This window comes from Mytilus californianus, unplaced genomic scaffold (assembly GCF_021869535.1).
Source record: "Mytilus californianus isolate M0D057914Y unplaced genomic scaffold, xbMytCali1.0.p SCAF_12, whole genome shotgun sequence".
NCBI classification, from domain to species: domain Eukaryota; kingdom Metazoa; phylum Mollusca; class Bivalvia; order Mytilida; family Mytilidae; genus Mytilus; species Mytilus californianus.
In genome coordinates, this window is record NW_026262604.1 from 58,471,567 (window position 1) to 58,539,712 (window position 68,146).

The 68,146-nt window shown below is 31.8% G+C and overlaps 1 protein-coding gene across 1 annotated transcript; it reads right to left on the minus strand.

Annotated features, from left to right (window-relative positions):
* Positions 1 to 32,985: 32,985 nt before the first annotated feature.
* LOC127722097 (uncharacterized GMC-type oxidoreductase Mb1310-like) lies at positions 32,986 to 60,616 on the minus strand. Its single transcript, XM_052228943.1, has 12 exons — positions 60,487 to 60,616; positions 54,594 to 54,717; positions 50,885 to 51,090; positions 48,949 to 49,138; positions 46,595 to 46,723; positions 43,977 to 44,098; positions 42,335 to 42,502; positions 41,397 to 41,547; positions 40,016 to 40,176; positions 35,486 to 35,660; positions 34,162 to 34,384; positions 32,986 to 33,384 (listed from the first exon to the last, which is right to left on the minus strand). Exons 2-12 carry the CDS (start codon positions 54,715 to 54,717, stop codon positions 33,198 to 33,200), a joined length of 1,836 nt encoding a protein of 611 aa, XP_052084903.1. The 5' UTR covers positions 60,487 to 60,616; the 3' UTR covers positions 32,986 to 33,197.
* Between the last annotated feature and the right edge of the window lie 7,530 nt (positions 60,617 to 68,146).

The window sequence follows — 68,146 nt, forward strand, 5'->3', positions numbered from 1 at the left end:
TGACCTTATTCCTTAGCTTATAGAAGCTGAAAAATAATACAAAATATGAGTGCGTTAAAGTTTTTGAAATCATTTGATAATAATAAAAGCCCTGGTACAGACCTTCCAACTGCTGAGTTGTACATTTTTTTGGATTGACACAATGCAAATATGTTTTAAAAGCTATGAATATCCTACAAAACTGGCTCTCTCTCAATATACCACAGACGGGTATAGTGACTCCCATACCAAGGAGAAATACAGACAGAACGCTCTTGTCGAACTGGCGTCCTCTTTCTGTTTTACTTTTTTTTTCTTATCACAAATTAATAATTAAAGTTATTGCGGAAATTTTAAAACTATTTCTACCAAAAACTTACAGATCCAGAGCAAACGGATTGGGTAGCTTGTAGATACATTGTTGAAAATATACGACTCATTACTGATATTATATTGTTCACTACATTTAAAGATTGATCCAGGTCTTACATTACTAGTCGTTTATGAGAAAGCGATTGATACGCTAGATGGAAATTTAACCAAAAATCATTTATTTGTTTTAATTTTGGCTTTGAGCTCAGGCAATGGATCTTCACGTTGTACTCAAATATAGCTAGTGTTGTAGTTAATAATGGATTTAGTTCTAAAAGTAAAAAACAAAAATACCGAACTCCAAAATCAAAAACTCAAACACATCAAACGAATGGAATCCATTAAAAATTGCGAGAGGTGTTCGACAAGGATGTAATTTGTCTCTCTAGTTTGTTTATTTTTCTTGGCCGTGGAACTGCTGGTAATAAGTATAAGAGCAATCAGATAACTGGCATAAAAATTGGGAAACTGAAACACATGTCATCTAACACCACCTCATTTGGATTTGTTTTTGAACATGAGAATAAAAAAAACATGTTGATCAATAAATTGTTTACAAAAGGTGTTCATTTACTTTTAATCGATCAGGGACATGTTCTTCCTATTTCACAACAAAGGTGGAAAGAAAGCTTCAATAGAAATAATTGATGAAAAATAAATCAATATTTCTTTACTGGCTTTTGAATGTAATATAGACACGATGGAAAGTAAACATCGAGCTTTCCAATACAAAATTTTACATAAAATAGTCTCTCATCTCTTTCTTGTAGAAAATTTTAGATTTTCAAATACGAATAAATGTGCAAGCTGTAAAGAGATAGAAACTATAGAACAAAAATATTTTGACTGCAAGTAAAACAATTTTGGAGAGAAATTTCGAATTGGTAGATATTTGAAGATTGTTGAATAAAGACATTATGATTTTTTGTGTGTTGAATTCGAATAACTTAGTTTCAAATGAGTGTATTCTACAGACAAAGTATTACATTAACTATTTAAAGATCGCTCAATTATTACACTAACTATTTAAAGATCGTTCAATTAGACAGACTGCTAATAACTTTGCAAGCTTTCCTGAAATGTTTGAAAAGACATTTGGAAATTTTAGAATATTTATCCCTCTGTAACGACTAACACGAGTCACTTGTCGACAGATGTTGAAAATCATGGAATTTACTTTATTTATTTTAAATATGACTAAATATTTATTGAAATCCGAAGTGTTTTTAAGATAGTATCATATACTGTTGATTCACATCGAACACTTACAAATCCTTATTATTTCTTAGTCGCATAAACATTATATATTTTATTCACTAATGTCATGTAAAAACGTAGGTATGCACTGTAGTTTGAACACCAAAAAGATCAATTAAAAAAAAAAAACAATCCTGGTATTATTTTTAGACTTATCACCGGGTTTGTACTAACATGAGCAACACGAAGGTAGCCACATGTGGAACATGATCTGTTTACCTTTCTGGAGCACCTTAGATCACACCAGTTTCCTCAGGCGTTAGTTTTCTATATTGTGTTTGTGTGCTGTTGTTTGTTTGTTGGTTTTTTTCGTTTTTAGCCATGGCGTTTTCATTTTGTTTTTGAGTTTGAATGTCCCTTTGGTATCTTTCGCCTTCCTTTGAACCTTCCACCTATCAGATATTCTCTAGATCTATCTGTAGCGCATTTCAAGAAAAAAGACAAACATTTCATTTTAGCTCTCTGTTTTATTTCTTTCCATGTTGGCCATGTTGGTTTGCAGGCAGAATCACTTCACATATAACTTTTTGGCAGGCGTCATCATCGGTCAATTCATTTTGTAAACTACAAATCCTAATGAAGTTTAGTTCCAACTAGCGCAGTAGTATCAGAGAAGATTTTTGTAAAATTTAACGGACGACGACCGTCAAGTATTGGAATTAGCTCCCTTAACACCTTAGTCCAGGTGAGTTAAAATAATATAAAAGAATAAATATATGTATTGATGTTATAAAAAAGATGATTAATAAAAATAAAACAAACATTTCGCATTCCGTCTTATTAACGGATTTTCCATTGCAAACTATGCAAAGTAACAGTGCATCAATTGCAATAAATGTACCGTTCTTGAATGCATTTATATGATTTGGAAAAGTATGTATATGAAAAGAAAAAAATGGAACTAATATATATCTCAGAATAATACAAATGTCTATATCAATAGCATCTTCTTTTGTTGTCACTGCATTGAAGAACAGCAAGGATAAGACGGGCCATACTTGTATCCCAGCCAAATGAGGCCGTCAAAACAGTGCATCGGGCGTTCACTCTGATGTTTTTGTCCATCGATTGATTATTGATCGACACAAAACTACTTGTTATAGAAATCAGGTAAGGATAGTTTATCGTTGATGGTTGTGTTCAACTTCAGAAATTGCAGGATGAATGAACCCGGTACTGGAGGGTTAATTAGGAGGTTACGGCATTGTATTCGGTACTGCGGAGATTGATTTAAGTTAGATTTACCCTTATTTATCTTCGTCAGTTTCTGCCATTTAGGAGAATGGATATAGACTGTCTTTTGGTTTCTTCGAGGTCTCCTGATAATACGATTTTTAGCTGGCCTCTGCTTTCTGACTAGTGACATTCCGAATGTCTGTCTCGGCAACCTGTTTAAGCCGGAGCAGTTACATTAATTGCCCTTGCACAATGGTTTGTGTAGATATGACTTAAGCTGGCACATTTTGATGTGGTATATAATATCTGAATGGGTCCATATGGGTCAGTAGATTTCATTTGGGCTTCATGACGTTACGTCACCCATGTAGGGTGACGTAATCGATCAATGTAAGTGTATTTCATTAATTTGTTTCGCATAATACTTAGCCGGAAAAGTCCCCTGTGCAACAAATGCGTTGTACGGTTCGTTACTGACCCCTACGAATTCGAAATAGGTCAGTAGCGATTCCTACTTCTTTTTATAGACATTTCGTTTATCTTGAGATATGTGTGTTCTTCTTATAGACATTTCGTTTATCTTGAGATATGTGTGTTTGATGCTTTCCATCTCTTACTCTGACTTTCAAAATATAAAATCGTCATATGAACGGAACAGTTATTATATATACTGAGCTGTGACTTTAAATAGTAGTATGCAATGGAAAATAACCTGCTTGAAAGGACAAACTGATGTTTGGATATAATATTGAAGGTTTTTTTTTCTATTTATTTACTATCGTCATTTCTATAACATTATATACATTTCTTTTTTGTTTATATTTTTACCTAACTGGACTGGGTCAAATACAGTTTTTTTTTATTGTAGCTTTAAGTGTATATTTCTATACCAATAGCATTGTCATAAGTGTTTTATTCAATTGTGTTCATCTTTATATTCGGTTGTATTTCACTGGTCGACATATAGAGGGTGATCAAATACTCAACAATATGCTAATTTCGCTTCATTGTAATGTGTCTGTGTGTGTAATCTCGTCATGATTATTGTTTTGTTTTATATCTTTTTTATGTATGTCGTCTTATGAATATGGGGTTGTGTTCATAATATCGCGAGTTTCTGTAGCATTTTATGACAAATTGGCTAGACTTGGAGAGAATAAATGTTCGCGAGATGACAAAGATATATAATTTCGTTGCTAAATACATATATTATCGTCTAAATAACTGATATTTATTTTCTGATAGATCTAGAACAAATAATTATTTAGCAGTATACCGTCGATTTGTTTTCGCTTAATCGATTTATGACTATTGAACAGCGGTATGCTACAGTTGCCTTTATTTAATGTTTTAAAAAAATATATAGACGAAAGCATTTGTAAAAGTCAATGAAAAATCAAATGTATCGTGATACTAAATAATCGCTTTATCTTGCTCCCCTTTTAAGATAACGTTCTGTTATTCAAATGTTACGGAAATCACAAAGAAGAAATTTAAATGTCGTTTATTAAAGTAAATTACCGTGTTCCGACGTAACAAAAGTATTGTAACTGTTACAAAGCAAATATGATAATTCTGCATGTTCGGTTTGTTTGCTGTTAAAAACATTATTTCACCATTTGGTGCAATATGCCATGCAGAAAAAAGTTTCCTTTCCATTTTGACAATGATATCAGTGTCGATTTTGTCAGTTTACTGTTTCTGTATGTATAACTAACGAACTGAATAAAAGATATCAGCGTAATGAAAAAAAAAAAAATTAATACTAAATAACATAAAAAAAAAACAAATTAAGACACGTAGATGAATACACTAATTATTCATAATATTTTTTTGTAATACACATGAAGGAAACGTAAACTAGGTTACTCAGAGTATTAGCTGATATGAGCAAATTTCTCGTCGTTCTTATTGAATTTAATCGTTATCATTCTCGGACATATACTTTTCTATTTTATTTTAAGACGATTGGTGAGTTGCTGATGCGTATTCACTCAAAATGTAAAAAGAGACACTACCATGGAGTCTTTAAATTTCAGTCTAATAAATGCACACACCACCATGTCCAAAAATAAAAACGACGAATAGTAAAAAAACAGTAACAAAAAATTTCAAGGAAAACTAAAGCTTGACCAAAACTATTTTTTCGGAGAGAAAATTATCTGTTTAGTCCTGTTTCTTTTTTTTTAAATATATTCATGAGTCATATAAACTGACCAGATGTTAATGTGATCGGATCACGTAGGTCAATGTGCATTTGTAACAATGAGGATTAGAACATAACTCATGACAAAAAAATCTTTTTGTCGATCTTTGGATTTTTTCTGTTTTTTCTATATCTTCTCAAGATGTTTTTCCCAACCATGAAAAGGGTATAACAATCGTCATGTAAGGGCAATCACTCCAATATATAATTATATGATGATCGTATTAAAATTTGGTAAAATTTGGCCTAGAAGTTTGAGAGAAGATTTTTGTAAAATAACTGACGACGACGACGGAAGAGAATGGATGAGTAAAGCTCTTTGGGTCAGGTGAGCCTTCAAGAATTAATGTTATCATGTTAACTTGAGCTCTGTAGAATTTTTAAACGTCATAAGGATTAGGCTGATATGCTTTTACTAAGCACAACATATACGATAAAAAGTAAAATACAGCAATATTATAAATAGTATGCACTTTTACAGGTAGTGATAAATAATACCCCTACGACCACAGGCAGCAGTCTTTGTACTGTTAATAATTAGTAATGAGGTTAAACGGTAATTGCAGGCTTGACAAAACAATAGATATAAGAAGATGTGGTATGAGTGCCAATGAGACAACTATCCATTCTAGTCAAAATTTATAAAAGTAAACCATTATAGGTCACAGTACGGTCTTCAACACGGAGCCTTGGCTCACAACGAACAGCAAGCTATATAGGGCCCCAAAAATTACTAGTGTAAAACCATTCAAACGGGAAAACCAACGGTCTAATCTATATAAAAAAACGAGAAGCGAGAAACACTTATGAACCACATCAACAAACGACAACTACTGAACATCAGATTCCTGACTTAGGACAGGTGCAAACAATTGCAGCGGATTTAAACGTTTTAATGGTACCAAACATGCACCCTTTTTTTGAAACAATAATGTAACATCACAACATAGAAAGACACACTATAAGATATCAACTGAAATTACGCATGTTTTTGGGTCAAATAAAATTATTTGTATTAAAGGGGCACTAGCTACGAGAAATGTAAAAAATCTAAAGTATGATTTGTTTTGTTCAATCATTAATGAAAGCGAAATAGTGAAATAATAATAAACGTTTTAATGGTACCAAATCTTCACCCTTTTTCTGAAACAATAGTGTAACATCACAACATAGAAAGACACACTATAAAATATCCACTGAAATATCTTAACTCATTCAAAGGACATATTAACACCAGTGAACATACACTGAACAAATAAATTTGACCTATGATTCAATGTAAATACAAAATAAATAAACTAAGTTCACATACTTATTGGTCGGACAGTCAACTATCAATGCGTAGTTTTAGTTATACATGTTATAATGACTACTTTATTGTCAAAATAATCACACAAATCAATATATTTGTTTGAAAGGTCATTAGTGCATGAGATATTTTTAAGCGAAAACTCAACTTCGATGGATAATTTACCACTTGAAAACATCTGTCGAATAGGAAGAGACTCAAGGAATGAAATGCCAATTATATGTATCCGTAAGAAACCAATAAAATGTCATCTGTGATACTTCTCACACTGGACACAATAAACCTCAGTCTATGGTTCATGAAATCATTATAGCAATGTCTCCTTTTTTCCATCTACACTGAACACAAAAATGTGTACAAAACAAACATCTATTCTCGGTGCAAGTATTTATTAATAAGCAAACTTTGCAAAAAAAGAATGATAACATAGCAAGGATACAAAATTTTCAAGCGTGTGCATACAGTAAAAGTATTGCGAATTCGATACTTTACCGAGAATTTAAAAAAAGATAATGTAATTCAATACTAATTCTTTTCGAGACTTGTTCAATGAAATACATGTATGTTTACCATGCCAAATAGACTACAGGACGGGATGCCACACCTTTAAGTAATGTTATAACTTTAACATTTTAACTGTGATTTTAAGGACAAAAAAAAAAGCAAAAATTATTCGAGGCTTATCATACATTCTGTTACAGTTGCGGTTGTTACATATATAAATCTTTAAGAAATATGGTTTCAGCTCCTTAAGACAATGTAATTTAGATGTTGTCGACTATCTCTTAGGTCCAGTTTACACTTCTGAAGTATCAATATGTTCCCGTCTTTAATTATTTGGGTTATTTTTAGTTTATCCAATGGGGGTAAATAAAAAAGTCATTCGGGTACAACAATGTAAAACGATCTGAATCCATGTGTTGTCAGGTAATATCATCTTGTATTTCCTCTAAAGACAACACATAAAGTATGTGTCGTTCTGCTAAAGCAAAGAATACAAAACTTATATACCAAAACAAAAAATAAAACGTATATATTTTCTAGTTTTTCAAAATAAAGAAATGGGCATAACATATCAAAATATCTGGTATTTGTGGTTATGCGTTTGCAAAATACATTGTATTTTGAATTAAAGCATCACTACAGACAATTTAATATATGTGTCGTTCTTGTGTTAGACATACAAATATAGAAATAAACAAACTGGTAAATAAAATGAATGAATTCTATTAATTATAATATGGATTGACGAGATTGCAGTACGTATTATTGTCACAAACAAATTATCAGAAACATCAATTTAAATGCGGTTCTTAATTTTACAACGATTCATGTACAAACAATCAATAGTCGGTTATAAAGTACACTTAAAAGAGATATCTATTGATACAGTTGAGTACTTTAATACTACAGTTATTGAGAGGTTTAATGGATATCAGTGGGAAAACGCAGACGTCAAACATGTTTTGTCCTTTATTTAGATTTAATAAATTACTCCATTTATGTCATAGGATCATGATTTCAATGACCATAATAAGCTTTCATTAAGAACTATGGATATAATATACCATGTAGATATTCTAAGAGAGATTTCCTTCAATCAATTGTTAAAATCATATGAAATAATGAGGATAGATATCGTGATTTCTTATGTATTTGATGACTTTTCAGTACATTTATCCTACTATAATGAATATTCTTTTACTGATACATGTGAATATAAGGCAAATTCAAGTGCTGTAATGTTATTAAACATCTGTTTAAACAAACACAAACTCATTAAAAAAAGAACATATTGACAATAATTACAACACAAAAACAAACACAAAATCAACTCGAATCCTATTAAAACAAAGCTTTGGGTGAATTTTCTATAATAGAAATCAGTTCTTGTCCAACAGTTGGCAACCCTTGTGCTGCACAAGCAGTTAATATCTGGTAATAAGTCGCTTTCGGTAAGGTCACAATCGAGGAAAAGTGTACTGTTTTGTTGGTACGATAAATTAATCATATCAGTGGTCATATGTGACACTGATATTTCATAACATTCAACCAAATCATGATGGCATTCGTAATGCTTTCGCAGGGATTACTTCAACTAAACCACTTGTTACCCTTGATACACTAGTATCAGAATATTCTGATGTTGAGAGAATCAGGTATTCAAGAGTGGTCTTGACGAAGCAAGTTTATTGTTAGCAGGAATGTCTTGATGCAAACAAAAAACTAGAACAATATACGGGTAGTAAAATACTACTTATGACGTTTAAGTTTAGCATGAATATGTTCTTTTTCTGTAAATTTAGTGTTTGCAAAATGTTGAAAATACTCAAATCACTAAGGTTTTTCTACCACTAGGAATAGACTGACTTTACCGTATTTGACAAACTTTTCGGAATTTTCGGTTTTTAATGCTCTACAACTTTGTATTTTGTTTGGCTTTCCAACTGTTTTGATTCGTGCGTGACTGATGAATTTTATGTGGATCAGTGGTCTTCTGCGTTGTACAATAGCTGAAAATGTTCAGGTAAGAATGCAATTGATTTGTACAACGTTTCATCTAAATTAGGAACTTTGAATTGTTTTTCTTCTTACTGCAACCTTTTTTTCTTTTTTAACAAATTCTGAATATTAATTGTTGGATTCAAATAATTTTTTTTCCAACAAAGCCATTTACGGGGATATGACTTATATAATTTGATTTATAAAAGAATATATAGTGAATTCATCTTTTTTTGTTTTGTAGCAAAAAACAAGTAGGTTAACCCTATATTTTTTCTGAAAGCACATTATAAGAGCTATCTTCACATATTTTATTTTAAAATTATATCGTTTAGTTTTCTTTGTATTCATATAAAAGCGAGTGATGAATGAACAATCTTTAAATAATTGCACAAACTGTAACATGAAAAAGGGTAAAACTTTTTATTATATTTTTGAAAATCGCATGATATAAAGTTCATTCTAAAAAAGAAATAAAACATTCTTTTGGATTTAATTTTGACCCCTACCTATCTTCGATTTATTTTAATATCCTTGTTTTAGTGATCTTCCTGTGTAATGTTTAAAGCCTAAATATAATTTAAAGCATACGTTAAGTCACTCATTCAATAACAGTCTGAACTCTTCATAATGTTCCAAGTAATATATTTATTAAAGTTATGTACACCGGTATGTAAACATTACCACGTGTATTTGTTTATAACTATACACGTGTTGAAAGTATATAATAGGTTAAATGTTTTCATTGGTCGAGTTACAACTGACCATAATATTTGAATAAGGTCAATTCAAATATTTCGTGCTATACTTTTGGCGGTTGTGTGAATTTAAGATATTGTCATTCGATGTTCGCTTTTCGTGCAGTAAAGTTTCCCACCATCCCACCCGACTTAATGAATTTTCTTGTGTTATTTTTGATTATTGTGAATAATAATGTGTGTAAGAACAGAATCTTTAATTTGATTCATAATATGTATTTGCTTACATAATGAAATTTGTTTTTATTTTTGTAGATTGTTTTTTTGTGTTTGTTACCTGCAGCGGCCTAGGCAGACAGTAACAGATGGACATTTAATATTTTGCATTTGTCTTTAAAAAAATTAAAGCTTTGCTGCACACTGTCAGGCGAGCTGATCCCATTCAAAGGTGTTGAGTTTATTTTGTAAATAATTTATGTTTGCTTGAAGTTATGAATTAGAACATGATTTAAATTATATGAGATAGCTAAAAGTTAAGGTGGTACCTAACAGTACAGGGAGATAACTCTGTAAAAATCAACTAAACGTTTTAATCACGTTGTATTGTTAAGGAAATATTAAGCTTCTCAATGATCAAAATTAGTGTTTGTCAAACTGCTATATAACCAGTGAAATTTTTCTGATAAAGTGGTTGGTTCAAATTATTGGAAATTTTTATATTTTTGTCAAAGGGTCAAAGTAAACATTTTGTCAATATTTTATGAAAATTAAACGAGCCAAATTAATATTAGTCAAGGTGTTGGGTACCACCTTAACAACAATAGGAACATATTAAGTTATAAAATGCATAGATTTTAGTACTTTACAAATAACATACTGATCTGATCTTCTTTGATCGATTAATCTGTTGATGGATTCCTTTTTCTAATAATTTTCTAAATGTCAGAAATTAATTATATTGCAGTTGATATTAGATTGATTTGGAAATTTGACCTGTATTCCAGTACAATATTTAATGAAAATAAAATATCGTTCAGTAATTTTTATAATTAAAGATGTCATTCTATTCGAGAAGCATGAATGAAATTAACAATATCATTTAGTTTCACGAAAACGTGGTCGTGTATTTATGCAAAAAAGATTGTTATAATTGAAATTAATATACGTTTTGCATTTCGAACACCTCGGAAATCAATTAATTAATTAAATTTTTCAAAAAGGAATTACTTCTCATATTACATAGTCAAGAGAAAAACGCTCGATAAAGTGCATTACTATAAATATTGGAAAGAAACTATCAAAAACAACATGTATGATTACTTCAGGAACCAAAATACCACAAGAACTATAAAGCCATAGCAGTAAGACTTTTGTTGGCTGATTGAATTGCAACGTTCGTACACCGTGCATTTGTTTGATTATATGTACGTGTTAAAGGCCGTACCTTGACCTATAATGGTTTACTTTTATAAATTTTGACTTGGATGGAGAGTTGTCTCATTGGCACTCATACCACATCTTCTTATATCTATTCTTGAAATATAGAAACAATTTTCTATAAACGATTTTGATCCTTTCGTATATATTTATATGCACATTATGTATAATGTATATCAATATATAATCCAATTTCCTAAAGTATAAAAAAAAAACAGCCAAAAGACATAAGGGTTAAAAAAAACCTATAAAAACTCCGCAGTGCAGAATGCAATGCCATATCCGCCTAATAAAACTTTAGCTGCAGGTTCAATTATCTGTTATTTGCTCTGAAGTTGAACACATCCATTACCGATTAACTATCTTTACCTAATCTTTATAACAAGTAGTTTAGTGTCGACAGTCGTGAGAAAAAAAAACAACAATATTAGAACGAAAGCCAAATGCACTATTTTGGAGGTCTCTTTTGGCTGTGATACAAGTATGACACTAACGCTTTGCCTACACATACCTGGGTCGTATTTTCCGATAACTTGTTTAATACATAAATTGTTAATTAGATTAGCAGTAAAATGCTAAGAATAGATATAAGAAAATGTGGTACGAATGCCAATGAGACAACTCTCCATCAAAGTTACAATGTGTAAAAGTAAACCATTATAGGTCATAGTACGGCCTTCAACACGGAGCCTAGGCTCACACCGAACAGCAAGCTATAAAGGGCTCCAAAGATGACTAGGCAAGTGTAAAACCACTCAAACAGGAAAATCAACGGTCTAATCTATATAAAAAACGAGAAACGTGAAACACTTCTGAACCACATCAACTAACGACAACCACTGAACAAAACTATTTTTTATACTTCCAACATTGCCGCATTCGTTTGTTATAGGTTATGCAATAAAGAATATAAATTGTTCGGCTACAGATTTCGTAGATTGATGTGTTGCTTGTTGATTTATTTGTTGATACATCTCATCTGGAAGATAATTACATTTAGATCCGTTAAAATGAAATTTAATCACTAGAAAATGACACAGTTATTGATTATCATTCAGCTAATTTAAATTGTAAAAAAAACGGCAGGCTACCTCTGATAAAGTACGTGTCAACAATAAAGACATCCAGTTATATCTGACTGACAATAATTCTGTAGATTTTCTAAATGAAGTATGTATAAATCAGATCTTCATTTGACGTTTATTCCTTTTGGATATTTGTTCGCAAACGCAGATGCATTTCACTAATTATATAGAAGGACAGTTGTGATAACTCTGATAAAATAACCACAAAAAGTCTGCATTGTACTTCTGAACATCATCAACAATAAATGATTTATTCATTTATTTTATCCTTACTCAGTGTATATTCCTACGCTAAAGGAATTCTGAACCAATGTTCAATAATTAAAAGCATAGAGAAAGTTTCAATGTATCTGGACAAAAACCACGAAAGGCCTGCACGTCCGACTCATAAATTTATATCATAAAACAAAACTTTAAAAAAGAAAGACAGTTGCATATGTATGTCTCGTGTTTTTGTATCGGTTAAATTCATGTTTTTCTATATCAAACAAGATCCATTATGTTTTCAAAGTCCCAGGTACTGTGATTTTTGTGTTTGACGGTTATATTTTTATTAAATGGTGTCTGTTATACATGTGATTTATGAAATGTATATGAAAAAAATCGTATTATTTTGAGATATATGTGTTCCATGCTTTCCCTCTCATACTCTTACTTTCCAAATTATAATATCTTATATGAACGGTAGAGTTATTTGACCTGCTGAACTGTGACTTGGAATAGTAATATACAATTGAAAATCCCTTACTTAAAAAAAAAACAAACTGATATTATGACAGATTATTGAAGTTTTTTTTTTATTTATTTGCTATAATCCTTTTTATAACATTATACATATAAGTTTTGTATTTATTTTTTAGCTTACCTTACCCAAAAGGTCAATTGAGCTATCTTCATCACTTGACACCGTAGTCCGTCGTCCGTCGTCGTCCGTTTCCTTTCACAAAAATAATAGTATCTGAAACTAAAGAAAAACACTTTGCCGTAATCCCCATTGGGGTTTCAAAATAACAAAAAACATGCTGACCGATAATCACGCAAGCAAACCAACATTGCTTCGAAAAGAATATAGGTGTGATTCCATTATTTGTCTATTACCTTTAAACGGCTACAGATAGAGATAATCTGACAGAGGAAAACTATAAGACGACTTATTTTACAAAGTACAATGTCCTTAAATGACGAATTTTACCTTTTGTCTACTTCAGCTGTGCATATTATCTTGAAAACTATGAACAATACAACAAACTTTAAATAGCAAACATAATCAACAAAACAATATCTACAAGTAATCCAAATGGTTCAAATCGTCAGTCGACTCCTTATTGCCTGTTTATGACAATATTTACCAATTTTTTGCTTGTTTGCCTAACATCTTGAAAATAATAATATATGTAGATAGATTGATATCTTAATGTAATAAAATAAATCAGCAAAATTAGTCGTGTGAATACAATAATGATGTATTTCTCATTGGGTAATAGTGGTAAAAATTTAAACTAAAGTTTAAAAGCGTAATATCTTAAATATTTGATTGAGACATAAAACGTTATATATGAATTGAATTTACGTTCATAAAGAATATCTTTTTGTTCCATCGGTTTTTTTTTAAATAGACAAGCAACTTAGATAAATAAAGCATCCCCTTTTCTGGAAATAGAACATTTCACTACACACAATGTTGTTTAAGAATTTTATCCCTATATTTCTATAGAAGATAGACCATGGATTTTGTAACTGTGTAATATTCCCAATTCTGGACTGCTGAATTTGCCAAGAATTTGCAAATAGATTGAGTTTTAACCACGCAAATAATCTACGCATAGTACTACTAAGATAATTTTTATAACAATTATTTTACAGCAAACAAAATACCCGCCAAATAGTTGAGATACAGAATTTTAAAATGTTTTTATTTTAACTTACTAGATGAATAACCCAATGGACATGTGGAGATAGAACAATGTAGTTTTGACAACAAATTGTGGTGTAGAAATCTTGAATTATATTTGTATAGGGAGATAGACCGTTGCACTTGGTTATAAAAATTATAGATATCTCCATTTTTATCAAAAAAAGGACAGATAACACTATAATATTTATAAGACGAAATTAAGATCTACAAATGAGTCAAATGATTTTTATCATTTTGTTTTGCGTTTTAGGCTATTATCTTGAAATATGTTATAAAGAGACAGAAATTAAAAGAAAAAAATTATTCTACGGACTATTTTTACCACCAAAAGTTCAAGCAGCCTTAACAACTTTTAGTGAGAACAAATCATTATATTTTGCAACGAAGAAAGGAAACCAGACATTATCTAGAATTCACTAGCCAATCTGAAGAAATTATCAATTGATCACACTTACTGATAAAGTAGATGAAAATGTTTCATCTTCGATTTTATGCGAAAATGATTAACAGATAGCATATCACCAGTGAAAGTCAAGTCAAATACCATCTAAGAAAATTTGCTCTTAAAAGAGCAGCTGTCCTCAATGTTAAGAAGTTTAAGTTTCTAGACATATTGAATCCTATCAAATGACATGTTTAAGTTTCTTAATTAACATGATTAATGTTATCTTATAAAAGAATTTAGCATCAAACAAAATATATTTTCGAACCCTGATGATGTGTAGGCTTGTTAGAAAGAAATTGAAAGGTACGCCATTCTTTTCTTCATTTATACGACTTTGCGTCCAAACGATAAGACGTATATCGCCTTACTCTGCAGTTTATACTAATTGAAATTTATTTCAAACCAGATATGTCAACGATACTAGGATCTTTTATAATATTCAAATCGACTTTTTTTAAAAGAAAGCTAAAGAATTACTTCGGACTAGTAATTTAGATAATGACATCTTTTTTCTATTCGATAAAATGCCACTACGAGTTTACACTAACATCATTACAGTTGTTTTCATCATGATTTAATTCTATCAAGAAGTAAAATTTATATCTGTCCTAGAAACACTATTTGAAAACACATCCATAATTCATAAGTCGAAAACAAATAATGGTTGGGTTTTTTACTTCTTGATGAAATTAAATTATCGGGAAAAGAACGTTAAGGTTGGCACCAAAATACATGTCATACGTATTTTTATATACAAAATGTACTTTATTTTTAAATAAAATTTATCAACCTTTTTGTTAATGAAAACCGTAGATACAGCCTCGTTAAATATAGGAGCATATTGAAATGTATCTTCGATGTAAACCACCACCTTCTGTAGTCAGTTGTGTTGTATTTCTGTGATGTACAAAAAAAGGATATACAACTCAAAAAGGGGAAGTCCATAAAACATCAAACGTTATCAACCAGTGGAAAGGGTGAAAAACCACTGTCTTATTTCTGATTTGTTACAGACATTTTCCGAAGAATATGTTGGGATTAAATAGTCATACGACCAAAAAACAAAAAAGGTACACCTCCTCATCACATAGAATCTATAACTCAAGACCATCTTGTATTATATGTGAAGTAGTTACTGCATCTTTAACTACAAGTTTTTGGTAATTTCATATGAACTGTATGAGAAAAGGACGAGAAGGTCTATTTCAAAACCTCACTTATTATTTTGTGTTCAGACACCGATGACGTTTTACAAAATCTGAGTAGCAGTTGCACGCTCTTTTATATCGTATGCGCTGAGAAATGTATACTCCATATGCGGGTGAAGATGTTAAAAATGTATATTGCTGCAAAAGTGAGGAAAATTTATAAATTCAAGATTGAATTCGTCTCGTTTGTCATAGATTCTGCTACTGAAATAACCGCTTTAATGGCCCCTATTTCTAGTTTAAGTTTCAAATTAGCATGTATTGACCAATAGCACAATTAATTATAGTTAAAACAATGACTAAATAGAAAATATGCCTTTTCGTTAAAAAATTACTTGGCGGCACAAATAGCACTCATTTTTATTTTCCACTAAAATTGAATGAAAAAGGGTAAATTTCCATTGATTTTTTTGACAGAAAATATAGAGAGCATCTGTCGATAATCAAGATATTTCAACACCATGTTTGTTATGATATTTTCCATAGCTGTCTTGAATATTTAGTTTGTCGAAGCCTGCGCTCTATGTTTCCAAGGCCTGACGATTTTGTCAAGGTTTGCAAACATCTCTTTTTTGACTTATTTTGGATGTAAAAATTAACGCTTCAAAATAAAACTTTGACAAAAATTGTTCTATTTCACTTTCTCAAATGTCTTTTCATCTTTAGATATTTGTTTATCTTAAAACATTGAACTTAATAATCGGGGCCAAATATGGCTTGTACCGAACTTACTCCTTTATATCACACACTGGATTTTAGTCATGTATTTCCCTCTTCTATATTGAGGAAAATAATTGAATTGCTCTTTCCTCTGTCTTTTTGTACACTTTAATGATATCCATATAAAATCGTGGTAGCATTTTATCAAATAATTAACACTACTAGACCAAAGTATTTATCCAACGTATTTTATTTTTTTTAAATTAAGTTGAATATTATAAAAGATCAATGTATCGTTATAAGAACCTGACATTTATGATTTGAAGTTAATTTTGATGAGTGTAAAGTGCAAGGTTTAGATGGCAGAATTATTTTTGTTTAAACGTAAAGTCATATGAGTAAAGATACGAATGGAGGATTTTTTTTTCTCATTTATTTCATGCTTACAAGACTACACATTAGACATGTTAAAAGGGTTTCAATATGTACATGTATTTTATTTGATACCAAATTTGTTTTTAAAGTAAGATTAATGAGATAACTACAAATATCAATTGATGGGATTCAACATGTCATGAATTTATAACTTCTTTCAGTTACGTAGAGAGACATGATATTATTTCTAATGTGGGTTTAACAGATATATGAATCTTTTGACGGTTTTTGGAGGTATTTGAAAATCAAAAAATTTGGAGGACAATTGTTATTTTGAAAGAAATATTCTTAAAAAGTGTTTAACGTATCTTTCATTGGTGCTATCACATATGTAAACCATTTTCATATACTAACACTGATGAAATATGTTCATCTACTTCATCAGTAGTTGTTGTGATCAATTGGTAATTCACTCATATTGTCTCATGAATTCAAGATTATGTTTGGTCTCTTCGGTACAAAAGTTGTTCACCACACTAAAAGTTGTTGAGCATGCTTTAAGTTGTTTTTGTGTTAAAAACATTCTGTAGAATAATTACACCCTAAACGTCTAAACACATATCGAAGTAGATGCCCTAAAGATTCTGTGTCGATAATGTTTGTCTCTCTTTACATCGCCAACAAAGACAACCCTATAAACTATTAAAGGACTATCATTCATAAAAGGAGATGACTTGCAATTCGGCAATGTTCGAATATTTTTAGATTTCGCTTGCATATCATATTTGCTATAAAAAGTTTGTTTTTCAACATAATATGAAAAAAATAAGAAAAAAACTTGATAAACTCATTTATTTAGGACCATTACTCATATACAAAGTAGTCTCCTGACAAATTTGATGTTTATAGACAGCAGGTTGATGTCAAAATGTTGAACATTTCTGCTCTGCCAGATTATTATGTTACATTTTTAGTCATGTCGGCCATGTTGATAAGCAGGCGAAATCATGCGACATATTTGTTCAGCTACATACCGTAATGATGATTGTGACCAAATTTGATAAAGAGTAGATACAAGAATAGATGAACGAAGACGCACGACGTGTGGCGGACATTTTATTAGAAAAGCTCAGTTGACCCTTTGAAAGCAAAAATATATATTTATGTTATAAGAGAGATGATCTGAAAAAAAAAATGGAAAAAGAATAATACTATTCTATGTAATTATCAGTTTGTTCTTTTAAATTTATGATTTTCTGTTGCATACTGTTCAAGGTAAAAATTAAGCAGGTGCAATAACTGTACCGTTCTTACAAGAATTCATAATTTTGAAAGTAAGAACAGTTTAAAATAATCAGATAACAAAGAAAGATAAAAGGAAACGCATGGCACACATACATTAAAATAATACTAATGTCGATAACATAGCTTTGTCTATGGTATAAATAGTTATTTGTTTTTATAGTGATTAAGATCATAACACAATGTTGACTGCTGTATCCCAATTTTTGACATTTTAACCTATTATGTCTGTTTGTTTTGCTCACAAATGTTGTCAATATAATGAAATTCTATGCGACTGTCATACAAGTGCGAGGTTTAGCTAGCTATAACATCTGGTTAATCCACCATTTCTACATAAGGAAATGTCTGTACCAAGTTAGAAATATGACCGTTGATTTTCATTTGTTTGGTGTTTTTGAGCTTTTGATTTTGCCAATTTATAAGGAATTTTCCGTTTTAAGTTTTCCTTGGAAACGGTATTTTTTTTATTTTACTTTTTGTCGTATATGCATCTAAAATGTTTAATAACACCAAACACAAGACGGCACTTGTCGTCGAATTAAGTCATGATAATAAATATCAACAAATACAAATTTACAAGTAAACGAAACAATACTTTCTTACATATCTGCTACTCCTTTGAGATAATATCTTAATCCCTACATGCATGAGTCACGCATACGGTACTATTTCCATGATTGGAGTTTTGTTTTCGATTTATGAGTTTGTATCGGGGCTGTTGCCAGACGTATAAGCGTTTCTGTGGTTGTTGTCCAAATATATATCAACGCTCTCTCTCTCTCTCTCTCTCTCTCTCTCTCTCTCTCTCTCTCTCTCTCTCTCTCTCTGCTTTTTATTATTGTAATAGTTCAAAATTTGTTTAGATAAGGAATATACAAGGAGTTATAGCATAGGATTATTGAATACTGTGGATTCATTATTATTCGTTGGATACCAATTTTCGTGGATTTCGTGGTTATAGGTTAACCACGAAATTAAATGCTCAACGAATGGCAAATTTACTATAGGCTTGTATGCAGACATTGTCAAAAACCACGAAATTAGATATCCACGAACATGTAAGTTTTCCTTAATCCACGAAAATTGGTACCCACGAAAATAAATGAATCCACAGTAACTATTTTTTTATGAATGATGATCATATGTACCATGCAGTTTTTTGTGTTGTGGTTATTTGATCTGAGGTAACACAACCCTCTCCATTTAATTAGTCAAATGATTCTGCATTAAAGAACAAATATCCGAAAGGAATTAACGCAGATTGAAGATTTGATTTATTTATTATTCATTGAGAATAATGCAGATGTATTGTCATTCAGATATAACTCGATGTCATTATTGTTGACACATACTTTATCTGGGGCAGGCTGTTTTTTGTTACAAACAAAATTAGTTGATTGATAACAAACAACTGTGTCATTTTCCAGTTATTTAATATCATTGTAACGGATCTAAACTTAATTATAATCAGATATTGATGAGCTGCATTCACACATAAATCAACAAGCGACAAACCACCAGTCTACTGAACTTTTAACCGAACAATTTGTATTCCTAATTGAATATGGTTGACAGAAGAATACGGCGATGTAGTTAGTGAGAAAATTAGTTTTCCTTGTAACTTACTGCCGGTCGAAAGAAGTATTTCTATTTCCTAGTCACCCTTGCCCAGTCACCCATGAGGTGAACAAACATCTGTATTTTTGTTTTCACCATAGTGTTTTCTGTTCGATATGGCTTAACCTGGTTATTTTCCAGTTGTCGTTTTCAACAGCCAATAAATGTTTGAATTGTGTGAATTTCAGAGAGATACTTGCCTTGACTCATTATATTTTATATGTTATCATTCAATATCCCGAAATAGATTCACTGTTTCAATTATAGGGTATAGTATTCCTACACAAGGGAATGTAAATCTTTATTTTTAAAATGACAAAAGTTCCCCAAATATTTCCTTTTTTTGTTCGTTAACAGAAAAGATCAATGAATATAAAGCAATTAAACGCTGAACACTTCAATAGGCAACGTATTATGACTCTTTATATTTTATACGCTTGACTTATTTTCCAAATGGGTTAGAATGTCCCGTTTAGAATATAACTCCCCAAATGGGAAATCATTTTACTGTGCCAAAAAATGGGATTTAAGGGGAATTATTGCACGATGCAAATGATAACAAAAAAGCAACAGTTATTGGTTAGCTACTTTATGAATACCGGATTGTTTATGAGTTTGATCCCTAAGAAAATACAATTTTTTTTAGGGGTCAATGCAGCAACTTATTTTTTTTCAGGAAATGTCGCTTACAAAAGCTGCTACTGTTGACCTAAACAAAAATGCACATTTCTATATTTTTGTCAAATTAAAAAATTGATATTTTTTGCACTGAAAATGATACCCCCATTTTAGCTATAATATTCCAAATCGGGTATTATGGCCCATTTTGGTGATAATTCCAAGCCTGTTCGATTCTGAACTCGAAAATTTAACTAAACGATATAATTTTCCTGTTTATGTGATTGAGTTCAAATGGACACAATAGGTAACACAGTACAGTTTCATATCTACGCTAACAAATAATAATGCGAAAGCTTTGGCGATATAAACCGATATACAAACTTGAACTATGACCACAAGCCAAAGGACATTATCATGATAAATAGAAAAATTGCATTGTAAGAATACCAATTTTAATTTTTAACAATTCCATTTAATATACGTGTATAGTTTGCATTGTAGCAATACCATATATTATTATATGACTATAAAATCTCTCTTATCTCATTGCTAAAATCATACGAAATCTAATTTCCTTAAATATTTATTCACCGCGGGAAAACATGAGAACAGCTAACGTAAGTACCTAGTTAGTTTTTTTCCTAGGCAACGTCAATGATGTAGGTTTATGACGTCGTGCACATTTTTGCTTTCTTCTTCTTCGTGTTTTCGGTGTTGATATATTTTTTTTTTGTAAATTTTAATTTATACTAGTATTTCAACTGAATAACAGGAAGCAGATAATAAAGCTAGTATAAAAACATGAAGAAATTAAATTTCTTTCGTCAACAGCAAATAATAAAAAAAAAAATGGAGATCGATAAAAAAAGTCAAATAGTAGAACAATTGTTGACTTTAAATAATAGTTGACATACCGTTGGTCTCATTGAATATCATATCGCTGGAATTGATAAATCATTTTATAATATACTTAGCATTAATATGAAAGTTTTTCCATATGTGTAACGAGGAAAAGTGAACTGGTCATACATTCACACTAGACTGATGACCCATATCAGGGGCATCTTTTGCAAATAACCCGTAACAGTGCCTCTTACACAACTAAATTCTGGTATTTCCGGGTGTCGTCTGCTTACAAAAAATATCTGACACACAAAGAGGTGACAGAGGGTTATCGGTCTTTTAATGTTACAACTGTTTTATTTAAGCAGTCAAATAGCATTGACCGCATATCTATATGTGATATACAGCCACTGACCATATATATTCCCTTATGACGTTGACAATGTGTTTCCGTAGAGTTAATTCATGGCGTCAATACAGAATACAGGTTCGCGGGATTTTTACGTCGTCCACTTCAAATAAAAAACTGATGATTTTTACCCCATTAACTTCATGTGGAGCAGTTGTAAGAGTTGCGGTATGTAAAGAATAATAGTAGATTGTCTCGAAATATAAATTGTATTTGTACTCGACTCAAAAAAAGATTGATACATGTTATTTGCCTCATATAAAAGCAATTGTCTGAAGTATATCATAAAAAGATTATTACAAGTCCTTTTCCATATCGGCCTTTGTATAATCTCTTAAACACTGATATGGGGGTCACGGGATGATACCCGGGTTTATATGGAAAGGGACATGTATTAATCTCTATGTATCAACCTCAGGAAAAGTCAATAATTGTATAATATACATGTACGCGTATATGTTGCATTGTAGCAATACCATATAATATTGCACTATAGAAATAATATATAAAATACGTGTATTTTTTGCATTTTAGCAATACTATACACAATGTAATTTACGTGTTTATCACACATTTGTTACAAAAACTGTTACAAAATTTTGTTTTGCATATGAGATGAACGCTGATTTGCCTTAGTGAGATAGCTGCCCGGTGCAAATAACAGGAGATAATTTGGGCTTCCTTTACAATCTCAATGGAAGAGCCATGTAAGCCCTCACACGTAATATTTATATCGGTTTTCTTCCGGTTTCGAGAGTACATTCTTTGTGACTTACTTGATAATAAAGTAAACCTGCAGTTTAAAAAGTTAAAAGAGATAAATTCAACTTTAGGTTGCACTTTTGTAAATATAGACAATGCAATTTCCCACAGGAACTCCCTTTTGTGCTACTTTTACTATGAAGTTTCGTGAAAAATTATAACATAGAACGCAAAGTTGATATGCACTACTTTTTTATTCAAAGGCAAAACATAAGGCTGTGCGGCATATTCTCAACATTTATATGACCCGAACTTCTAAGAGTTTAAACTTATACTTAAATTCTGTACTACCTCTACCTTTACTTTGAGGGTCCCTCATAATTCAATTTTCGCCGCTACCATGTGTTTTTTATACTGGTAACATTCCCAAGTTATTTCTCTATGAGATGAAAAAACTTAGAGGTCATATCTGGGAACCAGTACGTAAACAAAACAAACTATCTATGAATATTATTTATCTCCCCAAAAGAGGCGTGGCTTGTGAAACATGCAGCTTTATTTACAAAGTACAACCTGTACTTACATTTATTCAAATAGAAAACTCTTGAAAAACACTTTTTCTCACATAAATACTGAATAATATTTATTAGAATTGTAGCCTTAAAGAAAGCACTGCATATACTCTAACTTTTCTCTTACAGAACATTTTATGCCCCCACCCCTGTTTCAATTTTTAAAGAATTTGAAAACAAGACTTCAATTATTGTCAGCTTACCCTGTGAAATGGCTAGAACATGTTTGAAACTATTGTGATAACAAATTGAAAGCATTTCAGAATACTATAAATGTAAAGTTTAGTAGTTAATCATTCCAACATTCAAGATTATATAAAGTATCCAATCCTACCTCTGTCTCCAGTCCACATCTTACTGTATACCTATTTGCCAATAAAATTTCACAATTTCTGCCTCAAATGGTCAGTTTAGAAATCTTGTCACAACAATATCATCTCTTACCATATAGCTTATAATTTAGCTAATATATGACCTAGAAGTGTTAATCAAAGCCATATTTGCAAAAATTGTATGTATGAAGTTACCAGTCTGATGTATAAATTCATTAAGTTTTATAGAGCTGACCGCTAACATCTGTTTTTGCACAACTTCCAAACACAGTTATTGTTTTCTATACAAAAGACTTTTAAAATAATAAAATCATAGTATTTACATGTTATATTATCTGTTTTATGACCCAGGGAGTAGACATTTTTCTCCGTTGTTTGCCACTGGGGCCTCAACTTTGCTAACTTTTTCTGCTGTTTCTGTGAAAATGGAATATTTAGTCATATGTAGGATAGAACATACTATTGTTAGTTTTATTGAGGTATTTTTGTATTTCTAGCTTGTATTTTTTTTTTTTTTTTGCCGCGGTCACAAAAAAAGCAAATTCTGGTGTTACGGCCTATTTTTTGGTTATCGACAGGACAAAAACACCCCAACAACAATATTCATCAAGGATCTATGAGTTTCTGTGACTGCGAAGAGTAAATAAAAGCACTTCTTAACAATTTAAATTACAAATATGCATATATTATAAATTTATTTTGCATTCAGGGCCTTAAGTAAACTATGCATACTGTAAACAGTGAATTTATGCTGAGTCATCATAATTAAGACCAAGGATTTTCTCAATCTTCATGAAATATTCATTAAACTTTATAGTTGATTTAATTTCATTAAAATCTCTGAGATAAACCAGATTTGGAAAAAAAACTATATGTACCCTTTTTTCCCCCCTTATATGTTGCACTTAAATATAGACAAAACAATTTCGCATAGGAACTCCCTCTGTGGCTAAAGCTGTGCCATCTTCACTACGAAGATTCATGAAAAATTATATCATAGAAAGCAAAGTTGATATGCACTACTTCTTTATTCAAAGGTCAAAACATAGAACTGTGCGGCATATTTTCAACATTTATATACCCCGGACTTCTAAGAGTTTAAACTTAATCTAAAAATCTGTGCTACCACTTATATATTTACTTCACATAATTCAATTTTCGCCGCTACCATGTGTTTTTATACTGGTACCAAGTTATTTCACTGTAAATATTTATTTATATATCTCCCCAAAAGAGGCGTGGCTTGTGAAACAGCTGTATTACCAAAGTGCAACCTAATATATTATTGAAATGACGTGCTATATTATGAAAAGGCCAATCCATAAAAACATGTGAACAAAATTCAAACGAGAAAACCAACGACCTTATTTGCAACAAAACAACTTAAGAAAAACAAATATGACAGAAATGAAGATACGACAACCACTTAACTACAGGCTCCTGACTTGGGACAGGGGTTAAGTATGTTTGTGTGTATATATAACCAAGACATATACACCAAAAAGGTTCATGTTGGAAATTTGACATGCCATTTCATAAAGAGGTTTTATTGGATGGGGCAGAGATTTTTCTTTTGACAAGTCCCAACCAGGCCTCTCATAGAGTTGTGTGATTCTTTGTGCTGACATCTCTTTTTACTAAAAATACAATTTCATGTTTCTACTGACTCAACGTTGCTACGTATTTATACATCCCCCCGCCCAACTTACGCTCAGTTAACGAACGGAAGGGTTCAAGGGGTCATTGTGTTAATATGTTTTCCTTCTTCATCGTTATCTTTGGTCTTATAACCACACCTTTGTATTTACTAAATTGCAAAAACTAAAACCTATGGTGGTTTTATCTTAAAAAAACGATAGCATCAACATTCGAAAAATATTTAAACTACGTTTAATCATTTATTTACCTAATGACATCTTATAAACCTATAACTACAGTCCCGTCCCCTTTTCCCCGAATGTGACCTACCGAATTAAACTTATCCATTGTGTTATCATCGGATTTGTACTAACATGAGCTACACGACGGGTGCCACATGGGAGAGAAGGATCTGCTTACTTTTCCAGAGCACATGATATCACCCCCAGTTTTTAGTGGGTTTCGTATTGCTCAGTCATTGGTTTTCTATGTTGTGTTTTGTGTACTGTTGTTTATAAAATTGAGAATGGAAATGGGGAATGTGTCAAAGAGACAACAACCCGACCATAGAGCAGACAACAGCCGAAGGCCACCAATGGGTCTTCAATGCAGCGAGAAACTCCCGCACCCGGAGGCGTCCTTCTGTCTATTTTAGCCATAGCGTTGTCACTTTGTTTTTGACTTGTGAGTTTGCCTGTGTTTTGTTATATAATAATATAATTCAAGAACATAAAATCGAGTAATACTGAATTATACTGTAGCCTCTTAACTCAAAACCAAAGATCGGATACGATTGAATCATAATGTAGCAACTGAAACCAAAACCAAAGAATAGGAACGTATTCTTATGTAAATGTTACAGTTAAGGATGTTGTGCAATTGTTAAAAGAAAATCCATAAATATTTAATTAACTTCTAATTTAAAATTTAATCAATCCATTTGATGTACGATTTCCACATTTCATCAAGCAAAAGGAAACTTTGATCTCCCGGTGGTATAAACAGGATACTTTGTTCTCTGTAAAAGTAGCAACGTAATTCGTTTCCGTTACCAATTGCCTTTGATAATAATGTCCTTGTAACATTTATTTTGTTGGTTAAGTTATAGCGAATCAAATGTCAATTAAGTGGTCATTTTGATTTAGAGTTTGAGATTGATCATCCGTAACTTCCGTTAACGTGTTTTAATTTACAGAAATATTCGCTTTTAATATTTGGTATTAAGAAATGTTTAACAGATACGTAGGAACACTTCTTAGGAAAAGGCACGATTTCTTTCCTGTTTGTTCATTGAATACATACGTTGGCAAGACCTAACTGTGACATATGAATTCCAGAGAGTGAAAATAATAGTTTCAGTGCTTTACAGAAAACTAGAATTTTGTTCCAAATGACAGTTTTGAAACCAGATGTGTCGGAACGACACGGATGGACCCGTTCGCGCAAACAAAAAGCTTGAAGCTATTTTTAGGAGTGGAAATATGAAAATGAAAGTCCGAATAACTGTTTTTTCACAATATTTTGAAGTTTTTAAAAAGCCTGTTATTTCAGATGAAATCAGCAGAGCAGAACAAAACGTACACTCAAGCCGTTACTCATCATAGTAGACTCACATACTATAAATCGGCTCAATGTGTGGAGTCGTTTAGAAAAAAGGTCCGTATAACTGTTATTTCACAAAATTTTAAAAGTCCAAATCCCGTAATTTCGGCAAACATCATCGGAGTATAATCAAACGTAAACTCAATCTGTAACTAATTATAGAGGACGCACATGCCAAAAATCAGCTTAATATGTGAAGGCGTTTAGAAATAAATAGAGAATGTGTCCATAGTACACAGATGATGCTCTCGCTTGCTTATAACGTCAGAAAGGGACATAACTCTAGAACAACAAAAATGACGACACCCAAATTCTATCTTGATCTGTGTGTTATGGTAATAAGCATTGTACATAAGTTTTATAACATTTGGTATGGCAAACTAAAGTTAACAGAAACTAATGTCGGGACGTAAGGACAGATAAGGGTAACACTTAATGGCCCCTGGTCATAAAAATTCCGTATAGCTTTTTTTCACTTATTGTTCAAAAAATCAGCGGAACGAAACAAAACGTAAACTCGATCTGTAACTCGACACAGTAGACTCACATACTAAAAACCAGTCCAATATGTGAAGGCGTTTAGAAAAAAAAGTCCGTATAACTGTTCGTTGTGGAATGACAGATAAGGGTAAAACTATATGGCCACAACCACTTTTTCACGGGTCTATAAAAAGATACATATGCTGATGTGTTTAAAGCTAATTTTTTTGTAGCTCCTACATTCTCCATGATATTAAACAATACAAAACGTACAGTATATACATCAGCTACTCCTCCCCTCCCCGGACAATGACCATTTGTTACGCTATTCGGTGTATACAGGTACACACACCTGTCCGATTGGAATTGGGAACTTGAATCCTTTACCTCGCTTGCGAAATGAGACTCACACTCAAGGGATCTATATGTGACCTTTACGTTCTTTAAATATAGCATGACAAATTCATATAATAGATATAATCTATCCAGTACAATGTATTAGGAGGAAAAAACAATAGACGTTATTTTTGTAGGGAATGGATTTTTTCAATGTTTTTTGGTCTCTATTGAAGTGTTGTCATATTGGCAGTCATACCACGTCTCGTATTTTTATATTTGAACGTGATTATAAAAATCATCATTTTGAATTTAAAGTCAAAGTTAATGGTTGCGTGATATATTATATTATATTAATATTAGTATGCTTTATACTACGGTTTATATTAGAAGAAGTGGGAAAGAACGAAAAAGAATATAATCATGTAAAAGGTCGAATTTGACAGAAATTAATACTTTGGTACCAAGCCAACCGTCGTACAATGTTATTTTAAATGTTTAAAATTATATAGCTGCGAGCGCGCAATAAATGAAAAAGCCGTATACATTTCCACAACGAGATACGGCACATGCAACCTAGTAAACTACAATTAAAACTGGCCAACTTAACTCCTTTTTCAGCACGCGAAATGGAAAAGCGCATATAGGCATTTGCATTTTTCTTCTACGCTTAAGGCAATCTATAATAAGAGTAATGATCATCATTTCAAATATAAAAGATTGTGAAAGTAACTTTTTCGTGGGTATAAATTTTCTTGGATTAAGCAAAAGTTACATGTTCGAGGATTTTAGTTTTCTGAAGAAAAAAAACGATTCGGGTGCAGAATTTGAACCCATCAAAAACGAAGATTCTCGAAAATAATCACATGGTGTTTATTTTCACTTACTTGTTCGTCTTTCATTTCTGACAACATTCATCAATTTTTTAATAAAATAATTGCTTTCAGAACTAAGCTGATTCATCTCTGAATACAAATTATCTCGATTGAAGGAAATTGCAAAGCAAATATTCTAATTTTTGCACACGTGTAATCACATTTAGTGACATTAATTAATCCACGATCGAATGATCAGCTGATTAACTATCATAAAATGTGTTAATTGGGCCATAAACATGTCATTTAATGAAAAGTGTTGCATAAAAAGTGCTGCAAATGTACTTTGAATTTATACTTATGAAAAAATACTTATGAAACAATAAAGGAAGCCCAATCTGAAATTATTTTTTTTTTTCATGAGAGAATAATGAGGAGATAAAATGAACATTCCATCATCCTATATCAACACTAGAAGTTTGACTTTCATCTTTCAAAATTAATTTTCATGAGAATTAAAAGGTTAAAAGTCGTACAATTTTTTTTTTTAGATTAAAATCCTGTCTCTGAAGTTGTATATGCTAAACTTGTACTACGCCACTGCATAAAGTTCATAGAGCGTTTGCTGATATTCGATGTTTTCTCTAAACTTTATGCCCGTGTTTATGTAGTCAAACCTACTGGGGATCTTTCCATGTATTGATTTGGACAACACTTGTTATATTTCGTTGGACACTTAAACTCGTAAATAAAGCCATCCATGAAAACCACGAAAATTGGTAACCCACGAATAAAAGTACTTTCACAGTATACTATAATGCCGTTACTTCAATTTCAATTTATATTAGGGATTCATTCAAGTAGCCACTTTCGTTAATCTTAAAATACGGGAGGGAAATTTATCCGAAAGTAAATAAAAAGCAACAATTTTAACCAATGAATTTGTTGTTTAACACCCTTTTTATATGTAAAAAGATCTTCTGTAAATTAATGTATTGGCACAACACGGATTGAGCATTAGTTCTTTTTATTCCAACGGGTTCATCATTAAATTGATTGTGTACATAAATAATTGGTTATACAACATTTCAGAGATAACAATATTCATCAATCTATAGCTATATTGTCAGATCTTATTGGTATAGTTAAATGCGCATTTATTGCTTTGCTTTCTGATATAAAAAATCATAATTTAGGTCTACGAGGAAATAACTTGTTACATAGTAAATTGTATTAAAGCATCAAACATAATAAAGAAGACGGTTATTGTTGAAGGCCGTGCAGTGCCCTATCGTTGATTTATTTTGGTCTCTGGTGGATAGTTTTTAATGGGCAGTCATACCATATCTCCCTATGGTTATAATCAAATTATTTCTAGTTAGTTTTCATCAATCTTACATTCCTTGTGTCATACAATGACTTGTTACTCCGGCAAAAATTTTGTAAGGTTATAGATTATTTCAACGCTAATAACAATCAATGCTTACACACATAATAATGGGAAGTCAAGTTTTACCAAAATCCAATACATCCTTACCAGTTGATCTTTTACAGTTTATCATCTTTTGAGGAAAACATATATTCGCGAGTTTATTTATAATAATGCTGGTAAAAACTTGTTTATGTATATATATATATCAAGTGGTGATAGTTGTTTAACATATTGATAATATGGATTGACAGTATCCTCCGAGTGTTTGGTGGTGTTCCTTGATTGGCAGAAATTCGAAATTAGTATGTAGTTTGATCGAAGTAAAATAATATGCCATGACATATAGTGACCTAATGAAATCTTCTTAAATTTTGTAGTCATCTAAACAACATTTCAACGCATTTTCAAAGCTGCTTTTGTTTACATGAAAATAAACTAACGTTGGACCTATTTTATGGAAACAAGTTCACACTTCAAGTTGGTTAAACTTCGTTTTATTATATGTTTTTCTTCATATTGGTGTTTAACCAGATTTTATATATAACTTGTGTGAAAATCATATAGATATTGATTTTTAAATGTAAAATATGTACTTCTCTGACTGTTTTGTTTTCTTCACATAAACGACATTCCAAATTGGAATACGTAAAAAGACAACCATATTTGTTTGTTACAGATCAGGTAAAGTTGTTCATGTATCTATCAATGCCAGGAACTTATACGTTATTTTTATGTTTGCTTGTTCATAAATCATCAAACAAGATCGGCTTCAGTCCTTGACTTAAAATTAAAATGACTTGAATGAGACGGTTAATCTGATGTCCCACGTAGCTAGTTTAGGAACCCCTCTTTGAAGGCTTATATTAGGTTTCCTTGATGATTTAAAACTAAAATCCAATTGTTTATTGCATAACGGATCATTAGTGTATACAACGTTGACCTGTTGTAATCCCAAAAAAAGCTTCAGACCGTTATAAAATGTTCTTTTCTTTAGTTTTTTTTTCACCTCCTTGTTCTTTGGTTGTTGGTAAATTAATTGAATTGTCTGATTGCCATACAATTACATTATCTAATTTGTATATATTGATACATTTAATTTATGATATTTGCGACTTTTCTGTCATTTATACAAAGTTAGTTTTCCATTCAAAATAATTTTTACAGAAATATCTTTAGTTGTTTGTAGATATTTCTCTACGGTCATGGTGACAGGTTTCTTATGGTTTCTTATGGTTTGCAGCATGCATGTTTAACAGTTATTAGAATATAGTAAGGAGCTCTCGACCATAATTAAATAATGTAGAAGAATGAATGTAAATAATGTTAATATTGGGGGATTATCCTATTGTTTAGGCCTATTTACAGTTCAAAATAAAGAGTATCTATAAATGAGTTACAACTACCCTGAAGCACATTTATCAGATTGAAAGAATTAGTGATTGAAACTGACTAAAAGTTGAATTTTGAAACAAACAAAAAATCAAAATAAGTTGAAGTTTACTAGTGCAGTAGAATTGGTACCGATAATGTTATTATGAGACTATAATTAATAAAGTCAAATTACTTAAAAAAAAAATTGCAACATCAATGTAATGCAAAAAAGAAAAAAAAAATTAAATATGATCTCATCTTAAGCTAGTAAACTTACTGAAACTCAGATTACAGGATCCACGGTTGATAAGAATAATTTTCTGACAATTTAACTTTAGAATATATTTAAATCATTTAAAGGCATTTTATTTGAACATTATCCTGACATAATGAAGTAGTATTTAATGCAATGAGCTAGAAGAAAATATCGGCTGTGAAATAATCGTGTTCAATTTCTACCATTTTACTGCTATCTAATGGTATAGTAATCTAATGTCTTGCTATCCAATGGTATAGTAATCTAATGTCTTTCTATCCAATGGTATAGTAATCTAATGTCTAAAACACAATTTATTATTTTTTCCAAAATTATAAGAGACTTCAAGTCCTTACATTACTAAAACATATCCATAATTGAAATGCCTAAAGAGGAAGTCATGCATTAATTTCAAACATTGCACTGACAATGCAACCATTCCTTGAAAACAATCAATCAAGAGATCATTTGAGCCTTGTCCATTTTAAAATATGCTAAGTTTGTACGTATAGGTTAGACAATACTTGGACATGTTTTATGAAATATTTCAAGCCCGAGGCGTAGCCGAGAGTTTTAAATGTTCATAAAACATGACCATGTATTGTCTGACCAATTTAACACATATTCAAATTTCGAGTGATATTAAAGAATTATCCTTTTCCGTTGTAATAATCATATTTTAATATGAATTCGCTTTTTATAATTAATTGTTAGCATGGTTGATAAAATGAATGTATATCATAATTAATGGTCATTCCAATGGATGGAATGAAATAGCACTGAGATAGTTTTGTAAAGACAAAAATGATAAAAAGTTCAAAAATTGAGTTTTTCTCTGCTGTAGGTAAAATCTAATACTAAACATCTTGAATTTCTTAATTTTATAAAGCTCACAATGTTACATAAATCAGCTTTTTGAAATTTGTATATTTGTTTATAATTATATAACTCACTCAATAAATATTAAGATTACGATCATTCAACATTAGCTGCTTACTTTTTATTGATAAGTGTACATGTATTAGTTTTGTTTTCCTCGAAAAAAAGTTCCTTTACTTTTTATATTATTAATTTTTGTTTACTTTGAAAAAAACATTGATACAAAGGCCTGGTATAAAAATTAGATTACATATTAATTTACCTACACCTTTGCCCTTCTTTTTTGTTTTTGTTTTTGTTTTTGTTTTTTGTTTGTTTGTTTAATTCATGTACCATTATAAACATTTGCGTTATTCAAACGGTTTGCTTATGATTCTATTCTCTTGCATGTTTAACCATTACGCTCTTTTTCTATGCATATTTCCTCAGAGGATTGTACACTTCATTACCATTCTATTACATATACCTAATCAATGACTTATAATACATTATAAATTATCCATTTAATACAATTCCATGTGTCTGAGAACTAGTCATTAACACGCGTCTGATCTTGGTATCTATGATTAGTTTATTTACAGAAAAACCGGTTGATACAGAACTTTTATTGGCCTTAATATATGATTTTAACTTCCGGTTTCTGGTTCAAAAAGGTGTCAGAAAATGAATGTGTGTAATTTACGCGAAATACAAGATTTGATGTTAAAGTTGTTGTAATTTTTTATATGTTATAATATGTTTTTCTTTCAGTATATGCAATTACGGATTGTCGAAGGGTGGACATTAAACCAATACAGCTAATCTCGACCAAATACGATTATACTTGAACATAATACAGGATATCTACAATTTGCAAGTCTGTATCAGAATGCCTTCAACAGTAGCATGTGGCGCAGTTTGATTTTATGGATTTATTTTTAGATTTTGACATCGTCAGGGAAACACATATAGAGGAAATTGACCTCGCGTCATTTCAGCATATCATTTTTAAGATGCAAAATTCTGTTATACAAATAATCGATAATATGTATATCAATTAGAGAAATGAATCAGTGGCATATTGCGTTGGATGGAATAGCTCTTTCATCGTCCCTTGTAATCAAATTCAGTAAAGAAGGAAAGTAAATAACGTAAAAATAACAATTCGAAACGTGATCTCTGTACTTTATTTTATTTCTTATGATATTTCAATAGATATATGTGTTGCAGAAATAGGCAATGATACAAATAATAGTGATTTAAAAAAGAAATGCATAAAGACAAGCTGATCTCGTTTGAGAAGTTTATTACAGACATTAGTTTTATTGAGGTGTCGATTCCCATGATATTGACAGTTGCCTTTTACCTATTGATAGCGTCTATCTTATTTGGATATACGACCTGAGATCGCACTGTCCACTTGACGTCTCCATTTACCAACAGTATCTACTCCTCTGATCATGTCAGCTGCTTTTTCTGCTATCATTATAGCTGGAGCATGAGGATCGCCAGCAATCTGATTCCTCATCACAGATGCGTCAACAACACGTAAATTCTGTATTCCTTTCACCCTAAGATATAAACAGACTACAATCTTAATTTCAAATTTTACAGTTGTACTTTTACAGGAACATGTATTAATCTTAACATTGGTTACAATATTTAGTTTAATGTTAAGATCATAGCTAATCAATATGTTAAACTATTATGACTCAATTATGATATGAATTCTATTTGAGATGTCTCAATGCTACATGTAAGGCTTATTAGTATACATCAAATGTACGAAGTCTTGTATCTAAATAATCTCATATCAAGACACCTTGCAATAAAAGAAATTAATATGTCTATGATCGCTTGCTATCTGTCGCACTCATTTTCGTTCATTGATTTAAGATTGAATTGTTTAACATTAGTAATCTTTTAGGCCCTGATTTTCCTATGAGTTTTGCTCAAATTTGATTATATCATATACCATTTAAATCCATGAAGAAAGCATAACTATTGCGTTTGTTCATGGATTTAAATTAAGACATTACTTAAGAATATGTATACTTTCATTTATTTTCACCACTTGCCTATCACGTTTCACAATCTTTGTGAAACAATAATTGTACCAATGGTGTGTAATTAAATCTATAGATAACCATTCTTCATCGAAATTCGTTTTTTTTTATTTATTTGTCCCGATCTTTGTGTCTTTGATGAAGGCTGTTCAAACACATGAAGCACGCACTCAAATATTGATCTTTTATTTAATTAATTTCTGTGCAATTAAACCAAAGACATATCTTCATTATCGAAATGATATTGTTCACGAATCGATAAAGGTAGGATTGAAATATTACCTCAATTCAGGATCAACTACGGCAGAGGGGTCATTTCTATTTCCCATCCTGTTGGTACAGCAAGCATGATAGATATGATGACTAAAATGATGCAACATACATCTCCAGTACTCATCAGTATCAAATCGTTGTTGGCATATACCTCCGAAGTCTCTTCGTACAAATCTTGGCATGATCCTTCCAAATGATTGAGTAGCTACAAGTCTCTGTATAAGTCTTATTCCTGAAGTTATACAAACAATAAGATGTGTCGGAACGTCAAAAATGACACCGCTTGCCATTAAAAATTGAAGCTATTTTTAAGAGTGGAAATTTGAAAATGAAATAGATATAAGAAGATGTGGTATGAGTAAGTCTGTATAACTGTTAATTCAAGAAATTTTCAAAGTGCAAAGTCCATAATTTCGGAAAAAATCAGCAATGCGGAACCAAACGTTAACTCAATGTGTACCTAATCATATTAGACTCGCATACTAAAAATCAGCTCAATATGTGAAGGCATTTAGAACAAAAACAAAAGTCCGCATAAATGCTATTTCCATTAAATTTTCAAAGTTCAAAGCCCGTTATTTTCGCAAAAATCAGCGAAACGGAACCAAACGTAAACTCGATCTGTAACACATCATAGTAGACTCACATACTAAAAAATTAGCTCAATATGTGAAGGCGTTTAAAAAAAAAGTTTGTATAACTGTTCGTTGCAGAATGACGGATAAGGGTAAACTATATGGCTCCCACAACTTTGTTGCGGGGCCATAAAAAAGTCAGATGAAGAAGAGCAATTAAAGTGCTATTCCTTTGCTTTTTGTGATTTTTGCTGTGTGCCTACTGATTTTGTGTTATGAATGAGTACCCCATATCTTTTCTTTTCTATTTAAATATTTGGGGGGATTATTTGTTTAGTTTATATATAAGATCAGTATTCAACTTGACAAAAATAATTTTTTATATAATTACATTTTTTTTTGGCTGTATTGTAAATTTAAGGAAGTTTTGAGACTCAATTAGAGACCAAATGGCGAAGAAGTACACTTGAACGTTAATATTTTATGTGTATGCAGGATAATAACAAAAAAACATTTGATCTATTTGAGACTTTCTACTCTGGCTAAAAACTAAAAATAATATGTCGTAGAGTCATCCCCTAACAGTTGATGTGTGAAACGCCTGACATTCTCTACACAGAACTGTCTTATTGGCCATCATACAACATCTTTTTTAATTTCATACAAGTGATCAGTATGTGATAGCTGCTATAGATGAGTGTTTGTGAAATAAAGCGAAACTAACTGTAAAAATAGTCTTGGAATAAACCACTCTTTACCTCGTAACATTGTATCGACGTCATTAGTTGTTGCTAAGTGATTAGGGTTGATTAGTGGTGCTGCCCGTGGATTGGTTGAACTTAAGCGAATAGTGCCTTTACTTTCAGGTCGCACGAGTAATGGAAACAGGTTGAAACCAGATGAATCGGCATTTTGCACTTGATTTCTAATTACCTAAAAATACATCAGTGCATTTAAAATTGTTAACTTTAAAATCAGATAGCATTTTGATATTGATGTAATAGGGTCACTATGGCAATGTCTAACCAAAATAAGCTATTCTCACATGCAGGGTAACTTTTTGTTAAATGCTGGATCCATTTTGCAAAAATAAATCTATTTGATTTACTGTTAATTTGTTGTCTTTGTTGCTACATGACGTCACTCAAACAAAGATCAGTAGAGACATTCTACAACTGTCCTGTGGTGTTATCAAATAAATGCCTCCAGTATTTTGCATCAAACAACTTTGTTAGATTTCATTTATATTGTTTATATCATGTTTAAAGTCATTTGAAACGAGTTTTCATGTAATTCTACTGTTATAGAAATCATTGAACCAATGCATGCATATATACTAAACTAAGTCTGACTTGTATGTATGTTTTTTTTTTTGTATTTATTACGAATCTTATCATATTATCGACAAATAAAATTTCATTAAGTGATTGATGATCGCAAGCTTCTTAACTATCGAATTTGTTGCAGAGGCTTACAGGATCGTGACATTGATACAGATCAACACAGAGCACGCGAAAAATAAGTGATTTGAAAGAAATGATATTGTTTTTTTATAGTTAACATGCGTCCCCGTTTGTTAATCAAACTTTTCTTTGATAACGGTTCAATGATTTGGTGCATCTAAGTTAACCTGTAAGAATCAATTATGTATTAGATACAAGTGCAGAAAAACTGTACGACTGGTTGCTACCATCTCGTTCTTTTGTTATTTTTGTTTTGTATCAGACTCGTACGACGTGTTTAATTAGAAAGTAATACATTTTTGCATCTATAGGACGATTGCATAATTAAAAGGATTGAACACAAAACAAATTCCATACCGGTTTATTTACTACGATGTGTGGAGATATTTAGTCCTTAATACCTAAGGGACTTTGCGTTAACACTAGTACGTCTCAATTCTTATAGTTGTGTGGGGGTAAAATTATTGTTTATCTCTTTGATACATATCAGTGACATAGGAGAAGATTGAAAAGTTGAGGGGGGGGGGGGGGGGGGGGGGGACTTCCGAAAGTGACAGGCAAAAAAAGAAACCTTTAATTGTATTTTCGTTAATAATACATACGTACAAACAAAAACAAACAAAGAAATATGGTTTGCCCCCTCCCTCCCCCATTTTGAATGTGTGTGTGTGTGTGTGTAGGAGGGGTTCGGGTCAATTGGCCCCTTTTCCTACCCATAACCTCCCTCCCCCCAAAGTCAATAAAAACAAACAAAATAAACAACAAAATGTGAATAACAGATTTCAGACATTTAAAAATGCAATGACTTATGGAAATGAAAAAAGAAAGAGCAATCAGATAAACGTTAATACAACATGTATAAATACGAAATCAATAAAATGATAAACAAAAAATATAAATATAAAAAAAATGCTGTTTCTCTTCTCTTTTTTTTTTTTTATTGTGAATAACATAACATTTGATTTTGTCACGTTTTAAATTTTTTGATACACATAATTTGGAAATCAAGTTTTCATTTTATTTTCGTGCTCATTGCAGTAATGTGATATTCGAGTAGACCCAAGTACTGATCACGTGACATACTATTTGTTTCATTTTTCAACCCAATGTCCAAAATGGGCGGTAGTTTATTTGACGTTGAGACTGATTTTGCGCTATCACAATTCGACTTAAACAAATTCCTTCAACACGAAGAGAAAATGGAAAATCCTCGGTATATTTCAATTTAGAAGATTCGAAAGATTTTAGCTTAAGGTTCAACATAACCCTTTGGATAATATGGCCGTATTTACACCACAAATTTTACTCTGAGTACAGACAAATCAGTGCACCTGGAAAAGTTTTAAGGCATGGCAGGAACTAAAAAACTAAATCTTAAATGCATATTATGTTTCAGAAAATTGAAAACTTTTTTTGATTTTCTATTCTTTTTTTTTCATTCCTGCAGAAGGTGCCAAAATAAACTAAGTTGGGAAAAAGGTTTGAGGAGCTCCCCTCATATGATAAATGTTGTGAGTAGTATTGATTTAAATGGACAGTCTGCAAACAATAGGTGATTTATACTGTGTAACTGAGTTGACCGTATCAAATGACGCTCGCGTGTTTCTTTATTTTGCTATCTTCTGCAGACTGGAAGAAATGCACATCAAAATCCAGGTAAGTTTTTAATTTTCTGAAAAATCGACTACATATAATTTTACATATCTAGGTCCTGCCATGCCTTAAAATTTTCCTAGATGCATTAATGTGTCTGTACTCATAGTAGATTTTGAAGTGTAAACACTGCCATATTTTTCAATTCCTTTTGATGAACCTAAACTGCTACGGTTTACATGGAAACATTTTTATGGTTGCAGTTACTCTTGCAGTCAGTAACTTCGTAGACCCTTTGTTTAATTTCAGCATTTTGGGACATAGTTAGCTTTTTTATAAATATAATTTATATGAACACTTTTCATATAAATTGTATATACAAAAGCAGGTAATTACGTCACAAATTAAAATGTAGGAAAAAGTGCCTATGAACTCATTGAATGCACGAGTAACTCTATTCATAAAAAGTGTCCGTGTAACTTCATAAAAAGTGTCTGTGTAACACCCGTCAATGTACTCTTTTTCCATAGTTCTGCTTAGGGCAAAGGTGAACAATACTATTTAGATTTCAGTGCACGTTTGTTTGCGTTCTTTTATCACGGGTTTTTCCTTGCACTTGCGCTGTGCGGTAGCCAATTTCTAATTGGGGTTCTCGTAGTTAAGGTCACTGCATACGGGAAAATATCGGCGAATTAGTGTACATTTATGAAGTTCTTGATAATATAATAAACTCATCATAGATACCAGGATTGAATTTTGTACGCCAGACGAGCGCTTCGTCTACAAAAGACTCACCAATGACGCTCAAATAAAACAAAGTCAAAAAGCCCAAATAAAGTACGAAGTTATATAGGATTTTGTTTATCAAGAAAGTTCACGTAAACTTGTTTTCTAGTATAACTTAGCCATTCAAGTATATAACACATATTCGACTTTGTTTTCAAATTTGAAGTTTCATATGTCTTTAAATGTGTACTATAGTTCGTCTTTCTATACTTTTTATACTGCTGCTGGATTACATTCACCTATATAGGAGTGAATGAAGGTAACCGCCAAATTACAACAGGTTAGGTACTGCGATTGTTCTCTTTCACTGACTGTAAGCATCTTTTTATGGTATTATTTATTATATTTTTGGATGTCTATTTGCCTATGTCTTTTACAAAGGTATAAAACTATTAAGTGCTTTTCCATAACGGATTGTTATCGTACATTCTCGAAGAATTTGTAAGAAGAATAGTGTTTATAACCGCCACTCCTTCGAGTGTCCGTCCAACGGCAGGATCTTCGTCAGCAGGGTCTGCAGAAAAAATATTTTTATGTGTTTTGTGTTTATAGAAATTTGGTTTTTATTTAAGGTTTGATAATTCCTATTAAATGTATTCCGCACTTGTCTATTGAACTCGGGGTTATGAAGATTATGGCATGCTAATTGTGTAGAATTTGTATCTCCATTAAGACCGTGGATACCTTTTGGTGACTTTTTAAAGATTGTGTGCGAACGTCCACGTGTCATTTGCGTGTTGTTTCACTGACCTTTACATGCTTTACCCTACCTTATTCGTATTTGTAAACATGTGGAATCATTTTATGTTATTGTTTTTATTTAGCTGATACTAATCCTTCATCTTCAAAATTATTGCTAAGAATGGTAATAGTATCTTATATTTTTTTAATTGCGTTATAAGACGATGGCATGTATAACGGCAATGGTCTCATTTACATTGTAGATTCTGTATGAAAGTGTGGATGGGGTTTTCAGAATAGAGAATAATAGGCAAACATGTAAAGAATAGAGAAAAATGGACAAACAAAATGAAGAATACAGCATAGTGAGGTGATAAGATATAAAGAATAGAGAATAATGGGCAAAAAATATAAAAAATACTAGATAAAAATGTCCTAAAACATAAAAAATACAGAATTGAAGGACCCTCAATCAAAAACTTCCTGTATTAATGTCCAAAATCAATTGCATGCTTAGTTGCTTCCTTGTCACTCTTATACTGTTTCACAAAAAATGTCTGTTTTAGGTCATCAAATTAATTTCTGTATTCTGTAATTCTTTTTAACATAAAGACGAACATATATTGAAATACTTTAGAGATTATAAGCTAGTTTAGAGATTATAGACACTTTAAAACAACGATTTCACGTGAGAAAATTATACGTTAATACCACGCGGTTTTATTTTTACATTAATGAAAATGTGAAAGTCGAGTTTGTACTCACATCAGGTCGGAAATTAAATTTGAAGCCTTTCTCGACATTTTCTTTATCAGATGCATAGCTTAAACCAAATACCCAAATATCTGGATAGTTCAAAGGTAAATTTGGAGATGGTCCTGTTCTTGCCATCAAGGTCCCATCTGCACCAGCCCGAGATAGAATTCCTGCAGAATATTGTCAAATTAAACATCAAGTTCAGAAAGAACATAGTTTAACTTCCTGACATTGATTGCTTCGACAGAAAAATGAATAGGTAAATATATGGTATAAATTGCAGTGATATATACATTTCCTCTAAACATATCTTATTGTTAACAGTTTATTTTGTTGATGTTTACTATAAGTTTGCCTACTTGGTACCTTCTCATATTTTCCCGTAAATCCTAAATAAGACTGTTTCACAAAGAGGCATCATTTATGAAGATTAAAAGTAATAGTCTACATTTACATAAAAAGACTGTAGAGGCTATCACTATATTGTGATAAAAAGATGATGACATTATGACAACCAGTAACAGTGTTATACAAAGAAAGAACTCTAGCACTTCGCGAGTATTTGAAATTCTGCATTGTATATTCATTTGGACAGTAGCAAGACAATTGAGAAAATTTAGAAACAAGAACATGTGTCCATTGTACATTTTATGTTACCACGCATCGCTCGCGGTAACTTATGTCCATGTTTTATTACTGTCTCAGGTTAGGGTGAAGGTTGGTGCCTGTTAAAACGTTTAACCCGCTGCATTTTATGTACCTGTCCTAAGTGAGGAGCCTGTTGTTCAGTGGTTGTCGTTTGTTGGTGTGGTTCATAAGTGTTTCTTGTTTCCCGTTTTTTTTTTATATATAGATTAGACCGTTGGTTTTCCTATTTGAATTGTTTTATGTTTACTTTTTACACATCGTGACTTGGATGGAGAGTTGTCTCATTGGCACTCATACCACATCTTCTTATTTATGTTTACTGAATTGTCAAATCAGGTTCAAAACGGTAATTTGACATATACATTGAACTATTTTCATCACAATGAACATGTGGGCTAAGATGAAAGTAAATAAATTTTGTGCATGTGCAACGTTCCGGTGGAGGATTTCTTTTCAACATTTTAAATTTGGAACAACTTATGAATACGTTAACATTTTTAAAAACTAATCCGCCAAGGGAACACAGCTAGCTGTGTGTGCTTCAACGCTAGAGGGATCTACACAAAGAAGAAGAAGATAAAGGAGAAGTTACAGTTCTTTAATTCAAGAGCACCTGAGTTTATTCCCGCGTTATGTTTTGATCAATTTGTTTTTGTTAGTGGAGGCGAGTATGTTCGTTTGCACAGTTTTGCCGTCCCGTTTTATTCCCACTTGATTTATCCTTTTTTTTTTATTAAATTACCAGTTTTCGATACGAGCCATTCAGCGATACTTGCAGGACTGCTCAATCTTTCTGACGAGTACGTAATATTCGTATCGATGGTGTAATGCATTAAAATCGTTAGTTGATCCTGTAAATTATTCCCAACTGGCAAGTCTGACTCCACTGGTATCTGAAAAAGTACAAATTATTTAATCATACCTGGAGTGATATACGAGGATCTGGATAGGTTTTACAGAATATAGAATAAATGGCAAAAAAGCAGAATAAACGGACAAAAAAAATAAAGAATAGAGAAAAATATAGGCCAAGAAACAAAGAATAGAAAATAATGGGAGAATATGTAAAGAATAGAGAAATGAAGAACCCCATACAGACCCTCATATTCCATTATTATGACGCGCTATCAATATTGTTGATGTGTAGAAAACTATTTGCACGGGGGATATCCTGCATTAACGTGACACGAAATATACCAAAGAAAATCCATTCGCTAAATTCTAACGCTAACGTTACACCCTCAACACGATACATATTTGTACATGTACATTGCATTTGATTTGGAGGAATGTAAATACTACTGATGAACACTTTATATGTGTGTGTTATGAAGACAGAAACCCAGCCGATAAAACAAAACATGCATTCTGAGACCTATTGCCTTACGTTGTTAGGCTTTCCGTCAGTAGACATCCAAAGAACATGAAACGCAGATCTAATAGCATTGGCATATTACATATGACTAAGGATATATTTTGCCTCGTAGCTTTCGCCATGATCCACCAATTTTGAATAAGTTTCAATATTTGCATACATAGTACACAGTAAGACAAACATGTACATGTATCTCAGTGTCAACAGTTTATTGTATTCTTTGTAAATAATATATTAAGCATTAAAACTAAATTAAAATACAATAGCCATAAAAAGCAAAAAAAAAAACTGTACATAATACTTACCCCAAACCTTCTCAAATGACATGCTGGTCCAATTCCGGACAACATTAGTATTTGAGGCGTATTGATAATTCCAGCAGATAAAATAACCTCTTTGTTAGCAAATATTTGTAACCGTCTTTCATTCTTTATAACTTCGACACCTACAGCTCGTCCGTCTCGGATGATTACCTAAAATGTAGATAGCCAGGCTTCTTGAATTGCCTTAACATTCTGGTGTAAAATCTAAATTGTTAAATGGAAGTGACATATACTATTTAAGGTAGATTCATGGTATACCGCCATCTTGGATTGTACAATCGCAGTACACAATCGGTCTAGATCTTTGCCCAAATCCGCAAATTCCGAGACAGATAGGCAATTTATAGGTTAGACTGTTTATTTAATGAAAGAAAACTTTGTGATTTATTGCATTATTCAAAATGTTTAAATAAATACTAAATAATTATGTTTTTAGAATCATTTTTTCAACTTGGCCATTTAAGGGGAGATAACTCTTTTAGTAAAAAATTTATACTGGACTGATAGGGAAATTTTAATTTTTTACTTGTAGCAAGAAAACAAGTTCGCTGACACCATTTTTTATTTTTATTTTCTTAAAGCATATTATAAAACCTATCTTCTCATATTTTATTTCAAAATTCTATCTCATAGATTTCTTTTTATTCACAAAAATGTTTTTTTTCATGAACAATCTAAGCAAATTTGTGCAATTTCGTACGACCCGTAGCTTGAAAAATAGCACAGTGACCCATACTTGTTTTTATATTTTTGGAAAAAGCATAGAAAAATCTTTATTTTGGCAAAGTATGAAAAAATTCTATCTTAGGAAATATATACCTATGATCTACCTTAAAGAAAGTTTTGTAACGCTTCCATTTAGATTTCTGGGGATTAAACTTTGAGAGCTCATGTCGTTGTAGACAATGGTTAACATAATCTGTGTTCTTAACGTCATTCTAGTTTTAAAGGATGTTGGATAGACTGAAGAAGAAAACAAAAAAGTTATGATAAAACATTTGGGTGTTAAAAAGGTTCTAACATATCCCAATTTTTTAAATATTCTTTTTGGGAAAATGTTAATTTCTGGTCAAATGTTATCAATAATTACATCAGATTCATTCCTCAATTGTGTGCGTTGTGTGCATTTTTTAATAAGACCATGTGGAAAATTGTTAAAATCGTGATTTTAAATTTTGACCCCTTCCCTTAAAGTTTGCGAAGAGTGTAGCTATCTGAAATCGACCACCATAACTGTACCACATGTGATTACGTACATGTAAATGATTGAAGATTAAGAAACACAAAGAAAGATAAATCGAGATTTTATTTTATTTTCAGTCAGTAGTTGTGTTGATAAGCTTTTATTTAGTAGTATTAGTAATGGTATTTTCATTTTCTATCCCCGGGTCGATATTGCTGCTGGAAGTGACATATGATGATTACAAATGCATTAGATACATTTTATGTTTTGACAAATATAGTTAAAATGTCTACCTTATCTATACTGTTTCGTGTAGACCTAGACGGTAAATATACGCATACATGTATGATCCCGAAAGTATATACGGAAACATGAAGGCGTGGACGGTCGAGGGATCTTCTTAGAAAACAGCTAACAGAACTTGTTATCATTGTGAATTACCTTGGAACCGTGAGTATGTACAGAAACTTGAAGGTTTGGACGGTCGAGGTATCTTCTAAGAAAACAGCTAACACTACTACACCTTGTACCATCTTTTATGTTACTTTGCATGGGACAAGATCCTACAAAGTTAAAACTGAATGTTTTTATTTATAAATATAGATGTATGTGTAATCATTTGTTATTTTATATGTGTTTTTGTCGAAGTGTTGTCTTTTTTTATATAGTCTCCTTTGGTATATGTATCTTCTTTATTTTATTTTTTTTTATAAAGAAAGAACGACTACGGACAACTCATTAGTCATTTTTTTTCAATATTTGCAGTGACTTTTAAACATTCTTTTCGTCTTGCAGTCATTTGGTTAGAGTTAAATATCAATTTTAAATTACATATTAAGTAAATAGTTAGATATTGCTGTTTGCAACAGTCGACTTTCATTGAAATAAAACACGTATGTGTATATGATTTATAAAACAGTCTTAATTGAGACATACTTTATTACAGTGCTGAAACCTGTTTGTTTAAGTTCATTAGTCGAAAACTCCTTCACACGATTGTATATGCAACGCACCTTTTTAAGAAAGTATGTTTTGTACAGATTTGCAAATAATATTATCGGAAATCTTTTTTCGTTTATCCTTATATAAGTGTAATTCATTTTCGTAGATGCAATATGACTTAAGAATAAAATCGCATCTCAAGAAACGGTTTACTAGTTATTGTCTTCTTAGATACAAACCAGAATGACGCTGCCATTGTGATTTATGGTTCCGGCAAAGATTTTCAGATCCATTGAACGATCATATTTTGTTATTAAAACATTGCAAGCGATATATATATATTATCCATACTAACGTACGCCATACAAATGGTACTGTTTCCTGTCTGTCTGCCTACCGTAAAGTGTATGCCTACCTTAATACACTTTATGGAAACGTTATTAAACTCTGCTGCCCAGAATTTGTGGCTAAGCATCATAAGAGCCCAGAACATTTCTTTTATTTTTTTTTTACAAATTTACATTATTTTATCAATCTAGCTATCCTATCCAGGAAACAGGCATATTTTTGACTTATCAATATATGACCATGAAGTTTAATAAGTACAAATAAAAAATAAACCTTAACTGTACAAAATATCATTACTATACAGTCATGTCCGTTACATATTACTATCGAGTCTTGTCAATTACACATTACACATACCTATCGGGTCTTGTCAATTACACATTACACATACCTATCGGGTATTGTCAATTACACATTACACATACCTATCGGGTCTTGTCAATTACACTTACATATTGATTCTGGTCAATTACAAATACATGTACCTATCTAGTTTGGTCAATTACATATACCTATCGAGTCTGGTCAATTACACATGCATATCAGGTCTTGTCAATTAAACATATATATCGAGTCTGGTAAGGTATACATACATATCGAGTCTGGTCAATAACATATGCATATCGAGTCTGGTCAATTACACATACATATTGATACTGGTAAGCTACACATACCTATCGAGTCTGGTCAATTACATATACATACTGATTAAGTTAAGTTACAAGTACATGTGTCTATTAAGATTGGTCAAGTATACATACCTTTGGCGTCTGGTTGATTACACATACATATCGAGTATAAATCCATTTAACATACCTTTGGAGTCTGGTTGATTACACATACATATCGAGTATGATCCATGTAACATACCTATGGAGTCTGATTGATTACACATGCATATCGAGTATGATCCATTTAACATACCTTTGGAGTCTGGTTGATTACACATACATATCGAGTATGATCCATTTAACATACCTTTGGAGTCTGGTTGATTACACATACATATCGAGTATGATCCATTTAACATACCTTTGGAGTCTGGTTGGTTACACATACATATCGAGTATGATCCATTTAACAGACCTTTAGAGTCTGGTTGATTACACATACATATCGAGTATATGATCCATTTAACATACCTTTGGAGTCTGGTTGATTACACATGCATATCGAGTATGATCCATTTAACATACCTATGGAGTCTGGTTGATTACACATACATATCGAGTATATGATCCATTTAACAAACCTTTGGAGTCTGGTTGATTACACATGCATATCGAGTATGATCCATTTAACATACCTATGGAGTCTGGTTGATTACACATACATATCGAGTATGATCCATTTAACATACCTTTGGAGTCTGGTTGGTTACACATACATATCGAGTATGATCCATTTAACATACCTTTGGAGTCTGGTTGATTACACATACATATCGAGTATGATCCATTTAACATACCTATGGAGTCTGGTTGATTACACATACATATCGAGTATATGATCCATTTAACATACCATTGGAATCTGGTTGATTACACATACATATCGAGTATGATCCATTTAACATACCTATGGAGTCTGGTTGGTTACGCATACATATCGAGTATGATCCATTTAACATACCTTTGGAGTCTGGTTGATTACACATACATATCGAGTATGATCCATTTTTAAAGTCTGGTCCATTACACATTCAAGTACTTATCAAGTCTGGGAACTACAAATACAAGTATTTATTGAGTCTGGTTCATTACACCTACCAATCGAGTCTGGTCCATTACAGTCTATTTTAGGAAACTGCAATTCTGATGCAGCTGCTTCAAAAAACTGTTGTACTGGCGTGGAGGCTCCATTCGTTATGGTCAGTGGTCCACCAGTCGAATGAAATGCTGCTCATAATAAAAATCATGATATGATAAAAATCTATAAAACCAATAGGTAAGTTCAATAACTCGTGAATTTTAATATCAAAGAGTTTCAAGGTTTTTTATAACATTTTTTGTTTTGTCCATAAATTAAACTGCTTTTCAGTGCATTATCAATAAGTTATGGGTTGCAGGTTGCGGGTTGCAAGCTATTGCTTGCAGGCTAAGATTTCAAGAATGGGGTCTGTAGGTTACGGGTAACAGGCTGCAGGTTATAGGCTGAAGAGCCTGGTTGTTTTCTCTTTTACTCTATATCTTATTTTTTTTCCAGAATCATTTCAAATATTTAATATGTCGAAATTAACATACTTTGAAATTTACAATGAACAAATGCTTACTTTTTCTTCTTTCTTGATATTAATACATATTTGTGAACATACACATGAAAGGAAATACGTATACATGATTTCCTTGCCTTCATTCTTTGTTAAGAAATCAATGGGAATGGGATAAGATATTGAAGGTCATAAAGTATCTGTAGCCACGTATGCCAAATTATACCAGCTTTTGAAACTTTTAAATTACTATGTATATCAACAAAACATATTCTGCTTGAGTATGGTCATTGACTTTATGGTATTTCTTTCAGTAAAATTTAGTATAGAATTATGCAAGTTCTTCCTTAAAGAGTTAAATAACAAAAATACCGAACTCCAAGGAAAATTCAAAACGGAAAGTCAAATGGCAAAATCAAAAGCTCAAATACATCAAACGAATGGAAAACAACTGTCATATTCCTGATTTGGTACAGGCATTTCCTCATGTAGACAATGATGGATTAAACCTGGTTTTATAGCTAACTACATTGTTTGTAAACCTCTCACTCGTATGACAGTTATATAGAATTTAAAATTTATGTTTCGTATGCTATTTATAGACGATGATTGATTAGTATTTGATTTACGCCACCTCAACACAAAAAGGCTATATCGCAGGAACACTATATATAATGTCAATGCTTTGTGTGATTTTTCGAAATCACTGGCCTAGTTGGTAAACATTTTCGACTATTTATCCGTACAAGTTAACTTCTCCAGCTTACATTTAACCGATTGTGATCATCTGTAATTTGTCTCATAATTGTTAAAATCATGAATGAGCATGCATATGTCCAAGTTTTATAACATCAAATCCTAGTAAAAAAAGAGATCAGAAAAAAGTTCAGTGGTCAGGACTAATTTCACAAGTATTTGTTTCACTTACAAAATCAGAAAGCTGTAAAAAAATCTGCAGACATTTACTTATTATGGTAGTATTTGCGTCTATCGCCACCTTTATTTGTAAAATAAGAGACCACAATATGTCTAGATATTCAATCTAGTCAGCAAAATCTGATTCAGAAATGCAATTAAGTAATGTTGCCTTTCAATTAAAAGATTTTTTTGGGGTTATTTTAAACTTATAATAACTAATGTTTTTATAAACGTAGATTATTGTTGCTTGATTCAATTTCTTGTAAATTATGGTATTAAGGGGAGACCTCTGATTTACAGGATCTTGACTACGTTCGTTTATATTTTTGATTCCGACAATCGGTCATTATGGAATTAAAAAAACATAACATATGAAAAAATTGCAAGTATTGGAGCATCTATGAAATAAAAAATAAATATTAGTAGTCCTTGAGAGACCACTATCCTGTAGTGCCAGAGTTTCTATTATCATTCACGGGCTCTGTTATATAGTGAAAGTGTATGGATAAGAGCAAAAACAAATCGATAAATGAAATGCATAAAAAAGGAAGTCATGCATTATTTACAAACATTGCACTGACAATGAAACTAATTCTTCAAAACAACCAATCAAGAGATCATTTGAACCGTGGTCACTTTACAATATTTCAATTTGTAAGAGAATGATAATCCCTTTCTTCATGATAAGTACTCGCTAACGCTCGTACGTAATCACGAAGAAATGGATTATTCTCTAACATATACTAAATCATATGACTTGTTTGCCTGTAGTGATTACTGTTTTTCTCAATACATGATCACATTGTTTTTTTTTAGAATTCAATTTGCCAAATATATAGTTCAAAATTATAAATATGTACAAAAATTACTAATTATCAACATAGTTGTACCTGTTCATCTATAAGAAAAAGTGCGCAAATGTAATAAAAACTTGCGCGCAAACTTAAAAAACTTAATCCTCAAATTACGCAAATGTAATGCGCCTTTAAAACATACGTGATTGTGCTAACTCTGGAATTTCCATATCCTCCGATTTCAGAAAATAGGGAAGAACATCTCTGTAACTCCAGCCTGTTGCTCCTTCAGCCGCCCATTCATCATAATCTATAACAGATCCTCTGTGATGACTGGAAAATCCGGTAGAACTACAACCACCAAGTATTTTCCCACGTGGCCAATATTCACGCTTAAATTGTAAATAACAATCACAGTCAATATGTTTTTTCTTAGTGTTTTGTCTGTTTAATCGAAAGTTTGTTTGGTGGTCTGACAAATTTAAATCTAGTCTTAGATACTTTTTTGGTATATGCTTTTTTTCATAAGTTGTTTTTGGCTGTGAACTAGATGTAAGTAACTGTGAGTACTCTCAGATCTATACTTTATGTTTTTTGTGTTGTGAGGAATGTTTAAATACCCTGCCATGTCAGTTCTATGTTTTTGTTAGATGTTTTTCTGCTTTGTATCGATTTGGTGAGTTAAGACCTTTTCAACTGATTTTTATAGTTTGTTCTTATGTTGTACTCTTATACCACTGTCCTAGGTTATGGGGAGGGTTGGCGCTTTCAAACATATTCAACCCCGCCATATCCTATATGTGCTAGTCCCAAGTCAAGAGCCTATAATTGAGTAATTTCGATTATTGTCTTGTATAGTTTGATCTTGTGTTGTAACGTTGCACCATTGTCCCAGATTAGCAGGAGGCTAGCGCCTTCAAACATGTTTAACCCGTCACATTCTGTATGTGCCTGTCACAAGTCAGGAGCCTGTAGTTCAGCGGTTGTTGTTGATTCATGTCTCTTATATTTCTTTTTGTTTTGTAAAATGGTTTGTCATGAAATACTTTTTAATAGGCCTTTAATTTTCTCAATGGAATTGTTTCATAATTTAGATGTCTTAGCTTTTTATAGCTGACTGTCCGGTGTTGGTTTTTCTCATTGTTGAAGGCCGTACGGTTGCCCATAATTGCTTACATCTACTTCATTTGATTATTTGGATAACTGTATAATTTGCAATCATACCACATCTCCATATTTTTATAAACAAACTTCCCCCATCCTAAAACATAATGATTAATATCTGTTTTATCAAACTTTTAACATTGCATGTTCGCAACAACAAAAAATCTATACTAACGTGTATTGTAAAGCTAGATAAACTTGTTGAAGGTAAATGATAATATTTCAACTTTTAAAGATGTATTAATTTTGTACAACATGCCCAATTTCTTGGTGTGTTTTTAATTGTGTGCTATTTTTTTCGTGCCGTCTGTTATATGTAGTTTAAAATTTACTTCACGCAAGATGATTGAAAAGTAGACATAGCACACACATTTCATGAGAAACAAATAAGTTACAGTAATTAGTGCAAAAGTCTGTGTCTATGCTTACATCCACTTCATTTGAACTCATGAGGTTAGTTGTCTCATAACAACAGGTAAAATGATTCTACCTAGTTTTGAATTCACACGTATGCGTAGGAACTATTTTGTTTTAAATATATATTATTTTTCTGTATGTTCTTTTTTTACCTGGCCCGATTTGGTGGTAAAGCATCTTACAAAGTCTATCCAAATTATTTTGCAAAGAATTCCGCTCAAGGCGGTGCTAGGGGCTATGTTAAACTTGGAGTGAGGTGAGAGCTATTTTGCTCCATGTTGAAGGCCTCACTGTGACTGTGAGATGAACGATAAAAGCGCTGTTTCTTTGCTTTTTGGTTGTTATTTGTTGTGCGTGTACTGATTTTGTGTCATGGATGGATACCCCATATCCTTTGTTTTTATGTCATTAGTATAAGAGAGACCTTCATAATTATGGCAAAATAATAAAATCCACACAGACACGAACCCCTCCAGAAATTGAGGTTGATCATAATTATGTGCTCAGGGAAAAGGGGTTGGGGATTCAGTAAAATGTTTGATATTGTTTTCTATTACCCTATTTTCCATGGCAAGTCCAGTTCTTTCTTGAGGCACGGAAAAATAGTTCCAGTCGTCTTGTGTCTGTTGAATATTTCCAGCATACGCTGGGACAGGAACATTATCGTTTTCTAAATCAGATCTTCCAGCTTCAACCAACAAAATGGATTCCGGACCATCTGACAAACGAGAAGCCAAAACAGAACCGGATGTCCCACCGCCAACTATTTGAAACAATTAAAGCAAAGAAAATCAGTGCATTTGTGTTCCTCTTTCTAATTGTGTTTCATCAAAATGTCTGCTTCTTTTGTGTAAATTAAGGATTACTAATTTTTAAAATATTTAATTTACTGTATAATTTTATGTACGTTTTTTGCTTATTTTTTTTTTTCGTGAATAGTGCATTGCCGATGAATGCGCTTGTACTTAGTTTCGCGATATTTCTGAAATTATCACAACATAAATAACGGACTTAAAATATGTAAATTTTCATAAATAAGGTTTTTATTGTTTAACAAAACAAACAAAGATTTTCGATCATCAAATCAGTCGTCTTTTCAATGTACTTATTTACTGGCACTTAGGACAATAGCAAGTTTATTATCATCGCGAAGAGTAGGGAAATAGTTATTGTAGAAAAGGGGGGGGGCAATAAACTTGCTATTATCCGAATAACAAATAGCCAGTAAATAAGTGTTTTATTATACTGAAAAAACAGGGAAATGTTTGCTTCCAGCTGACTATGCGGTATGGGCTTTGCTCATTGTTGAAGGCCGTACGGTGACCTATAGTTGTTCAGATCTGTGTCATTTGGTCTCTTGTGGAGAGTTGTCGCATTGGCAATCATACCATATCTTCTTACCTTTAAATGTACAGTTGTATATATTTTTGGTGAATTTGTTCTATGGTTTTTATATGCACGTAATCTGGATTTTTTATTTACCTGTCCTAGTGTATTCATTTTCGCGAAAACATACCTACCGCGAAATTCGTAAAAATAAGTAGGAAATCAATCATTTGAATCCCTTTGATTACAAAAATTCCTTTGAAAGTTATGTTAATTCACTGATAAATGAATAGGACGATATAATTTAGAAATTTATGTTACCATGATATCATAAACATGCGGAAATGTATATGTCTGACCAACACATCCACGTACGATAAGGTTTGATATGGACCAAGCCCTTACCCCAAAAGATACGTTACCCACATCAACATCTGTATAAACCATTTTGGCTTCATGTGCTTGGGTTACGTCTTATCATTTCTGATAAGATGTCAAAGTGGGACTGTTTATGAAGGTTTTACAATTTTGGCTTAAACGAAAAAAAATGAATCGAAAATATATGATAAACAAAATTTAAAAACATAAATCCTTATAACTACGGGTCCGACGACTTACAGAAAAGAACAGAAAAGGACCGAAAAGGACCAAAATGAATAGAAAAGAACCGAAAAGGAAATCTATTTTTTTTTTGCAAATGAAGGAGACTAGCAAATTGCAAAATCATTAAAGTCTATAAATAAAAAGATAGTTTCCAAAAAAACTTTCTTATTAGGTTTTGAAACCTTATATTGCGATAGGACTAACTTACAATTGAAAAATTACCCTCTTATTATTACAGGTAGGGTCGGATGCCTATCTTATATACTACAAATTACAAATAGGGGCTATTCAAATGAATTTTGAAAAAGCTCATACATTAATTTATATGTTATATCTATTTAAGTATTTAACAATATCGACTGCATCTTTCATCCGCTTTCTCTTCCCTTTCCCAATCTGGTAGTTTTTTTGCCTCTCCAATCTGTATAGACTTAATCAATTTTCTATCTCCATGTGCATTTCCTCACTTTTTTCATTCTCCTTAGATCTCTTGTTTAATTTCTCTTTCTACTGCATGCGTCTTACTATCTCTCTGGCCCCCTTTCTCATTTAACTTATAAATATATAGACGAACTATTTACATATATATACATATAATTACATTAAATTGCGCACAGGTTGTTTTATTTGTTAATAATCTCCATGCACAAGTTATTGCTATTTAAAAAATATAATATGCATATGAACAAATATTTTAATAATAAGATTAAAATCCTTGATAAAAAATATAAATGATAATTTATCATACTGGTCCAATTTTAATTTTTAAACTTCGACCAGGCCTTGGAGAAGACATTTTCGAAGAAAGAACTAAAATAACACAGAAGTGTACTTTCTAGCTCATCTAGCCTTAAGCGTCATGCCAAGTATTGTCATTACTTAAAACCATTGGATATAAAAAAAAACATTAGATATCTTCTAAGAAACAATTTCGACATTTAAACGAAATCTTTTACTAATGATACTGGGAAGATCCATAACTAATTTACAGTTTTTGTGGTCAAACCCAAGTAAGAAATGACCACCACAAAGGAACATAAATAGAACCATACACATAGTACATGCATGCAGGTTGTCAGATACCATCTCGTATATTAAAATCACATCATGCAGAAATGACCTAATGTGTTTCTCTCCTAATTATGAGTTTTGCTGCAATATCCAAAATCAAAGTTGTGGAACATATTTTATTAGAATCGTTGGTAATCCATGCAATTAGTGTCTCCTCCATGAGAGTCTTGAACATTAAAACTAAATATTAAATAAACGACACTGCTAATTTTTAGTGTTTGGTACAGGTTGGCTATCACTGTACAACACAGTTTAACATAGAACCCAATGGGAAAAACAGAGAACTATTTTTGTCAGAAAACACTGTCAAACATCCAAATATACTATCCACGCTGATCTGTGTCCACACTTTTATAGTTTTAAAATAAAACGAAAAACGCAGAAAGGGAGAAAAATCAATATTTAAGGACAATTAATGTTAAGGAGTTGATTTCCAATTAAGTTATCTTAACATATTTGTTGGTCGTATATGGCTGATCTATTGCCGCAAACATTTTCTTCAAATCTATAATACTTTTCAATAGTAAAAAATCAAGTTTACAGTTTATTTAATAGTCAAAAATCAAGTTTACAGTTTATTTATTTAATGACAATTAGTCGCATCTGGGACTTACATGAATAGTACAGTCTCTTGGTCACAGGTTGTTAATTCCTTCATTTTATTTTAAATTCAAAGACTAATTGCTAGTTTTATTTAAAAACAACAACATTATTTTATTAAAATGCTTATTGTATTTCGATACTATGCGAATAAAAGTCTTTGATGTGTTCATCAAAAGGCACATTTTGTTTTATGGTGTATAACAGGAGTGATTTATATTATACAGTGTGCAAATGATTACTTGTACATATATAAATTTTTTTTTTACTGAAAACCAAGTTATAATACTGTCTTTTTTTTTTGTGTGTCCACATATCCCTATAAAATGTACAATCTAAGTTACAGTTATGCGTTCATTTATTACGAGGAATTATTAACAATATCAAAATTTCGTGTGTATATAAATATGAAATAAATATATGTATGCTCTTTTTGGTTCTTTTTCGTTTTTTTTCCTGTTCTTTTTGGTCCTTTTCGGTCCTTTTCTGTTCTTTTCTGTAAATCGTCGCTCTTTTCTGTAAATCGTTGGACCGTATAACTACTAGATTAATGTCTTAACAGCAACATACGAAGTGTATTATAAGTTTTTGATTTTCAAATTCAAGGGGCAATACGTGGCCTTGTCACAGCCTCTTCAACAGTAATCCGACATTTTAATAATTTACCTATTATATAATCATACGATGGACAGAGTGGTCGATGTAATGGACGATCATTGCCAAGCTGGGTAACATAGTTTGTTAATACGGCTTGTAACGCCATGAAGAACATAGGCGGAAGTCGGATCATCTACAAAAGAAGTAAACATCCGTTTCTGCTTTCTATATACACAAGTATTAACACACATTTTGTTTCCAACAGAAATATCTACGTGACTATCATAAAGTTATCTGCTCTGTAACTTTGTATATGGTTTATAAGAATAAAGATCATTCATTCATTCACAAGAAAACCGAACTTCAAAGTAAATTCAAAAAGGTTTTAGTCAATAAAACTTAATGAAATCAAACGTTAGACTACATCAACTAACGGCACGAATGGAAAACAACCGTCATATTCTTGACGTGGTACAGGTATTTCCAAAGAGAATGATTGGTTAAACCTGGTTTTAAAGCTAGCTAAACCTTCCACTTGTATGACATTTGTACATTATATGATGTAGGATTTTGCATCTTGCATTTCTTGTTCCTAAGTTTAATCAAGAAAATGGATCAACAACGTATATGGCTTTGTTGTGAAGATTGTGTCTTAAACAATGGTGAATTGTTTGTAATACATGTAAATACACGTATATGGATAAAGACAAATACGGAAAATATGAACAAAATCTTTACACAGTTCCCTAATGCAAAGAGCACAACCTCAATATTTTATTAGGTTCATGTTTTCTGGGTAGTTCTAAAGATCTGGGTTACAAACTAAAATTGTTACCATCATTTATTTTTTTTTTGTAAAAAAATGACTATTAAGTAACCAAGTCTGGAAAATATGACAAAATTCAGCAAACAGTTTCAATGTACAAAAATGTATCTGGTGCACAATATCAACACATGTACATCCTTACTGTGTAGTTTAAGGGACGTTGGTTGAAAGTGGGTCTGAAGTGTTTGATTATACAAAACTGGAACAGTCTTAATCTGTAAATGTTTGCTGAAAATGACTAAAATCCCAAGTAAGGACAATGGGAACCAACTCCTTTAAACGTTCTATAATATCAGGTGCACATCTTTTACATATGTGCAATCTTTCTGGGTATTTTCGGGGATCTAAATTGTAGTTGTTGAGTTGAGTACAAAAAAAAGTTCAAATTTATTCCGTTCTCCCGACATCATCATGCTATAAAAGCAGGGATATTGGTTGAAAACGATAAAAAGTGTATTTCATATTTTCCAAAGACATGCTGAAATAACGACTACGTACGTTACCATATTTTTCTGACAATTGAAAGTTTAATCATGTATTCTTGAGACAGAACTGCGGGAAAGTCAAACATATACATATACTCACTCTTGCAGTTAATATTATTTATAAGGCTTTTACACGTGTTTTTATTTTACATTTTATGATCATATCAGAAAGGTAATCTAACAAATATGGGGGGCACAGAGTGTGTATGTCCCACTTTTGATCGGAAAAGTATCATATTTAGGCATGGACTCGTCAAATCAAATTAACCTCGCTATGCTCATCTACATTTTTGCTAATACAGACAATTATGTTCCCAATTTCCTCGAATCTTGTATCAACCAATGACTGCTGTACTAACCAATACAAAGACAGATTGCATTCACGTAGTACATACACAACATATATCATTTTTTACAAGTTACAGTTGTTGAACTATTATAGAATATAATATAAAACATATATCATTTTTTACAAGTTCCGGTTGTTGAACTATTATTATAGAATATAATATATAGACTACCACTAAACATACAAAACATATATCATTTTTACAAGTTCCGGTTGTTGAACTATTATAGAATATAATATATAGACTATCACTTTAAATAAATGCTCCAATTTTAAAGAATGCAATATTTTTTTAGTTTCACGCTATTTTGTCTCGCTAGTATATGATAAAAATTACTACCTTAAACACAGATTTTGTGCATGGAATGCAGTATTATACTTTGCAAATACACAATATATTACAGTTTAACGGATGAAAGTTACAGTTAACATTGAATAAAATAAGAATAAAAGGAAATGAGGCGTAATCGTCAGTTAGACCCCGTTCACACTAAGACATTTAGATCGATTTAAACTAGATCGGTTCACTTTAGATCGATTTAAGGGCCAATGTGAACGCTTTGAATCGATCTTCAATCGGTCTATACTAAAACACCAAAAGAGGTAGTTTAGTTTGAATCGATCTAAAGTGAACCGATCTGACTTTAAATGTGAACACAGAGATCAGTTTAAACTAGTACGATTAAATCGAAAATAATTTATGCGCATGTATAGCGACAAAACTACACATCCTTGTTTGTATCGGTAGTTCGTTGTTTAACCCATATGTCACTGTTAACAGACCTTTGTGTACATGCAAGTAAAAAGGAACTGAAAAAATGGTGTCTTTGCCGTAGCAATTTTGCGAAGTCTGTGTCTTCTTTTCTTCTGTTGATTTTTTCTTTTCAGGAACCGCAGTATGTCTTCCTGTTGTAACTTCCTTGCTATAGTTTTTTGTTTCAAAATTAAAGAAAACTGCAAGAACACCAGTATCAAAATTTGAACTTGTGATTCAAGAGAAACACTAACTTCATCCATTTTTTTCTAGTGTTTGTATCAATGTATCAACACATTAATTTGATTAATTATTTCTAATTATAAACAATATTACAGTTTTACGAGTAATTAGGTCAGATCGATTGCCTTTTTAATTGTAGTGTGAACGCAGTGGTTTTGATTAGACCGAAGGAGATCGTTATGATTAAAGATAATGTGAACGCTTTCTGGTTTTATATAGATCGATTCAATTTAGATCGATTAAAAAAAATGCTAGTGTGAACGGGGTCTAAGACAGCAACTCAACGACAAAATACAAACAAAAAACGAACAGACAGCTCGTGATCAGGTACTGTGAAGTCATGTGTTGTCAATAGTTGTCTTTGGGTGCACTTTGGGCAGATTTTAACTTCCTCCTGTCCTATTTATACACAATTTGTCAAGACTAAGAACTTTTTTTTGTATTTCAGTGCTAAAATTTTATTTACACCACAATCATCCACCATGTAAATTGCAAAAGCTACTGTAACAATAATTGATTGGTCAGTATTAGCTTAATGTTGTGAAAATATTTCCTACATATTCGGGACGAGAACAAATGAACAAATAATGTAGGTAGGTTCTGAAAATTAACTTACTGGAACGAGAGGCGGACAATCTAGACTTTAACTGAAAGAAAAGGATATATCAGATTGTCCAAAAAATTGGTCTTGTTACAGCTCACACATACCCCCTATGATGGTATTGCAATGGTTCTTTTGCAGACAGAAACACAAATTCAACTCCATCTTATTTATTATGTACTCGAAATTGCTACATCTATTTTTTTTGCGCTCCTGCTTTGGACAAAGGGCGCTATTCTCACCCCTTGGATTCCGTCGTCCTCCGTTCTAATCTATCGTCAATTTTTACAACATTCCTTTCCTCTGAAACTACTGGAACTAAGCCACACTTATCCTTTGTACATCTGCCACAATTATCCTTTGTACATCTACATTTACAATTGTTTCCGGCGACCCAGACAGCCAATCAACTTATATGGCCAACATGGCAAAAAATAGAAGATAGGGGTGAAATGCCAATTGTGTCTATTATCTTGAAAACCGCTATAGATAGAGAAAAACTATTGAGGAAGAAATGTTCAAAATGTATAGATCTACGTACTAACTATTTACGCAAAAGTATCAGACGACTTCTTAAGGAGTTATTATTAGTACCCTTAAGTGACGAATTTTACTATTTTTTTTTCATTTTTGCCTTCTTTTTTTTTTTAAACAATAATAGATAGAGAGAAACTTTAATAAGCGAAAAAGATTAACAAGACAAAGTGTACAAATAAGTCAAGATGGCCGAATTCGTCAGACGACTCCTTATTAAAATTGACCTTTAATGACGATTTTTTGCGTTTTCGTCTTATATCGTAAAACCTATAATAGGTAGATAGATAGACACTTTAAAAAAAGAACTGATCAACAAGACCATCTCTTCAAATAAGTCAGGAAGGCCAACATCGTTAGTCGACTCTTTATAGGAGTAATCGCCCTTTTATACAGAATTTTACAAATTATTAGGGTTAAGCTTATTATCTTGACAACATCAGCAAGAGAAAACCTACAAATAAGTTAATGTAGCCAAAATCGTCAATCAACTCCTAAAAGAAATATCTTGAAAAGTATAAAAGATAGACAAAAATGATCATCAAGAAAAGATTCACAAATAAGTCAAATTTTGCTGAAATCGTTAATTATTTCTTTTAGGAGTGGTTAATCTTGAATGACGATTTGTTAACCCCTTTTTAGCTCACGTGGCCTAAAAGGCCACGTGAGCTTTTCTCATCACTTGGCGTCCGTCGTCCTCGTCTGTAAACTTTTACAAAAATCTTCTCATCTGAAACTACTGGGCCAAATTTAATCAAATTTGACCACAATCACTATTGGGGTACATGCATCTAGTTTTAAAAATTTGTCAGATGACCCCGCAAGCCAACCAAGATGGTCGACATGGCTAAAATAGAACATACAAGGGTAAAATGGAAGTTATGCCTAATATTTTGAAAACCGCTATAAAAAGGAAAAATCTGACAGGGACAAAAATGCACAGAATGTTGAGTTCTACCTATTATTCGTGCACATCAAAACTGCCCTTAAAACTGTTGTCTTATAGGAGTTATTGCCCTTTAAAAATGAATTTTACCATTTAAAAAGAAATTGCCTATTATCTCGAAAATTATAATAGATAGACAGAAACTTTAACTAAGGAAAATGATCACCAAGACAAGATCTACAAACACGTTAACATGGCTGAAATCTTCAGACGACTCCTTATTTGAGTTATTGTCCTATAATAATAACGATTTTTACCATTTTTTTTGCGTTTTAATGTCTTAAAAACTATATTATATAGATATAAACTTTATATAGCAAAAATGATCAGCAAGACACGATCTACAAATAAGCCATGATGGCCGAAATCTGCAGTCGACTCTTTATTGGAGTTATTGCCCTTTAATGATAATTTCAAACATTTTGCTATGCATTTTTTGCCTATTATCTTGAAAACTATAATAGACAAATAGAAACTTTAACAAGGAAAATTATCAGCTGGATAAGATCTACAAATATGTCAACATGACTGAAATTGTCAGTTATCTCTTTAAAAAGTTATTCCCCTTTAATGGTGATTTTTTACTAAAAAGTGGCCATTGTTGAAGATGCAGGTGAGCGACACAGGCTCTTTAGAGCCTCTAGTTTTCTGTTTTGGACAAAAACTAAATAAGATAGAAAGAAACTGGAAAAAAATGATCAAAAATACAAAATCGACAAAAAAGAGATTTGTGTCTGTAATTCTAGTACAATCTACTACGTTGGAGAGGGTCCATTGTTGAAGATGAACATAGACCTAGGTGACCGACATAGGTCTAGTTCATATATAAATCATGTTATTCAGAAGAGATCAGGTTCAACATCTTATTCCCGACCGATCTTGTCAGTTATGTATATGTCCGTTTCAAAAAACCGAACGAGTATCGACACTCTTTATGATGGTTTTAACTGGTTGATGAGAAAAGTCCAGATGACCTAAGCACCAATAACAGTAGAATATAAATTCAATTGATTGTTGGTTGCTTAACGTCCAGTGGCAAATTTCCATGCATGTTCAGGACAATTTATATATAAATTTAATAAAACAATCTTAATGTACTAATAATTAAATTTACAAATAAAAAAAATTGCACATTTGATTTGTTTTTGTTTTTTTTATATCTTAGGAAAAGTTTAATATGATATCAATAATTAGAGATATAAGAAGTTAAAATAAAACACTTACCTTTTCAGACCGCTGTCCTTTTTCCTGCAGTGTTTTCACTTAATATGTTGACTGAATATGCTTATCGTAATCAAAGACAAAAATGATAGACACCATCAAATTGTGACAGATGTAAACTTAAATGCCATTGATCACGATTAAAAGTGCAGTTAGAATAAGAATCACCTTACAGTAGGACAAATAGATATAAATAAATAATAAAACAAACAAAAAATCTATTTCATTTGAGTGTCACTTATTGATTGATACAGTACAAATATACAAATAGATTAAAGTAATATCTTTAAAATGCAATCAATGCCCAGCCAAACAGTTGACTTATGAGACACTTTAAAAACAGACATGTACATATATACAATAAACTGCATGTTAATTTGTAAAATATTTCTAAAGTTAAAAATCTAATTAATTTGATTTAAAAATGGCTTTCAAAAATACTATCAAATATAAAATGTTATTAAAAAAAAAACACTATAAGAAATTCTTTTTAAAAAAGTTATCAGTTACTGTTGACTTCTAAAACAGAAATAAATATATATCTAAATTGAATAGAAATACCTTGTTTTAAAGATTTGAAAAAATGCTCAACGTTTAAAACTTAGACAAAGACTAGGCTATCAAAATAAAACTTTGTATATCTTCAATCGAATGTAAATAATTTTCTTCTCATAAAACATTTTTGTAAAATTTTACATAGACATTTCTGAATTTGCTCGGATCTCATTCAAATATAAACTTACCGTCCATATGCATTCAATTTGTATCAAAATTCTCAATTAAGTGTTTACATTCACAAAATAAATCATATCGTAGGTCTGCATATAAAGGGCATTCCATCAGAAAATGTTTTTCTGTCTCTACATGTTCGAGATCGCAATATATACATTGTCTATCTTCAATTGGAACTTGCGGCCTGGAGTAGCGACCCGTCTCCAAGGCCAGAGGCAACGAGCCGGCGCGAATCATGGCCATATATCTCCTTTTGGTTAAGTGGAATGTTCATTTTTACATATGGCTCAACGCTTACAGTTTGTTTGTAGAGTCTGTATGTACGGAGTTTGTTTCCGTTTAATGTACCACGGTCGTTGAAAATGTCTTCACACCATTAATAATTGTCTATTTGTTCTAGTTTTTCATTAATTATTTTCATAGCGTATTTTGTGGATAAAGATGTGTCACTTATAAGTTCACATACATCAAGTTTAGTCACAAGTTCGTTTACTTCGAAAGTCCAACCTTTTCGTCGTCGTGCCGCCCAACGCCAAACTTTACTTGGGAGTCGATTGTTTTTAAGTCCGTGAAGTTTACACAATAGCTGAAGACACGATTTCTGTAGTTTAATTTTGCATGATGTCCAACCCATATCACCTCTTGAAGATAGGTTCGATGTGTGTTTTCCAACATTCAGAAAGAATTTACATGCTCGAGTTTGGACGGATGAGACGCAATTATAGTCCTTATATCCCCAAACACCACTTCCGTATAGAAGAACTGTTTTTACCATTGTGTTGTATAGCTTAGTAAATACAGAATAGGTCATACCTCTAGCTGATATTACTTTTCCACATACTACACCAAGAGCACGGCTGGCGGCTTTAGAGGGTTCTTTGGCATTTTTCTGGAACGTTAAGTGTTTATCCAACCATACACCAAGGTATGTATATGAGTCGCTAAAAAGTAAAGTATGTCCGCCACATGTAAACGTACTTTGCGAAATGTCTATCGAAGGTGGTCGGAAGTGAACTATTTTCGTCTTATTATCGTTTAGCGACAATTTCCAGGCTTCGCACCATTCCATTACAATATCAAGCATGTTCTGTAAACGGGGTTCATCCGGCGCAAGTAATACGATGTCATCTGCGTACAGTAATATACTCATCTGGCAATCGTCTATTAGTACTCCACAATTTAAAGCGTTAATACGCTCCGCGAGGTCGTTAATGTATATTGAAAATAAAGATGGTGACAAAAGGTTCCTTGTTTCACGCCACTCGTCACGTCAAACCATGGAGTCAAATCGTTATTCACACGAACGGTACATTCGACGTTATCATAGAGGGATTGTACAGCACTAAGAAACTTTCCACCTATTCCAATTTTTCGTAACTTATAACATAATAATGTTCGATTGAATGTATCGAATGCTTTTTTTCATATCAATGAAGCATGCAAATGTTGATTTCCGAGAAATTTTTCTGTCGTTTAAAGTCTGGTAGAGTGAATGAATGTGTTCTTCGCAACTTCGACCATTCCGAAAACCGTTTTGCTCTTCACATAAATAGTCGTTATCTTCTAGCCATTTCGTGAGCCTTGCATTCAGTATGATGCAATAAATTTTACACGGAACCGATATCAACGTTATTCCTCTATAGTTCAATGGTTTCTAGTCATCATCTGAATTTGGTTTTAATATAGGATTAATGACGCTTCTATTCCACTCCGATGGTACTATTCCAAGATCGAAACATCCACTGATAATAATGTACAGCAACTCTGCTGCTGAGTCGTTTTGCAGGACCTCAGCCGGATATATGCATTGGAATTGTCAAATATTTTTTTCAGAGTGGTTCGTTTTTTACCATTAAGGAGGTATACTATAGTATCAAGACCCTAATATATAACTTACATCCACTTAATTTGAACTTTGGTGGATAGTTGTCTCATTGGAAATCATACCACATCTCCTTATTTTCATATCAACAATTGTAAGTATAAGTATTCTCAAATTATTTAAAATGCTATTTTGTAGGTTAATTTCATTGTAATTTCAATGTGAACATATACATAATATGATGTCATAATGACATCTAATGTGACACATTATTGAAATAATGAATATTTTCAGCAGCGAATGTTAAATAATCCAAATGCAGTTATTTTAGATGTAGGGCCAATTTCCCTTGACATTTTGTATCAGTATGGTCATTCTAATCTCCAATTTATACCAAGATTTACAGCATCATAGCTTCATAATTAAACATGCAGGATGCTACAATATGGAACGCCACAGCTGTCTTATGTGGAACTCTGATATTACGTTATGTTGTTATGTTATTACTTGATGATAGTTTGTCTTTACATAATATGGTTTTAACATTACGTAATGATGTTTTGATATAACTCAATATGGAATAGTCATTACATTATGATATTTCGATATTACATGATATGGTATCGTATTGACTTGATATACATTTTGTGTAGTTTTGTCATTACTTAATACACCTTATCGCTATTCAGTCGGACAACCGGAAGCCTCTGAGTAGGAATATCCTAATCATAAGTGTCTGTCAGACAAGTTGCAATGGCGGCCAATTTTGGTGTCATTTTTGAAAGACCGTTTTCATTAAATTTCAATGATAATTTTCAAAATATCGAAGTTTCCAGATGGTATTCAAAACAAGTTATTGCTGTTCTTTAATTTATTTGACCAAAAAGGGCAGATCGATTGAATAATACGACAATAATCAAGTTTTTCAGTGTAAATTTTCAAGCTAAAAAATTATCATTTTTTCCTTTATGTGAAAAGTCGAAGCGAGAAAGTTTCGAGAGACACCTTAAGATTGCTATATTCTAAAAACTGAGTGTTTCCGCTTTAAAATGTGCCCTCGTTTGTGAAAATCGGTAAATGAACATTTTTTTGTACCTATTTTGAAGATTGGGTTTTTTTGCTCGGAAACCCGGATTTTTGCCCCGAAATCGTTTCTTGCTTACACATTATCGTTTCCTTTATTATGTCCCTTGTTTTTTTCACCGGACAAGTTTACATAGTATCACCAAGTGGTTTCAACTCTTAAATTCGTCAGAACTAGGAAATATTAATGTTGAACGTGTCGGTGATACTGAACAGAGTCGACTAGAGAGAACTAGAGTCTACTATGGGCTTCATATAGATAGTAAACAACTTCAAGGCAAACAATAACAAGCTTAAACCCTGACACTGACAGGCCCTGTGACTGTGATCAAACAAATACATGCACTTACTTGACAGATTGTTGGCTTAACACACACTGTCACTGTGTTACAGCAGGGACCTAATGTAAGGTCCCTGCATGGTTACAGCTAAACTTTGATGATTTTCAATGCAAAAAAGATTATACAAAATGAAACGAGCTGCAAGATTAACTGATATTTATAAGTCATCATAAATTATGACCCATGAGTAAGTAAGATACCAAAAACACTTAGAACATGTAGAACGAACATCTTTAGAAAATGCCACCTCTTCTTCGATGCTTCTTTTTAATTCTTCTTACATATAAGAGTTGGGTTCCTGACAAAACCAAACTCACCTACATATAAATAAGAAGATGTGGTTTGAGTGAGAATGAGACAAACTCTCCATCCAAGTCACAATGTATAATAACAAAATGCTTTGCTGGGCGCAGCTTGATACGACCGCAGACGTCGAACCCTAAACAGTTGGGGCAAGTATGGATACAGCATTGAATTTGGATTGTGATTAAATATTTGACACGGCACAGGTTTCTGACACAGAATGAATGTGGTCTAAGAACTTAAAAAAAATTAATTTACCTATTCAAACCATATCACTATTATTTGCTTTTATATATAAATCAGAAATAACCAATTTAAAATGGAAAATTTTAAAGAAAACCCCCCCCCTCCCCCAAATTTTTTGAACCCCCTTATGAATCATCACCCCTAAACTCAATCCCAGCCTTCCCTTTGTGGTATGGTACCTGCAGTACAATTTCAGAGAGATCCATACACTTGAACACAAGTTATTGTCTGTAAACTAAAAAAATGCGTGTTTTTTGGCCCCAAATTCCTAAACGTTTAGAGTAATTACCCCCAAACTCAAACCCAGCTTTCCCTTTATGATATGGAACATTGTAGTACAATTTCAGAAAGATCCATACACTTACACACAAGTTATTGTCCTGAAACTAGAAAAATGCTTGTTTTTTTGCCCTTTTATGGCCCCTAATTCCTAAAATTTTGAGGGAATTACCCCCAAAATCAATCCCAGCCTTCCCTTTGTGGTATGGTACCTTGCAGTACAATTTCAGAGAGATCCATACACTTGAACACAAGTTATTGTCATGAAACTAGAAAAATGCTTGTTTTTTGCCCCTTTTTTGCCCCTTATTCCTAAAATTTGGAGGTAATTACCCCAAAATCAATCCCAGCATTCCCTTTGTGATATGGAACCTTGTGGTACAATGTCAGAGAGATCCATACCTTACACACAAGTTATGTCTAGAAGTTACAAAAATGCTTATTTTTGGCCCCTAACTCCTTAACTGTTGGTACCATAACCCCCAAAATCAATCCCCACCTTCCTTTTGTGGTATTGAAAATTATGGTAAAATTTCATAGAGATCCATTCACTTAAACTAAAGTTAGAGTGCGAAAACTAATGTGTCTTCGGACGACGACAACGTCATACCAATATACGACCACACAAATTTTTTTGCGGTCGTATAAAAATAAGAGTTGGTGCGGGGCCACTAGGCAATTTACCTACTTTGGCAACCAGCCACATAATTTATAAGCCTAGGCAGGGAATCGAACCCTGATACACCAACAACTTATTTATAGGCCGTAAAATTTTATATTGATTTGCTGAATCTAAACAATTTAATTTGATTTTAAAATAAAGTTTGTGATCTTCCAAACAGAAGCTATACTTTGAGTAGAAATTGTTTGAAAATGTACAAGCCAAAAGTTCTGCAAAAATGTCAAAAAGATAAGTTACAATACTTTCTATCACCTTCTTATGAACTAAAAAGCATTCTGAATATTAAACTCATCTGGAGAAAAATGTTTTTCTGCATTGATTTAGAGGAAATAATAATATTTTACAATATTTTACATCAATTATTTTACGGGTGATTTTTTTTTGCTGCTTAAAATTTCAATCAATTTTAATACTTTAATCTAAAAAAATGTCCAAATTTGTGAGAGAAAAAACATTTAAAGGAAAATAAATTCTACAGTACAGGAGTAAAATGGATTCATGCACTTTCACATTTTTAGGTCAAAGAAGTATAGTAAATGCATCATATTATTGGCTAGATGGTTTTAGTCTTTTACCTCTCCTTGACAGCAACTATTCTAAATTATCATTTAAAGGGCAACAACTCCTATAAAGGGTTTATTAGCATTTCAGTAAAACTTCTGTTGATGCTGTCACTAATATTTTTTTATTAAAATTTCGAGTTATGTATTAAAATAAATGTTTCAAATCAATAGGCAAACTATCTTAAGTTTAGCAAATTATAAAATAATGACAGTTATATATATTGAAATCCTAAAACTTATTTTTTTAAGATCTTATTTTGCTTTTTTTTACCAGTATATGGATCATGTGGTTTATGAGTTACAATAAAAAGCTATTAAGTTTTAAAATTGAATAACTTCTATAATTGTCAATGTGTCTGCCATAAACCTCTTTTGGGGATTTTAAATTAAACACGTCCACCGGTTTTATTGGTGAATTCACTGAACATTCATGTACAGCGCCCTCTAGCGACCCAACACGAGCATATAATTTAAATTTTCATGATAAAATATATTTAATTTATCAAAAGTTCTCTGTTGAAATTATTTAACATACTCGTAATGACTCTTGAGCAGAACTCGTGTTACCCAGTGTTAGCCCCTCCCTCCCCCCACCAATAAAAGAGGGAGAAAACCAGTTTCCTTTCACAAAGATGTTCTTTTAGAAATTTAGCCTTGATATTGGGATGTTTTTTTATTTATTGGTTCTTAAAAAATTAAACCAGTACATCTAAATGTTTCGTTTTTACATAATATATAACTTAATAAATTAGAGTAAATCATGCAACAACCTTATGCAATACCTGATTTGGCAAATATATGTTCCCTTTGAATTTTTTCATACAAGATCCAATTACCATGAAATGATTTTGATTTTTTTCCCTTTTAAATGAATTAATGGGTAATTTAGCTATTTTAGTATTTGTTTGTACATGGAGATATACATACACTGTATAAGCATTTTAAAAGTGTGCACTGGACTTTCACAGAGTTTTGCCCCTGGCTTAAAAATAAAAATATAAACAAACTTCAAAAGTACAATCTACCCAAAAAGCCAGACTAGGAAGAGCACTTAAACTTAAGAAACAAAATCATGCACATTACCTATATGAAATGAAATTTTAGCTCTTAAAAAGGTACATTGTTTGAAATCTTAATTAGTTCAAAATTCTTTTTTTTAAAGAATTCTTAAAAAACTGAAGTTGACAAATTAAAAATATTCAAATCTATATATGCTGTAAACCTTATATGCAATAAATGTTTTGAAGACATGTACTAGTTCTTAAACATTAATTTCAAAAGTGTGTTTTATACTATTAAAGGAATTAGGGAAAAACTCAAAATTTCATGAAAGATCATATAACTACTTTCAAAAATGACAAAAATTAAATTTCAAAACTGATTATCTTTGTAAATTAAGTTTTCAAATTATTAATCTTTCTCGAGACATCAAATATTGTAAAAAATAGCACTTTTTCTATTTTATTTTTATTGATCTTTCTAATTAACAATTGCCTGAAATTTTGTGTGTGAAATAATTAAGTACTTGTCTGTTGCTTAAATGATGCTACAGATATCATGAACAGTCAAATGTCCAACCCTATGGACAACATATCAGGATACTGTGTGCAGA

Excerpts from the sequence above, each read along its gene's own strand:
- LOC127722097 (XM_052228943.1), bottom strand. The coding sequence starts at position 54,717 with ATGATCCGACTTCCGCCTATGTTCTTCATGGCGTTACAAGCCGTATTA. Across the intron at positions 46,724-48,948 it reads TCCAGAGTTAGCACAATCAC|CATTTCATTCGACTGGTGGA; the intron begins GTATGTTTTAAA and ends TATTATGAGCAG. Across the intron at positions 35,661-40,015 it reads AATTTAATTTCCGACCTGAT|GTAATTAGAAATCAAGTGCA; the intron begins GTGAGTACAAAC and ends ATGTATTTTTAG.